Below are 69,655 nucleotides of genomic sequence, written 5' to 3' on the forward strand. Positions count from 1 at the left end.
TTTGAGATTGTATATACATACATTATTTGTTGGAAGTAAATAAATTAAAATTTAAAATTCCTTTCAAATCGACTCTATTATGTTGATATAAATTTTGTGAAAACTACATATATAATAACCATATTGGTTTTGTATATAATAACCATATTAGTTTTTATATAATAACCATACCGGTCTATCCCCTAGACTATATTTGCCAAGTGATTTATATACATGTCGTCACTACAATCATTCTCGCTGAAAAAAGATGACATGACACTTAAAATAGATGACATGGTTTTATAAAATAGTGACATGTCATCTTATTAATTGTGAGATGTAAAATTTCCTTATAAAAATTTAAATTTTTTTGCAGGGATTTTAAATATGGTAATAAAAATAACTCATATATCATCATTAATGTCAATTTTCCATATAAATATTTATTTATGGTAAACTATTAAATATAATAATAATTCATATATCACAATTAAAATAATAATATATATGTATATATGTATTTCATATTAATAAAATAAACTAAATAAAGTAACACTAATCCAAAAAAAAAAAATTGATAGTTAAATATTTAAACATTATTTAAATTTATCCATTGATCTTCATCATTTAAATTAACAAAAAAAAATTTTAGTTTAACTAAAACAAACAAAGTCTCAAATTTATTAGAATTTATATTTATATGTAAATATATATATATATATATATATGAAAATAGTGACATGGCATCATATTAATTGTGAGATGTAAAATTTCCTTATAAAAATTTAAATTTTTTTGCAGGGATTTTAAATATGATAATAAAAATAACTCATATATCATCATTAATGTCAATTTTCCATATAAATATTTATTTATGGTAAACTATTAAATATATTAATAATTCATATATCACAATTAAAATAATAATATATATGTATATATGTATCTCACATTAATAAAAATAAACTAAATAAAGTAACACTAATCCAAAAAAAAATTGATAGTTAAATATTTGAACATTATTTAAATTTATTCATTCATCTTCATCATTTAAATTAACAAAAATATTTTCAGTTTAAAAAAAAATAAACAAAGTCTCAAATTTATTAGAATTTATATTTATATGTAAATATATATATATGTATATATTTAAAATTAGATGGGAAGATATATATATATATATATATATTTAAAATAAATAATCATTAAACACAATAATATAATTAAAACTATTTTTATAAAAACTAATTTTATCTTTATTAAAAATTAAATCAAATCAAATTTAAATAATTATACCAAATCACAAAAATACGTGTATGATTTTTTATAACTATTGAAGTTAAAATATAAATTAATAATATTGAAATATAAATCAAAATTTTCTTTTGAAATAAAAATATTATGTTTAAAATTATTATTTCTGCGCATGGCGCATGAAAACTGCTAGTTTCTATGTAACAAATTTAGTAGTCTGTTTCTATTGTAATGTAGAGTTGATTAAACTAATTAGTTTATTATTATTATTATTATTATTATTGTTATAATATAATTTAATTTTAGTATAATTATTTTTACCAGACGATTTAATAGTATATAATTTAATTTTAGACAACTAGCTAAACTCAAAATAATAATAAACAATGGATTCTCATAGATTTACAATTAAAATGCAGTTGAGAGAATAAACTTAAAAGAGGTGTTATGGTGTCTAAATGACAACTTTGAGAACATGAGTCTGCTTCGTTTCTCCGAATAAGAATGGTCTAGCGGACTCATTAACGAAAAAAACTAGGATCAAAGAAGTTATTTTCACGCATATAAATCAGACACGATCAAATAGAAGTGCTTTCCGAAGAAATGTTTTTTCCGATCAAAAATTGGTATAGTTAAGTGGACAGTTGACCAAAAAAAATCTCTAGTCATCCGTTTTCCTCAGCAACTTTTCTCTTTTCGCTCCCTATCCGCAAGTGTTTTACGTTTTTGTTTCCTCCTGTCTTTAACCTTGTCTTCGAATCCATCGTCTAACATCTTCATCATTGCCACCCTTTTAGCTTTTGATACCTGCAGATTCAGAAACTTGCGTAAGCCATAGGCCTTTACTTGGACATATATCCCATGGCTGATAACTGATCTTCATACTCTCCTTATAAATCAATTACCAATATGAACCAAAAACTAATACAAGAACACCATGGTGAAGCAGCTGGTATGGTAAAAGACCGAGCCAATTACATACAACAAGTACTTTAGTATAGAGCCAATTACACACCTTTGTGACTTATACACTGTCAGTGATTTCTCTGTAGTTGTACAGATCCATTTGTTTGCCAACTTCCGCTTCTATTTCATGAATAAGGTTTCACATCAGTCTGCAAAAAGGAATTTTAAAGGTTAGGTTCTAAGCAAACCATGAACGTGAATACTTCCATGATTTTCAGCTATACCTCAGTGATAATGCTTACAGCCAGTCCTCCTCTACCAGCTCTAGCTGTACGTCGAACACGATGAACATAATCCCTTGGATATCTGATGCGAGCCAAGCGTAGAGTTGGAATATCAGTGAGCTTCAGAAACGCAGTGAATGGGGATAAGTAAATTTCGCTAGAAAGTACACCTCAGAATGTCATAGTTGATTACAAGGTTAACAGTAGGAATGTCCAATCCATGGCTGCGATATCAGTCGCAAGCAATATCGGTACTTTCCAAGACTTGAATTTATTGACAAGTTCTAGAAACATAACAATGTGTAATCAGAATGGAATCACGAGCTAAAAGATGAATTAGTAAAGCTATGAATATGAGACCTGCAAGTGGAGACAAAAATCATGGCTGATCGAATCTCATTGTATTCCATTTGCGACAAGATGTGCACAAGATATAGTTCTTTGGCATCTTTGTTCAAGAACATGTACTGCTGCTTGAGAGTACCAACTGTCTTTAAACCTTCATAGGCTTCATAGAAATAAGCTTTGTTTGAAGAATGTTCCAGCAATGGCTGTAAGTTACTTGTCATCGTAGTGGAGAACAACAACAACAACAACGTTTCTTTACTTTTGGGAAGACGGTTGAAGATAGTGCGCAGCTTCTTGGAGCAGACTCAACACTATTAAAGGTCATAGGGCCAAAAAAAAATGTTTACCCTCTAAAAATTTATATACACATAATGTTTAAAATATTTTTAAAATTTAATCAATAATAATTTGTATCAAAAATGAAATTATATACATATTAAATCAGTTTGTGCCATTTTCAATTTTATTTATTATATTTAGAATTTTTTATATATAAAATATAGATTTATAAAAAAACTAAAACCTTTAACTATTATTATACAGGGGGAGGGGGAGGAGACACTAGCTCGGATCCGAGACGGTCGCCTCCTGATGAGCCTGCCCTGGTCTTGGAAACCAAAAAAAAAAAAAGGCAGCAACTTTCATAGCTCAAAGTTGAGATTTTGACCCGACCCGAACCTCCATTCTCTTCGGATCAGAAGAAAAGTGAAGCGATCGACAGCGAGTTGTCGACGGTAAACTAAGAGAGTTCAAATCCGGTTTAGCCGAACCTGAAGATTAAACCGGATATACAAGATTGGGTTTTTTCACCATCTCTAAATCTGTTAACAACAGAAGAATCTCAAGCCCTGAAAAAAAAGTAAAAAACCCTTCTCGAAACCAAAAAAAATCTGAGACCAATCTCTCGATCTTTTTCATCTCTATCTTCCCCTGGGCGGAGGAGAGTCGTCTCGACTTTGATTGGGAAAACAAATAGGTATGACTGGTGTCGTTAATAAGAATAGAGTTCCAATTTCATCTCCTGGATCCGGTTCGGAAAGTGAAAAGAAGGATAATGCTTGTTACGTGTGCGAAGGAAAAGATGATTGGGTTTTAGTATGTCATGGAGAGCAATGTCTTATATCCATTCATCAAAGCTGTACATGTGATGAGCCCGACTTTGATGAATTCGGTAATTTCTTTTGCCCTTATTGTTGGTACAAGCGTCTTGTTCTCAAGTCCTTGAAGCTAAGAGAGAAGCTTTTAGGGATAGACAAGTCTGGGGTTAGTGAGAATGTAGCTGAGGTAAATGTTTCACAAGGTAGAAGGGAATGTGATGAATCGTATGAGAAATTCATGGCGATGGAGAAGGATCAGAGAATGAAAGAAGTTGCGGCCGAAACTCAGTCTCAGGAGCTGGGAGGAGGATTTAGTGAGAAGAATCACATTGCTGAAGAGGATGAACAAAGAGAGCATCATCCTATCTCTACAGACAATGTTCAAGAGTTAGCTTTGGTCATCCACCAGCCAATCGTAGCACAGCCTTTCCGCTCAGTCCCTCCTCCAAAAATCGGAACTGCGCTTCATGATCCCAAGCAAAGAAAACGTAAAAGAGTATTTTGGACGCAGGCAGAAGAACAAATGCTTAGGGTCGGTGTGGAGAAATTCCCTGGAATCAGGAATATTCCATGGCGCAAGATCTTGGAGTTTGGTCGGGATGTGTTTCACGAAGACCGGGTTCCAAGTGACCTCAAGGACAAGTGGAAAATGATTAACAAAATGTGTGGCAAGCCTTCTCTCGACTGAAGGACAACCAAATCATCAGTAGCTTAGCAGAGAGCAAATTAAACCCCATCGCTTTGCAGTTTGTTCTACAACCTTGTTCATAATTTTGCATGAGGTTGGCTTTTGTATAAACCTGATGGTTGTTAAAAATTACGAACCAATGCTGCTCTAATAGAAACCAAAGTAGTACTAGTTTTGCTTATTAAATGATAGCTCCTGCATAGTTTGCTTATGAGATATGCTTATATTTCTATATTCCAACATATCAAAGATTGTTTCTTGCCCTTTTTAAAGAACCAGTCATTCGTTTGATATATATAGCGCTATTAAATGTTAATCAATCATTCACATACAGAACAATAAGGACAAAGAATTAAGAAAGGACAAAAAATATAAGCAAAGAAACAGCAGAAATGAAATGTTGAGTAACAAACAATCATCTTTCATCATATATGTGTGTATTTTTTATTTTTTTTGGTCAAACATATGTGTATATTAGAAGCTCGTCTTATAGGATAATGCAGCCTCCCGTATCCCTGATGAAACAACGAACCATCAAATTCAGATTCTTTTTTTTTTTTAAGTTTCTATCAGGTAAACATAATCGCTTAGGTTATGCACATTGATTACCTCTTGGGCTCTTCATAGTAACTCAGAGCTTGCTCGAACTTGAGCCAGAGTGGACATGATGATGCCTCAAGATCGACATGCTCAGGACCTTTGATATAAGCTTGGATAATGAACTGATTGCTTCTCTCCCTGTGTACCCACATAGTTTGAACAAATATAAATGTATTGTCTCCACTGACTCAGATTGATAATATTTGACTCAGATAATCAGGAGTATTAAGTAGAGATTTTTGGAGTGGGAGGCTTACCTTCCTTCATACTCGGATAACCAAACCAAATAGGCTACACCGAAGTACATAGAAACAAATGGTTTGGTTAGATCGTCTGCTGAATCGACTCTGTATGCTCGGTATCCTAGCTCCCTTCATTCAGAAACCAGACACATTTAGACTTGAAGTTTTTTAAGACAATTTATTGTGACTATAAAGAAATGAAGTTGTGTCACAAACTTACGTGTTTAACCAGGCAGCAGTTTTGTAGTCCACTCCAAGAATCCCCACCTTCTTCCCAGTACCGTTCACAAACCTCATGCTCACAGTATCAGCAACAGCGCAAACGAGAGGCTGCATCAGTGAAAAGGAAGTTATAAATAGCACAATTATGTGTCCACTAAAGAAGTTTCTTGCCGTTGAAATGTGGTAAAGCATGTGATGGTTAACAGGTATGCTCACTTACAACTTTAATTCCTTTTGTGCTGAAGTACTCTGAAACGATTATTTCTGCAACAGCCTGGAAATAAAAAAGTATAGCATATTACTCTTTTAAGCAAGATTGTGCTCGGAAAAAAAATGGCGTTAGCTGCACAGTTAAAAGACAGTACCTTCATTTCCCCTCGAGAAAGGTAAGGCCTCTTTTCACTATCTTGTGAGAAACGAACCTTTCCTCTTTCTTCTTTGGATTTTGTCCACTCTTTACATACTTCGGGATGATTCCACATATCTTCCATATCTTCAGGAGAGGCTCTAGAGTCCCAGTATGTGAAATTGGTGTCTGTCAAATCATATGGTGCATTATAGTTCATATCAAAACATAAAAGAGAATGATATAGGTTCTTGAAATCTGTGTGCATTTGCAGCTAAATCATTGACACACTGCTCCATGCTACTCCTAAGATTTATGGAGATCATAAAATGCTTGAAATAGGCGTGTTATTGTTGTATGATACATAAATATACAAATAGGGAGAGGTTACTTGAGCCAGGTGAAGTGGGATTAGTAGGATGAAAGCTCGAAGGACCAGCATCGACATGTTTTCTGCAACAACAATTACCAAAACAGACTGCGGTTTCAGTACACAAGCTTTGCTTTTCTATCTTCTTGGTGCAACTATTGCGGACAAAAGTAACAATATGAAAGACACTGCCAGACAAAACAAAACCTTTTCCTTGCAACCATGTATTAAATGTGACAGCAGAAACTAGTTAGACAGAACAATCAGAGAACAGAAACAAGAAACCTTGAAGGGAGAGCCTCTTTCACTGCAAGGTATCGTTTCCAATATGGTAGTGTAGACTTGTGAGTCGCCTTTTTTGTCCCACCATTATAGGCTCTGACAACAAACTCTTCACTTCTCTGGCTGCGCATGGAAAATTGTCAAATACTTAAGTAGTCCAAGAGAAATAGTCCTTTTGTAATTGAAGTTGTAAAGATAGCAATATCAAATTAGCGACAACGTAACATACTTATTCTGATAGTCTGTCAACCATTTCAGGTAAGCCGCCGCAAAATATACATTTATAAAGGGCTTGTGAAGAAGATCAGGATTGTCATCCACATTATATTCCTGATAGCCTTGTCCTCTGCAATAAAGTTTGACCAATACCGGAACATAAGATTTCTTTAAAAAAACTTAAGATCTAGGACAGAAAGGAAACTAAAACTGATAACCTACCCAGCCAACCACTCTGCTGTCTTTGCAAAAACTTGTAAAATCCCTAAGCCAGTTTCCTTGGTCTTTTTGTTGTACCGCATAATGAGAGGCTTCCGGTCACTTTCAAGCTCCGCAATTGCGCATATCATTTCCTGCAGATGAAGAGGGAAATGCAAAACTCTGAGATCAGAAAGGGAATAAAATCGATCTCAAGAGAAGCTAAAACCAAGCTCAGAAAGTATCAGTTTTAAAAGGAACTGCCCACTTTGAAAATAAGTTCTGCGTCAAGATTAAAACACTCAGTGATAGGTGACAATGAAGCATACCGGATCCAGTATTGAATCAAAGTGTCTTCGTACAGTAATATCAGCAACAGCCTGCAGTAAAAAGGAATTGACCAATAAATAGTCAGAAAATCTAGAATTCACAAAATCCTCACCAATTATCGATGGAATGATTGAAGCCAAATGAAAACCATATGAAGTTTCCAGCCAAACATACAAAGATTTTCAGAAAAAGATTTACCTTCATCTCAGTCTGTGTGAGATAAGGTTGTCCATCAGGATCCCTTGAGAGGTGAACCTTCTGCCCTTTAGTCTCCCCAACCTCTATCCATTCAGCTCTCACCGCAGGATCCATCCACATTGCCTCTAAATCATCCGGGTCAACACAATCATTCCAGTACATGAAACTATTCGCCATTCTTGCATTGCTGTACGACCTTTCCATTGGCATCTGTCAGAAACAAAAAAAAAAAAAAAAAAAAAGATAATTATCACACAAGCTATTGAAGATTCTACAACCACAGCTAGCTAATGGAAGAGAGAGGAGCTCAAGCCACATAATCGATATGGGAGGAGGTGCAAGCGCAAATCCAAAATCTAATTCTACACATCTCAAACACGAAGACGAACTAACCAATCCCAGAAAAAAAAAACTCAAATCGTAAAATCAATTAGGAAACTAGGAAGTATCATGATGTCAGCATAACTCAACAAACGAATTGCATTGAAAATAAAAAACTGGCACAAACGAACGAGCAGAGAAAGATTGGGGAAAACCTTGCCGAAGGCGTAAGCGCGAAGGACGAGAACGTCGACGACAGGAGCAGAGAAAAGGAGATGAAGATTCAAATTGATATTCGGGAAATTCTACGGATACTCAGAGAATAAGAACGAGGAAGAAACCAACGGTTCGCCATTTTTAACGGGAGAGCCAGAACATCACACAGAGGAAGGAGACTGTGATGACGAACGAAACGCAGAAGAACGCCACCTGGCGACTCGGAGCTGGACCAGTTCGTCGTCGTTTTAACGTCGAGCTATTTTTAGCGGGAGAGCCAGCTGGATTTTTGCCACGTGTCGACCTGAAAATGGAAATAAAGGCTAGGCCCATTAGTCTGACGTGGCAAGGAGTAACGTCGCTTTATGGCTTCCTTTAACCCCAACCGTCATGAATACGTCAACGTTGTTCAAATATGGCTGCTGGCCCTCTTATATGGGCCTGATGTTGTTGATTCTGTCGTTCCTCCGTAAAATCTCAACCTTTAATTCTCATTGCACTATTAGCTACGATGGGCCGTGCCGCAGCGGAACACAACATCATCGTCTCTGCAGAGTCGTAAGCATATTTACATGAGAATATTCGTCTACAGTTTACACTCAACAAAAACCACACAGCGGAAGCGTTTTGGGGTTTTAGCGGCGAGATCACTTCGTTCTCTTGTAGCTTTAGCAATGGCCTTCTCTTCCCTTCTCAGATCTTGCGCCACTTCCGCCGCCGCTCCTCGTGTCGAGCTTCACACATCTCCGTCGTACGGCCATTCTCAGGTATAAAGCGTTTTTCGTTTCTCCTCTATCGAGGTTGTGCTCGATTTGATATGGTTTAAGCTTGCGTTTCGCTTCGTCTCATCTTTAGCTCTCTGGTTTCGATTTATTCAGTGTAGAGTAAACTTGGTGGCTGTTATTGTATCTTGATTTTGTCTTCCCGCGTCCTCACATGTTGTTGCAGTTGAATGTATAGTCGTTTAGCTTGTGTTATCTGAATAGTGCTAGGCAGCATTGAAGAGTTTTTTTTTTTGAACGATTAGGTCACGTCAAGTCTTGGATTCAGTCGCAACCTGACCTCGTCCAGATTCTCGGGTGCTGCGGTTTCAACTAAGTCATCTTCATCTTTACAGTTCAGTCACAAACTCTGTAGCACATGTAAATTGCACGGTGTTTTTTTTTTTTAATATCCTCAAGAAGTGTTTTTATGTTCAATTGTACAGAATATGCAATGCGAGAAGTGTTCAGCCTATCAAGGCGACAGCTACAGAAGCACCTCCTGCTGTCTACAGTAAGAAAACAAAAATTCATTGAAACTCCGTAGCTGTATATGAAGCTGTATTCTTACTACCGAATTTGATTTGGTGGACTTTGTATAGGGTCAAGGAGCAGTGGAAAGACTAAGGTCGGGATCAATGGTATGTTCTTCTAATCCATTGCTGATTTTCATTTTAAAACTCCTCGTCATTGGATAAGTATATGCCTCCATTCCTTCTGACATACTTCTAGTTTCCTACCTTTTTTCATTTCTTATAGATGCTTGAGTCTTTACTATGTGTGGGATAGGTTTTGGTCGGATTGGACGGTTGGTCCTTCGCATCGCAACTTTCAGAGATGATATTGAGGTTGTAGCAGTCAACGACCCATTCATAGACGCCAAGTACATGGTAAGGATGATTACTTTCTTATCTAGCAGTTGATGAAACTTGCTGTACCGTTTTACTTATAATTGTAGCAATTCCTTCCCCTTTTGGTGTATCTTACTCTTGGTAACTTTTCTCGTTGGCTTGAACCCAGTATAACTTTAAGGGAATCAATTTAAGAGGCATGTACTTTTATAGAAAACTTACTGCAAATCTTCTCTCCCCTCGTATGCAGGCTTACATGTTCAAGTATGATTCTACTCATGGAAATTACAAAGGAACCATCAATGTAATTGACGATTCTACTTTGGAGATCAATGGAAAAGAGGTCAAAGTTGTCAGCAAGAGGTAATTTGTTAAAATTTTGTCTCATATAGTCGTATTATATATCTGTCTAGACATGGTGAAATTATGAATTAGTTGTCATGTTTTTTCTATTGATAAGGTAATAAGCTTACTCTTTCTAGAACCTGACATCTTATTGGTCCTTTCTCAGAGACCCAGCTGAGATCCCCTGGGCTGATCTTGGAGCTGATTATGTTGTTGAATCTTCCGGAGTATTCACCACCCTTGCAAAAGCTTCGTCACATTTGAAGGTGTGCAATTTCATTTGAACGCACTTGTTAGTGTACTTGTGTCACTAATGCCAACGTTGAATACCAGTCCTTATCTTAAGTAATTTAAATATTTGTCTGCTAAAATGGCTTATTATTTGCTTGACCTTCTACTGTCTGCTCAGGGTGGCGCCAAGAAGGTCATCATCTCTGCCCCTTCAGCGGACGCACCAATGTTTGTTGTTGGAGTAAATGAGAGGACATACAGACCTAACATGGATATTGTCTCTAATGCAAGCTGTACCACCAATTGTCTTGCACCTCTTGCTAAGGTTTGTAAACGTTGCACATTATTTTTCCTGTGAATAACTTGCTGTGAAGAGCTTTAGTAAGGTTAAATAAATTGTCGCTGGCCCCTAATTTGTATCTTTCAGGTGGTGCATGAGGAATTTGGAATTCTTGAAGGCTTGATGACAACAGTTCATGCGACCACAGGTACTGGATTCTTGGTCATCTTGTTATAAGTCTCTGTATATCAATAACCTGAGAAGACTAAATTATGTTTTTTTGTTCATATCTTCTTTCCGTATTCAGCAACTCAGAAAACTGTGGACGGCCCATCAATGAAGGACTGGAGAGGAGGCCGAGGTGCCAGTCAAAACATCATTCCTAGCTCAACCGGCGCTGCAAAGGTACACACAACCATAGTTTATATTTACACATCCAATCTGGAATCGTATTCATGTTTTTTTTGTTCTTGCTCTTGTCTCAATAGGCTGTTGGTAAGGTTCTTCCAGAACTCAATGGAAAACTAACGGGAATGGCTTTCCGTGTTCCAACACCAAATGTTTCTGTTGTGGATTTAACTTGTCGGCTTGAGAAGGATGCATCGTACGAAGATGTTAAGGCAGCCATCAAGTATGACTAATATCCCATATCATTATCGTTACCTAAACTTAACGTTGAACTGTATGAACATCTCACTATTTTGATGTTAAAACTCTTGATAGGTTTGCTTCAGAAGGACCACTTAGGGGAATTATGGGGTACACAGAAGAAGATGTCGTCTCCAGCGATTTTGTCGGAGATTCAAGGTATCCCACTTAAAAGAATCTTGTAATGGATTACGGATTTCAAAATTTAGTTTTGGTTCTCAAATGTGGTGATCATTTTCAGGTCAAGTATCTTCGATGCTAATGCTGGGATTGGATTAAGCAAGTCCTTCATGAAACTTGTATCCTGGTATGACAACGAATGGGGTTACAGGTAAACACTGAGTCTCTCTTTGTCTTTCATTCCTTTACCATCAATTTGGCAGCTGTCAATACGCAAATACTAAAAATATATTGCTGGTTTTGTAATATTACAGCAACCGAGTCCTTGACCTGATAGAGCATATGGCGTTAGTTTCAGCCATCCGCTAAACCATGGCAGTTTCTTGCAGAAGCCAAAGATTTTCTCCACGCTCTGTGCATTAGGTACCTAGCTGTTTTGTGTGTGTGTGGTTCGAATGATGAACCTTCCGATTTTGCTATGGTATCACGACTTGGTTTTGAAACCATACGATTGTAATAAGAAGACTTTTATGTTGTATTAAGAAAAAAATTGTTGGTTTATCTTCGATATCTTTTAGTTAATTCATAATTGTGGAGATGAGATGAACAATCGAAATTCTGTGACAGTGAAACATCGTTGAGTAGACAAGACTGTGGTTCTGAGATACTGACGATATAATTAGCATGATGGTAAGATTTTAGGATAATTAGGTACCCAAAAAGTTGATTGATTTAACTTTGGAGTTTGGACTGAATTAAGAGTGACATCACATCCACTTTCAGGACAAATTAACCGATACACTAATTAATACAAGCAGATAAAAAGGCTTTAGTATTTATGTGATTTTGATTTTGTTAATAACAGGATGTTTTTTTTTGAACTGATAAGTGTATATTTACATCTTTTAAATAATAATAACAAGATGTTACATGAAAGAAAACGCACTCGCAGAAAATGGAGGAAAAGGTATAAGGGGACAAAAGCTTTTTTGCAATCGTGGAAAACCACTTTGATCTCAACCAAATGTGGCGCTGCATAATTAATCATTTTAGTCTCTATCAACATAATTCTAAAGTTTCTTTATTTTACGTGACCATGTTTGATTTTTTCTATTAGATGAAGGAATTTGCGAACGTGTAATGTAAAGCATTAGGGACTCGTTGTTTTGGTCCGGTTCTTTGGACCACGTCCTTTTGGCATCACCAATGACCACCTACTTCGTCACCTCCCTCATCAAAAATTTCACTATTAAGATTCCAATTATGTGCACATCTTAAAAAATACACAAGACAAAATGTATTTCGTGTGACCTATATCTATCTTGAAAAAGAGAGAGCACTATGCTTTTCAACATAATTTAAAGTGAAACTATATGATACATGCTCTTATTTTTTCCTCGCTGTTGCAATAACCTGTAACTTTTTTTACCAATTCAACTCCTAATTAAAGCGTAGGTTTGTAAACACTTGTTTTTGTATGTATATATTTAAAAAAAAAAGATATATGTTTTCCTGTAAAATATTTTTTTTTTAATATTGAACACAGAAAATATATAATTGACATTTTAATTTGTGTTGATAAATTAACATAAACAATTATGTTAGAGAGAGTTGTGTGAGACTGGTATACTTAAAACTTCCCTATATTTTCTCATACAAGCAACCAGTTTTGGTTTCTCTCTCACAACTTACCCGGAACCACTTTTTTTTTTTTTTTTTTTTGCTTTTAAAAAATTCCAACGCAGAGAGAAAGTGATCGGAGAATGGCCACGGAGCATATAATCCGTACGTCGGACCAATACAATGTCGAGCTTTTACCTAGCGATGAAGATGCGCCGCCGCTTTCGTCGTCCTGGCGTCTCAGCCTCGACACTTTTCGACTTCCTTCTTCCTCGTCGTCCACCGGCCGTCACGACGGTCGTACTCGCTTTTCCCGCTACTTCCGTACTCCCAGTGAGTTTGTTGTTCTTCGTGTTTCAGTTCTTTTGTTTGCTCTCGTGATCGGCGCTCAATCCGTTTCGTGTGGATCATCGAACAAGGATCTATTATACGAACTTAACCGTGTGCATGAAACAGAATAAGTAATTAAGCAAATGTGTAGTTGTTGGATTATAATATATAGGGGATGTGTCACACTCATCTGTGAGTGAATTAATTCTTCTTCCTTGTTTAGAAATTATATATTGATTGATTCAAGGGAATATTAATCTTTTTTCTTTTGTTGATTCAAAGTTAATCAACTTTTAATGGAATCTTAAGATTACATCTTTTGGAGTTTGATTCCTTTTTTTAAAAAAAATTATGTGGATGCTCTGAATCAGATTCTGTGTAGAGGTTTAACGCCTTGTAGAATATGATTTAGAAACTGTTAAACCCCATTATTATCGAAGATCAAACTGTTATATATCTTGAAAAAGGGTTTAAGCTTATTAATCATCCTCTGTTGTCTTCAATGTAGGGAAGGAGCGCAAAGTCTCTGAATACTACAAGAAGCAAGAGAGGCTCCTCGAGGGCTTCAACGAGATGGAGTCTATCCATGAAACCGGTTTTGCTTCGGGAGCTCCAACTGAGGTCTTTCCCTAAACCCTTTTTTTTTACTCTTTGTTCTAAGGTTTCGTCCATTTAACCTTTAAGCATCCTCAAATTCTTTTTTTTTTTCAATAGGAAGAAATGAAGAAGCTTGCAAAGAGTGAGAGACTGGCTGTTCACATCTCCAACGCTACTAATTTGGTGCTTTTTGTGGCCAAAGTGTATGCCTCTATGGAGAGTAGATCCATGGCTGTGATTGCTTCAACTCTGGACTCTCTCTTGGATCTCTTGTCTGGTTTTATTCTCTGGTTTACAGCTAATGCCATGAGAAAACCAAACCATTTTCATTATCCTATTGGCAAACGACGGATGCAGCCTGTGGTATGATCTTCTGTCTAGTAACTCTTCCTTTTGGTTCCTGTCTATCAAGTAATGCTTTTGTGTACTGTTTCAACAATGACCAGCTTTTTCTTGTCTCACAAGAAATTATACATACTTTTTTAGCCTAACCAGATGGTCACAAAACCTTGTGTTATAACGCTTGGCATTATTAACAGGGCATCATTGTGTTCGCTTCCGTAATGGCAACTCTTGGACTGCAAGTTTTGTTAGAGTCAGGAAGGCAACTAGTCTCCAAGGTACATTTCTATGTTTCCTGGTAAATGCTTTCATCTGTTATTTGATGTTTATATAACCCAATTCTCTTTTTATTTTCTTGTTGCAGAGTGGTATTCATATGAATAGCACAGAGGAGAAATGGATGATAGGGATCATGGTCTCTGTCACCATAGTGAAGTTCCTCCTCATGCTTTACTGCAGAGGTTTTCAGAACGAGATTGTTAGAGCCTACGCTCAGGATCACCTCTTTGACGTTGTCACCAATTCAATCGGCTTGGCAACAGCTGTCTTAGCAGTCAAATTCTACTGGTGGATTGATCCCTCTGGTGCTATACTTGTAAGTAAAAAACTTTGAAATGTGAAATGGTCTTGTGGATTACGAAAACGTTTCTTTCTTTTCATGGTTGCAGATAGCTTTGTACACCATTGGAACATGGGCAAGAACCGTACTAGAGAACGTTCACTCGCTGATCGGACGCTCAGCCCCTCCAGACTTCTTGGCGAAACTGACATTCTTGATATGGAACCATCACGAACAAATCAAGCATATTGACACAGTCAGAGCCTACACTTTTGGATCACACTACTTTGTCGAGGTGGACATTGTTTTGCCAGAGGACATGAGACTGCAAGAGGCTCACAACATTGGAGAGACTCTTCAGGAGAAGCTCGAACAACTTGCTGAGGTGGAACGAGCTTTTGTTCACATAGACTTCGAGTTCACTCATCGTCCTGAACACAAGTATAGTTAGTTTTCGAGCTTTGCAGAAGAACACAGATCAGAAAAAGATTCAGGAGGTGAATGATATGAGTAATCTTCTATCTAGTGTTAGTTCTTTAGTTTTTGTTCTCTTCACTCATTTTGTCTGTATGGAGATAGACTGAATGTCGTTTATGCGAGTGAAATGTGTGTGGTTTAACTATCGAACAATGTGTTGTCTCTATTAATGGCAAATGCACTGTATGCCGTTAGGTTATGAACAAAAACAAGCAAATTAGCTTGATACGAAATTCTGTACCGGATGGATCCCAATTTTAAGGCACCTAAGCTGATCACGGTACAGCGATTTTTATATCTGAAAAACCGGATCCGAACCAAATCCAGAATGTAACATATATCCGAAAATATCTAAACTATAAATATATATCTAAAATATTAGCTATATTAATAATTATAATAATTCAAATATTAAAAATTATAATCCAGTTGTAAATGTCAATATATAAATTATTTTTTGAATAATTCAGATATTTTAAATTATTTTGAATATTTTTGTACATGTTTAGATATAAAAAGCATATCTGAACTGGATATTTCAGATAAATTTAGATTTATAAAAAACTCAATCCAAATCAAAATCAAAAGTTTTCATTTCATTAGAATATTTTAAAATATCCGGATCCGAGAAATATTGAACCAAATCTGATATGAGATTCAGAATTACCCCATTGGTATCAATTTTTCCATATGGATATTATTTGATATCTCAAATATTCAACCCAAAGCCCATCTGATATCTGAATATTATTCGATATCCAAAATATCCGATCTGAACTCGATCTAGTATCTGAATTCCGATGCCTAAACCACATAATCTATCCCTTGCTTATTAATAGAGAAACATTTTAAGAGAATAATCTTTGTTTAGTACTATATTTACAAGTTTGCTATTATTGATGAGATGTTTGTTTAGTACTATATTTACAAGTTTGCTATTATTGATGAGATGTCATCACCTCATACTTACTCATGCTTCTTTTTAATAGACCAACATTTACTAGAACAATTTTAATATAGGAAAAATTGGAAAAAAGAGACACTCTCAGCTTAGATTTGTTATAAAAAGATTTTTAGAAGATTATTTAGGTAAATAAGATTTATATTCCTTTTAATACTGTTCTACTCTTTAATTAACAAAATTATTTTTAATTAAAAATTATAATATTTCAATTTATGTTTTTATTAAAAAGGAAAAAGGTAAAAAACAGAAAGAAAAAAAAGTTCACGAGAGAGGTAAAAACACTCAAGTCGTTTTACCTTACTTTCTTTTTCACTTTACTCCTCTTCTCCGCCGTACCTTTAACACATTATCAATGGCGATTTAGGTTGAGTAGAGAATCCTTGTTTCTTCATCGGAAATCATTTGTCTCTAATTTCGTTTTCGTCTTCCTCCTCTTTGTTTTCAGACACGAATCAACGAATTGGAGATTTGTTCTTCTTCTACGGTTTCGTCCTACTGTAATAATCATCAAAAGAAAAAAAAACTAACTCTCTCTCTGAAACTCCATTCCTCCCCTCCTCTCTTCCGCAGGTTTCTCTTTTCTTTTCAGCTTTTCCGTAGAAATTGAGCAGAGTGTTTTTGATTTCTCATTTTCTTAACCTTTTGAATGTGTAAAGTTTAAATATTTTTCTGTTTGTATTTATAAAAGTGGGTTTCAGTAGCAGAGTAGAAGAAGAAAATGATGACGGTGGTTCACTGTTGTGGAGCGTGACGGTGGTTCATTGTTGCGGATAATGACGATTTTTCGTGGCTAAGAGCATGACGGTGGTTCGTGGCTGCGGAGCTTTGGCATGTCCTCGTTGCCTACAGTTCCAAACAAGTAAGCCTTTTGTTTCTCAGTATAAAGATCTTTGGGAAATATTCTGACTCTCAAATGCTTTCTTTTGTAAGTTATACTTACATGATGTTGGTGGCTTAAATTGACTAGAAGCAAATGCCCTTAGTACCCGCCATTAGAGCTGCAGTTCTCAGAACACATAGCATATCTTCTCACATGATAGCTGTGTTTTTTCATTCAACCACCATCTTAGAATTTCATTTGGTTTTGGTTCTTAGCTTTTGTTTGATAGGTCGAAAGTCTGGGACTTTGAGATGTTTATTTGTCTAGATTCCAACCATTTTTTAGTGGTGTTAATGTTTGAACAGGTGGGATCTAGTTATGTTCTGTTTTTTTGCAGACTAATCTGTCTGCGTCACCATCTTGTGTTGTTCGGTTGTTGGTCTTGAGTTTGGATTACTAATCCTTTTAAATATGCAGATTTTTAGTGCACTATTCAACCTGTGCAAGATAAACAAGAGGAGGCAAGAACAAGCGGCTGATGCTTTTTATCATGTCACTCTCTTCTATAACAATATGCATTGCCACTCCTATGTGAGTCTGTCATGTTGCAGAGTGGTTGAAGCTCAAAAGCTTAGACATCAAGTCTTAAAGACCAGCAAGCAAAGAGTAGAATAAGAGTATGGTTCTATGTTTGTAAAATCAGAAACAATCCTTGAAATCAAAACTTTTAGAATTGAAGCTCAATGTACTGTGTGATTTACTTTAGTAGCTAATCTATAAAATCTCAATATATTGTGTGATTTCGTTTTCATCAATGTATTGACATGATTCAATTTATTGAAAGGTATTTGCTTGAAATTTTTGATACAACATACCAAGAAACATTTTAACCATTCGACCACGCCTTTCTTTGTCTACCACGAAACTCCACTCGTCACTGCAACTAGACATACATTCACCAGATTTAACATAAATTAGAACCATGTTGCATTGATAGAGAGAAGAGATGATTATGTCGATGAAGAAGAGAAAAACACAAAGAACGAAAGAGAAAAAGATCAGGGAAAGATAGTGGGAGGAGCCAAAAAAATGTGGGAGAAAATATTCTATGAGAGATTTAGGGTAGATTTACTTTAGATTTAGGAAACATCTTTAACCGAATATGAAAGTTTCCATATTTTTCGAATTTGCCTAGAATATGTATCCTACCTTACGCAGAACACAATAGAGTAGGTGAGAAATATATTCTTCCTTAAGCGCCACATAAGGTAAAAGGCAGAACATGTTATGACAAATAATATAGATAATATATATCATTTCGTTGTGGCTATATGTCGTTATCAAGCTGTAGGTACACTGAAAACAACTTTCTTGATTATAACGTAACGGATTATAGCTTCGTTAGAATATATAAGAAATGTTAGTTTACGCGATATACCCTGGATATATCTATTTATAAAACTTAGTATCCGATTTCTAGGCTAAGTAGATAACCAGAATGAGTATTCTAACTGTAACTATAAGATAAAATAAAATATGATTCCACTTTTAAAAGATAATAATTTCAATATATATATTGTCATACTTATGTTTCCAATAGTTTTCATATTTTTTAACATTTTAAAATTTCAGTTTACTATTTTTCTCATAAAAGAAGAGTAAAATATATCCAGAATTGCCCAAAGTATTAGAAATTCTATTGTGACAAATAAAAGTTCAAAGAGTCCAATTTTTTCAATTTTCCCTTTGATATATGTCATTGGTAGATAGATGTATAATATGTTATGGATTAATGAAATGACTATAGTTACCAGAGTAAATGCGAGACCTGACTATAGGCATTTGGTCAAACATTTAATGTCTTTACAAGTTACCAATGATGTTTAATGATTATGTTTACAATTATTTTTTTAAACTTTGTATCTCTGTTTACTATTGGAAAAAAATATGTTCATACAATTAATATTACTCCCATAATATTAATGCATTAAATATGCGACTTTGTACTCTATTTTTTTTCTACAAAATTGGATTTTAGGTATTTCGAGTTCAAACATAAAAAAAAATCTAAAGATATAATAATTAGAGATAAGAATGAAAACAAAATTACGAGATGACAATTAATGTAAAATTCATCTACGTAGAAACCATTTTTTGAAAAGCTTAGATCAGAAATCTAGGATCGACGAATTCCTATTTCTCTCTTCTTTTTTTTTTTTAATAATCTCTAATACTTTTGCTTTTAAACCAAAAAAAGGTTATATAATGTCTGTATAAATGCATTTTATTATACAAATGGACCTTTGACAAACTAATGGTCCACTATCGTTAACTTTTATTACAGTTTTTCTTTATATTTCTCTATGTAGTTTTGAGTCTATAATTTTTATATAGGCGTTTGATTCTATACATATACGAGTGAAATTATTACAACTCAAAGATTTGTAATAGGCGGAGTAACTATTTTCATGTGTTTAGTCACATAAGTTATGAAATTCTCCATTTTATATATTTTGTTTATAATTTTATTTTACAAATTAAAAACAAACAATTTTATAAATTAAAAACATATTTTTCCATATATGATTTCACAATTGTTAGATTATGTCATATAAGAAATTTATATATTTAATATTTCAATTAAATATTAAATATATTTTATTTAATTTGTTTTACGGGCAATTCTTCTAGATAGACCATTTTCAAGTTTTGGTCGCAAAAATAGACCACAAGAAGGAAAATGAACAAAATGTTTAATTTAATAAGTAAAAAAACTCTAATACCCTAGATATATAAAAAAAATTAAAAAAATTAAAAATTAAAAAAAAAATTATTTTATAGTTTTAGATTATATGTTTTCAAATTAATTTGTATAAATTTTAATTTTTTCTTTTAAATTTGTTTTTTTCGAAAAGTTTTTTTTTGTTTTTCAAATTTTCTTTTTGTAATTCGAAATTTTTTTTTGAAACTATTTTTAAAATTTTTATTTTCAAATTTTTAATATTTATTTTTATTTTATAAAATTTTAAATTTCAATCTCAAATCCCCATCATTAACTCTAAATCCTAAAGTTTGTATTAGTTAACACTAGAGGTATAAATGTATATTTACCTTTTTTAATGAAACATTTTGGTTATTTTAATCTTTATAGTCTATATTTATTACATAAACTTTTTTTAGTGCTATCGTGTGATATTTCCCATTAATCCTGGCATATAGTCTTTTAGTAAAGTGCACTGTGTGTTGTTTGAATTCTGTTTGAAGCTAATTAATTGACTTTACATAATCTCATTTCGGTCTATAAGAAAACTAATTTAAGACCATGATTATCGCAGGTTCTAAGTGAGGGTTTTAAACAAAATTTGTGATTTAATTAAATCAAAAGAAAAGAAAAGGAGAATTACCGATCCTTAACGGGGTGTTTTGGAAACCGATTTTTAGGAGAGTTTTATAATTCAGCATCTCGGTTTTTTGTTTTTTTTTTCTTTTTCTTTTCTCTCTTCCTTTCCTTTTCTCACCGTTTCTTGACTTCTTGTGTTCTCCAGAGGAGAAAAATCCAAACCGACGAAGGACGAGGACTGATGGCGTCTCCTCCGACTTGTCTACGTCGTCAGAAGAAGGATCGAAATCCACCACCAATCGACGAATCTCTCGGAACTGATGGCGTCTCCTCCGACTTGTCTCGTCTTCCATCTCAAAAGAATGATCAAAACCCATCACAATCGACGACTCTCTCGGTCATCACGGCGTCTTGTCCGTTGGTTCTCGTCTTCTCCGACGTACGACGACTCTATCAGTCCTCATGGCGTCTCCTCCTCCGGCGGGCGATGTCTTCAGTTTGGAGATCAGCTTCTGGTAAGTATGTAACTTTCTCACCTTTATCGTCTGGATTAGTGTGCTTAATTGTTGCCCTTTGATTCATGTAACCGAGGAATTGTTTTACATTTTGAAGCTTTCAGTTAATTAACTTGAAGCTTTCCTACGCAATGCTGTGGTTTTGATAATTATCAGATAAGCAGCTCTGTTTCTCCTCATATTCCAGGACCTATCAAAGCATATGCTTCACCGACAGCTGAAACAGCTCGACTCCAATGGTGCATGATTCCACCGCTATTGTGAATAGTAATAATGGTTGAGAAGAGAGCTCTCTTTCTTCAAGCGCTGACATGGAGAAAAACATAAATGATCTGAAAGGGAAAGATCTGCTTAAACGGCTTCACGAAGTTGGCACGCTTGCGCAGGTATCCTGTTGCTACTACTGTTCTTTAGCTTATGTTTGGTGTTGATGTGATAAAAAAAAACATAACTAGCATTGTGATTCCCTTGATTTTCCAGATTTCAAGTATCCAAGGAGATCAAGTTATCCTCGTTGGTCATAGACGGCTTCGCATAACGGAGAAGGTAAGTCGTTAGAGAAACATGATTCATATTCTGTAGAATTTTTTTTGTTTTGAAATAACTTTATGTTCTTTATTCAGGTGAGTGAAGAGCCACTTACAGTCAAAGTCGATCATCTTAAGGTACATTTCTGCTTCTATGCTTTTCCTCGTATAAGACTTTTGATTGATTTTCCATTTTGGAACTCTGTAAGGAATGTAACCTTTTTTATTGCGCTGTGTGCAGGATAAGCCGTTTGACATGGACGATGATGTCATCAAGGCAACATCCTTTGAAGTTATTTCAACGCTTAGGGATGTACTGAAGACAAGCTCACTGTGGAGAGACCACGTCCAAACATATACCTAGGTATTTTATTTTCTCTTCATGATAAAAAAAAAGTCTCAGGATACAAGTATCTTAGTAGATGTCTTTCAAACTTGTGTAGCATACAGGTGAATTCACTTGTCCATGATTAGCGGATTTTGGAGCGGCTATATGTGGTGCAAATAGGCATCAAGCTCAAGAAGTTCTTGAAGAACTTGATGTAAGGAGTTTCACTATTACTGGTATTACATGCTTAGTCAAAACCTCATCTCTTTTTTTTTTGCTCGAACCAGGTTCATAAACGTCTGCGGTTGACGCTGGAATTGATGAAAAAAGAAAGGGAAATTAGCAAGATTCAGGTAAGGAGCTCCCTAGCCGATAGCTGTTTGAATGGGCAATAGGTTCTTATTTTTTTTTAATCCCTTTTACAGGAAACTATAGCAAAAGCAATTGAAGAAAAAATTAGCGGTGAGCAATGCCGTTACTTGCTAAATGAGCAGCTCAAGGCTATTAAGAAGGTATTCTTCACAATTTTTTTCTTGCTAGTTCCGTCCACATACAAGGTCTGTGTAGAATATTAGCGTATTTGGTAGTCATTTGTAATTCTGAAGTGATCCAATGCAGGAGCTTGGTGTGGAGACAGATGACAAATCTGCACTGTCTGGTGAGTACTAACTTAAAGTATCTTCATCTTCAAGTAGTCATTGTATATCCACATAAGAGATTCACCATGCATTCATGAGACGTCAGTGTTTTTAGTAACTGCAACTTATAGTAATGAGACCACTCATTATCATCAGAGTCACGTAGCATGTTCTGTTTCAAACGGAAACAATACGTGACAGTGATAGCAATGAGTGTTCCCGCTATCATATTGAGGTTTTCTTCTAAGAATGGCATTGACATTGGCATTGAGACGATTAAGTAAAGTTTTCTTGTTTTCTTCTTGAGTAACTGATCTTCCTCAATTCTTCTAAAAAAATTAATTTTTTTTTTAAGAACTCTTAATTAAGAAATTCCCATTGGACCACTCAAAATGAGAGTTTCTTAACTAGAGTTCTTAAGTCTACTTAAGTACATTTATATAATTAAATAATCATTAAGAAATCCAAGTGGGTTTCATGGGATAATCATGCTCTAATCACAAAACTGAAAATAAAGATAAAGAAAATAAAATAATGAAAGTTTAAATTAAAACCACTCAAAAGAGAAGAAAAGAGCTTGGCTATCTATCTTCCAACAAAACTTCCGTGCTTCACTGCTCTTCTCAACCAGACATTCTCTAAGCTCAGAATCTTCGCCGTGAAAACGTAAAGAAGAAACACAAAGACCCAGCTCTCAGAAAACCAGCAGCCATGTCTTTTCTTCTCTCTAATCTATCACCTTCGATACTTCTTCAAACCGGAAAATCCCCAAACCTTAGACCCATCTTCACTCCATCTCAATCGCCATCGTCTTCAACAGGCTACGTGTTTGATGAAGATAGTCTCTCTACACTCTCCCTTTCTTCCGTCCAGTCTCCTCCTCTTCAAGATGCCCAGGTTAAGACAAAACCCACTCCTCAAGACAAGCATAACCACGACAGAGATGAGTTCTACATCAATCTCGGTCTCGCTGTCCGTACGCTTCGTGAAGATTTGCCTTTGATCTTCGCTAAAGATCTAAACTACGACATTTACAGGTCAATTTTCTCATCTGGGTCATTTGATTTTTAATGATAATGGATGAAAGAACGAATCTTTGGATGCAGTTTTTTTTTTTTTAAGCTGTTAAGCTGAATCTTTGGATGCAGTTTACAATAAAGATCTTACCTTTGAACTTCTCTTTGTGAATATTGCAAATTTAGATTCTTGAATGTGTTTCACAGGGATGATGTAACGTTTGTGGATCCAATGAACACATTCCGTGGGATTGAGAACTACAAGTTGATCTTCTGGGCACTCAGGTTTCACGGGAAGATATTGTTCAGAGACATCTCACTTGAGATTTTCAGGGTATGGCAACCATCAGAGAACATGATTCTCATCAGGTGGACTCTCAAGGGAGTGCCTAGAGTTCCATGGGAAGCTAAAGGAGAGTTTCAAGGCACTTCTCGGTATAAACTCGACCGTAATGGCAAAATCTATGAGCATAAAGTCGATAACTTGGCTTTCAACTTCCCTCATCAGCTCAAACCCGCAGCTTCGGTTTTGGATTTGGTCACTGCTTCCCCTGCAAGTAGTCCCCATCCAACCTTCTTTTCCGGTCCTGTCGACTCGTGTTCATCTTCATGGATCGAGTTCTACCAAGCGGTGAGCCAGACAGTGGACAAGACAGATGATATGCTTGTGACAGACAGACTAATCACATGCTCGTAGTGGAAGTACAGTTGTTATACACATACTCAGAGACACATCCTTCTCGGGTGTATATAGGTTTTACATTTGAAGGTTGTATAATATAATATATTGCGAGTAGATCTGGTTGACTTTAAGCTTTTGAGGAAACATAAAAGTGTAATGTCATTGCAGAAGCTTTATACAACTTTGTCACTACATTGGAGTTTTGTCTTTGTGATCATTTGAAATATTAGAAGCACACAGCAAAACAACATACACCTAATCAAGAATCACCATTAGCCTGAGTTTTGTTTTAAAATCTGGCTAGAGCCTATGTAGATGTATCTCCCTGCAGTTTCCGAGTAAGCATGAATAAGGTTCAGTTCAAATAAAGGAAGCGAAAAGAAAACAAGTTTCCAGCAATATGAACATACCTTTAGATTGGTTTAGAGAGGAAGCTTGTCCAAGGGTTTCAAGACTGCGACGTTACTTCGTTCTGATTTCATGTACTTGTCGTAAGTGACCCTCAGTTTTCCTGTCTTCGCAGCTTTATGGAACCTTAGGATCATGTCAGAACAATCCCTGTGATAAAACAATTGTATACAAAGGAGTTTAACCATTGTAATCAGTCAAGTGATCTGCAAGATGTTGATTCTAAAGAGACAGTTTACTTACTTCATTTGGGAGACATTGTAGTGGGTATGGCTGTTTAGGAGCGCGGTCCAAACTGGAGTCATATGTAAAGTGCAGCGTGCTACATAGATGGCTGATGCGCAGAGCAACGAAGGCTTGAACTTCAAAGCTTCATACTCAACCAAGCACAGCTCTATTAGGTAGAAGGAGAGTTGTTGAAGCTGACAAAATTGTAGTATCAAATGCCTGCTTAGTCATACATGTTTGTTTTTACAGTTTATACAGCTTATCAGATACTAGTTCCACCCATACCTTCTTGTTTGATTGAGCAGCTTTTAGGAACCTCAACATGAAAACGTAAGGGGTCGCTTCATTCAAACGGAACTTTAACTGTTTGAGCATAGTCCTCTCCTAAAAAAAGAAAGAAGATTAACAATGCAACGACAAATAATTGTCAAAAAATGGCTACAGAAGTGGAACCATAAACAGAGTTTATTTATACCATTCCCAGGATTTGTTCTCTTGTGTAAGTTTCTGCGGAGATGCTAATCAAGTCTTTGATCTGCACATGGACATATACAATAGATTCTGTAAATTTAAGTTAGAAGCCATATGGAGTTGAGGAGAGGATTTGGCTTTCAGGATTAGTGTCACTTACCCTAGGATGCCAATAGTCCTCGTATTTAGAGGCAAGTAAGAGCGCAGTAAGACCAATCAATTGCATCTCATTTTTCTGTACTGGAACTTGGGAGAGGTAGCGATCCAATAAATTCATTGTGAGGTAGAGAGTCTCATGCATCAGATCAAATTTGGAATGAACCTGCAAACAAATAGGCAATAGCGAGATATATGATTCAGAAACTGAGTAGCGAAAATAGTAAGTCGAAATGAAAAGGATAAAAAACTGCACTCACTTCGATAAGCCAATTTATCAAAATTCCACGCGTAACAGGACTAACTTTTGTCTGAGTTGACAAGTAGTATCCCAAAGCTGGATTTAACGCCTGCAGCAGCAGCATTTCAAGTCAAAACTACTGGAAAGCTTAAATTCTTCTTGTGGAATTTAAGCTTAAATTCTTCTTGTGGAATTTATTCAATATTCAAGAGCATAAGAACAAGTTTAGTATAGTATGTATGTGGAACAAGTGGATTACCTCAGCAGTCCAATAGAACTGATATATGTCGTCCACGTATTCTGCAACTTCTAGCTGATTGGATTCATCATCAATGTTTGGAAGTTTTTCTTGCTGTGCAGTCTCATCATTTTTCTTATGGAGTTGCAAGTAAAGTTATTAGCAATATTGGAAAGAAAAAAACAGGTCACACACACAATTGCTAGAAGATTTTTGTGTGTACCTTCGATCCAGTTACTAGTAGAGATGTGAAAGACTTTCTACGTTTTGATTTTGGTCTCGCTGTAACGTCCAACACTTTCGTAGAAGAGTCTTTTTTTACATTAGATGAACTCTCTCCTTGAGTATCTTCTTTAGGACCTTCTGTTTCAGTCTGTTCCGGAATTGACAGTGCCGATGCAGCTTCTTCAGGTGAAGGGACCGAAAGAAAAGATTGTGATTTGCTTTTACCGACCGGGGGCTTCTTAAGAGGACTACGGTTTTGCAGCGAGGTCCTCACAGTTGTCTGGATCTTTAGTGAGAGAGAAAGCGTATTAGATATATACTAAACTAAAAATCTCAATACGACTGTGGCTATTGGCAGATGAAATGATCAGAATAATAAGAGCAAACAAAACAAAAGACTGATCTAGCAGTTCAATGATGGTAGACAGGGCAAAAATATTGTTGAGAGATCTTCATATAGTGTTGGCTTTTTATGAGAAGGAACCACTTGCATACAAGGAATTAATGTATATTACCTTGATAGATTTCCTTGCGATACGGACCTTATTCTTACTCTGGTTGGTTCCGTCCCTGACCATGCAAAGAAAATGAACTTAGCAGCGTATATCTCAGGCTGCAGCTCACAAATGATATAAAAAAATTCTGGTTCTCAAAGATGAGAAGCATCAGCTTCACTTCTGAAGTGATGATGTCAGAAACAAGCATATTTACTTACGATGGTATAGTACTGACACTTGTCCGTGTTTTCCAGGTAAAGCTTCTGGCACTGCTTAGCTGGGCTTTGTTGCTGACTTTACCGGCTGAAACAATACAACCTCCCTCATATCAGATACTGAGCCAATTACCTTACAACTCTAACATACAAATTTCCATTACACATCGGAAGTTTAGAAAAGAAATCCATGTTACCTAGACCTTGACCCAATTGTTTTGAATCAAAGCTTGAGACATTTTCCTGCACGAAAAAGGATGGAGGAAACAACATCAGGTATTTTGATTAATCAAATTCATGATCTAAGTCGATATTTGCTCTAACTGATATGTATATTAATTGCGATACTCTAATTAATATCATAGATTCCACATGCATGTAGTTATGTTGAGTTGAAAGCATACGCCTATACGGCCTGAATATAGTTTACCAAAACAGTTGTTGTACCTTGGTAGATTTTTTCAGTGAAATATCATGAACTCTGGCAGAACCAACTGAAATCCTACACACAGAAAGGTCAATTAGGACAGAATCGTCAACTCAAGTCATTGTCAAAAGTGAGATAATTTATACATGGAACCACGTAGATTCTATCTGCAAAACCTAGTTGACCAAAAAGAAATGGAAGAGGACGATTCATTGACAAAAGGGCTTCCTAGCAAAGGCTTCCATTCTCAGAAAAATATGCTTAATGCAGAGAAGCTACTAATCTCAATGTATAGATTTAACGCTCCTGTATGTATGTGATGTACTGCATACCTTTGCGGATTTGCACATTTTACACCCTTCCATTTCCTGCATTGTTTCATGTTCAATAGAACGACTTTAGAACAGAAGAAAGACATGCTTCCTAAACAATCAGTTTGATTAAGAGGACAATGGTAAACTGTCAAACTGATCCACGAGAAAGCACGAAAAGAACCCTTAAAGGTAAGCAAACTTACATGGTACTGCTGCCAGAAAGCGCTGGCCTTAAAGTGTTCCCACCAACATTACTCAAATCAGCCAATGCTTTTCTTGTGACCTTAGTATATTTCTCTGGAAAAGAGACACAGTTTCAGAGTTTAACTTAAGAAAAAACACATCCCCGAAATATAATGATAACTCTCGGCTATAAGCTTACCAGAATTTTCATTACTGCTTTTGTTCTGGCCCGTGACTCTTGAAGTTCCCTTCTATTTCAATAACAACAAAAAATGCACTTACATGTTAAATAATTGCATAAGAGATCCTACAATCCATTGAACTCAAAAAGATAAGGAAAAGGATAAACCTTCATATTGTTAGTGTTAGAAGTTGCTCCACTGCTAATTGTCACAGATTTTCTCCTAAACAACGTAAAAAGCAGAAGATTAATTTTCTTAAAACTTAGTAATGTCTAATCTTCAATGTTCTAAGACAAATATGCACCAGTAAGAGAGACATAATTGTATTTTAAACAAACCTTAAAGGAATACGAGTCTTGTGTGCAGCACCTCTGCATAAACAGGCAAGAGTATCACTCAGATTGAAAGATGAACAAATACTCCCACAAGAGATGAACTTACACTTTACAAGCTGGATCAGTCTTCTGTGTATCGGTATACACTTTGAAACTCCTAGTACATGCTGTTCACAAGTATATATACATATTTTTAGAACTGAACCATTTGTTGAATGACTGATCATGATTAACGAATCACCAGGCACTTACCTCGGTTCCCAAGGATATCATCTTTACCTAGTCGTGGTGCCTACGAACAAACAAAACCAAGAGTAACTGAAAGTAAGAACTCAAAAGCTAATGTATTCATTCGATTTCTTTCAAATTGAATCATTGAAGAGGTCTGAAACCTTAACACCTTATATCAAAGATTTCAAACCCTAATCTCGATCAGAATTACGAGAACGATGGTTATCTCAATTGTAACCTTACGAAAACAGGAACAGTCCCTCGATCTCAAACTCATCTCCTTAGAACGTGAAAACAACCCTAATCTTGAAGAAAATTAATGATTTTCAAGAAAAAGTTACCTTCGCGAACGCCATTGTCCTTCAATCTCCAGATCTTCCGCTTATTCAGACTCAACGAGAGAGAGAGAGACAGTGAGTGACGCCGCTCCTTCGAATTTTGAAATATAGCTCTAAAAAGATCTACGATTATGCCCCTGCGTTATGGGATAACGAGCAACTCGAAAAAGGTGACTATCTGTAACTTTTGGACCTTACCCGTGGCCCAGTAAGGCCCATCAATTTATTGTTCAACTAAACATAAACCGTAAATAAATCAACCGGTTTAAAAAACAAAATTCGATTTGATTCGGTTCAGAATTGTATAATTATGTTTATTTCGCTCCTAAACTTTTCACCAAGTCCTCCCCTCACTAAACCCTAGCTTTATCCTCTATCTGTTCACTTCTCACTCTCTCTCTCACGCTCGGCAGCTACGCCTTTTACTGTAGCTTCGATGGCTTCGGGATTCGAGGATGGATTCTCAGCGGAGAAGCTCTTCGCGCAGGGATACTCCTACACCTACGACGACGTGATATTCCTCCCTCACTACATCGACTTCTCCACAGACGCCGTCTCGCTCTCCACGCGCCTCAGCAAGCGCGTCCCGCTCTCCATCCCCTGCGTCGCTTCGCCCATGGACACCGTCTCCGAGTCCCACATGGCCGCTGCTATGGCCGCGCTCGGAGGTATCGGAATCGTCCACTATAACTGCGACATCGCCACTCAGGCTTCCGTCATCCGCCACGCTAAATCCCTCCGTGTTCCGATTGCCTCCGACGCCGTTTTCAAGTGCCCTGAGAATCTGATTGGTTCGGTTGATGACTTCGGTCCTTCTTCCTTCGTTTTTGTCTCTCAGACAGGTAAAAAGTTATCTCCTTTATATGTGTAAAAAGCTTACACAGTGATTATGATTGTCTTAGTGGTACTACTGTTTTTGTTTTGTTTCTCTCAACAGTTTTGTAATGATTTAAAGCTGTAATAATGTCTATGATGTAGGGTCTAGCGAATACTGAATGGACTTTTGTTGTTGTCTGAATGGGCAGGGACATTGACACCGAGTTTGTTGGGTTATGTCTCAAAATCGGAGTGGTCTTGTATGAAAGATGAACAAAAGGAGATGAAGATATACGACTACATGCGTAGCTGTGAGAGCAGAGACTACTATGTTCCGTGGGATATCGATCTCGACAAGATCGATGCGGTTTTGGAAGATAAGCAGAAAGGGTTTGTGGTTCTGGAGAAAGATGGTGAGACCGTGAATGTAGTGACAAAAGACGATGTGGAGAGGGTTAAAGGGTACCCTAAGTTAGGGTCAGGAACTGTTGGTCCTGACAAGAAGTGGATGGTGGGTGCAGCCATAGGGACAAGGGAGTCGGATAAGGAGAGGTTGGAGCATCTGGTGAAAGCTGGGGCTAACGTTGTGGTGTTGGATAGTTCGCAAGGGAACTCTATTTACCAGATTGAGATGATTAAATACGTGAAGAATTTGTATCCGGAGTTGGATGTGGTCGGTGGGAATGTGGTGACTATGTACCAGGCTGAGAACTTGATCAAAGCTGGAGTTGATGGGCTGAGAGTTGGTATGGGGTCTGGGTCTATATGCACTACTCAAGAGGTTTGTGCTGTTGGACGCGGGCAGGTAAATGAAAAAAAAAAGGTTTCGTTTTTTGCTCATACAGTTCTAAGTTGATTCTGTGAACTAATGGGATTGCTACTATCTTAGGCTACTGCTGTGTACAAAGTCTCGACGCTAGCTGCTCAGCACGGTGTACCTGTTATAGCAGATGGAGGGATATCAAACTCAGGTCACATTGTGAAGGCTCTAGTCCTTGGAGCATCAACTGTGATGATGGGAAGCTTCTTAGCTGGAAGCACTGAGGCTCCTGGAGCTTATGAATATCGAGTAATTGCACACAACTTCCTTCTTTGAATATTGATTCCAGCCAACTTCCAATGATTGTTTTCTCAAGGATTTTGCTTTTGTTGATCTGTTTTGTATTAATCGCAGAACGGTAGGAGAGTGAAAAAGTACCGAGGCATGGGTTCATTAGAAGCGATGACAAAAGGAAGCGACCAAAGATACTTGGGAGACACGGCGAAGCTCAAGATTGCACAAGGAGTGGTGGGAGCAGTGGCGGATAAAGGCTCGGTATTGAAGTTCATACCTTACACAATGCATGCCGTGAAGCAAGGTTTCCAAGATCTTGGTGCTTCCTCTTTGCAATCCGCTCACGAGCTATTGAGAGAAAACGTCCTTAGACTAGAGGTACCGCTGATATTTCTACTCCTTGGAAAACTCAGTTTCGTCATTTTTCATGTTATTGTTTCCGTTTTGATTGTTTTGAATTAGGCTCGTACCGGTGCAGCACAGATTGAAGGAGGAGTCCACGGACTGGTTTCTTACGAAAAGAAATCATTTTAGCTTTTTCTGAGTTTATTTTCTTATGTAACGCTGCAATAAAGACCTTGTCTCCCTTAATCTTTTTATCGTGTTTCGTTATGATATTTATGTTCTTGTTTTCAGTTTTGTATTAAACACAAAAAATGGAAAATAATAAAGCTGTTTGATTGCTCAAACATATTTGTACTGCTCTCTTTTTTCTCCTTCAGTAATACAAAATGTTTGATGGCTCAAACATTCAAAAACGGACCAAGGGGAAGTCAGACGTCACGAGGCTCTTGTTTCTCAGTTTTTGTTTCTACGTAAACGCCAACAAAGTGTTGGATTACAATCTACCATGTTCGGTTACAACTTGTAAGCTGCAATTAGTTTATAGAATCGATCATTGATGTTATTGATGTTATGACACTAAAGTATGCCTAATGCTTATATAATTCTAAAGTTTAAACTTTGATTTAAAGTTTTAAACAGTTTGGATTAGCATAACACCCAAAGATACCAACTTGTCCACTCTTGGTCTTGGTCATAGTCTAAACTGTATGGATTAAAGTATAACACCCAACGATACCAACTTATTCCACTCTTGGTAGCAACAATTCCACGTTGTTTAATAGTTAATTCCCAACAAACAATGCATCATAGTCATTTAATGGATACCTAAACTTTAAAATCAATCTTCGAACATGTCTGTCACACGTATATTGAGTCATGCTTTGGACCTCATTTAAATAACTGGAGAGATGGTTCATCCTGTGAGTTACATTTTCTTTTGAAGATTAGTCTCAACATTTCTTTTTTTTTTTTTTATGATCAAGAGTCTCAACATTTCTATAGTTTGAGATACCAAGCTAATAAAAAATTGTATCAAGTTTATTTATTTGTCAATTGTCATGTTTCAAAATAAAAGTTTCAACGTGATGCAAAAAGCAAAATAGTAGTAGATTTAAGTGATTTTGTTATCTTATGATTAGTTCTGTCGAAGATAAGATTCCACATTAAAAATATGAATTAGAAATATGAATGAGATTTAAGTAATGGATTTGGGCCACTGCACTTACCGCCGATTGATTTTAAGTTGGAAGCCCAAAACACTTATCATGGTATTAGAGCATGCCCACACCCTGACCCATTAATCTGGCCCGAAAGGAAACCCGTCATCCTACTAGCTGATGACCCATAGAAGGTTCAGTTCCGCCAAGATTGCTAAAAAAAGAGCATTGTCTCGGTAGGGGTATGATGGATTATGTGAGATTAATGGTTATACGCACCATTATCTCGAGGGAGGGTGTTAGAGATAAGATCCCACATTGAAAATATGAATGAAACTTAAGTAATATATAAGATACTTGGACATTTCCACTTACCGCCAATTAGTTTTAAGTTTGAAGCCCAAGAAACTTATCAAGTTTATACGTAGTTTTCTTTATAAAATATACAAACTAGCATATACAAGCATCATACTTTGGAAATTGCAAAAGTTAACAGTGGAGTCTGAAAGAAAGCAAATGAAGAACTATATATAGCAAGATGTGTGATCGGATGCTCCTAATATGCATGTGTCCCAATGAACGCCCATTCTCCTGAGGACATGATTAACCTCAATCTTTTAACCGGGGTTCTTAACTCATGATTTGACATTTTTTTGGTTTTTGTTTTTTTTGTTTTTTTTAACACTTTTCAGCTAAGAAACGGCTCTTATATCTCTTATTTAAGAGTTGGTTCTTAGCTTTTCTTAGTTAAAATATAAAAAAGCTAAGAACCGTCTCTTATCCGAAGCTAAGAACCCCATTTAAGAGAATCATGGTCTAACACTACAAGAAAAAAGGCTTTTATTAGCGGACGAAAAATGCTATCTAACGATACGATAGCGGTTTACGAAGCGCTGCATCATCGCCCGTCATAGCAGGTCAGACACACTAGATAGCAGTTTTTAGCACTGCTATTATATTATGATATACTATAGCGGTTTTGTATATGCAATTAAATATTTTTTAATAGTGTTGTTTTTGTGTTATTATTTACCTTATTAAAAATTAAAATAAATTTATATATCGAAATTGTTACAAATGTAAAACCGGTACATCAAAGTTAACCAAACTAAACCAAACAACTTTTTTAAAGAAAAAATAACAACTAAACCTAAACCTACTAAGCCGTTGTGTCTCTTGACTTCTCTCCTACTCCGCCTCTCTTCCTCTTCTTCTTTTTGCTCGGCTCCACCTCAACCACCACCACCAGCTTCCTCTGCCATCTCCACACCAAAGCTTCGTCAGATCCAATGTTGGTCTTCTTCATCTTCTCTCCTCTTCTATTTCATCCTCTCTCCTCTTCTTCAGAGACGCGGTGGAGTTAGAGTCTTGACCGGCGGATTCGGAGAGCTTCATCTCGGCCCAATCAAAAACGGCTCGTATCTGGGCTTCGTCATCAGGCAGAGGAGCATCGCAACAGGTTGGCATTGAAGACGGTGGTGCTTGAGCTTCGTTGCCATTTTCATCTCTGAGAAAGCTCTCCCCACTTATCCCAACAATCTCGTTACTTTGTTTAAATCTGGATAATTAGAAAAAATGGAAACACAAGAGACGAGAGAGAGGTTTGAGATTAAATTTTGATAAAGAGTAAAAGAGATGTATCTTGAATGACAAACGCAGCAGCAGAGTCTAGAATTGAAGGCACCCGAGGCGGTGTTGAAGGCACCAAAGGCGAAGTTGAAGGCACCAAAGTCCAAGTCGAAGGGGGATTGCTAAATCAAACTCAATATCCAAACTTAAAAAAAAAATAGTTGAGAAGAAGAGAAGATTAAACAGAGAAGACTCGAAGGGGAAGAGAGAGAGAGAGAGAGAGAGAGAGAGAGAGAGAGAGAGAGAGAGAGAAATGAATTGTGGTCGTTAGATTAAACTAATCTAAGGGTTTGTATTGCAATCCTCGTGATTCATGTATTGGCCAATAGAAAAGCCTTCTTTATTTTTTACCTTTTCTTCGACAACTCTTTGTTTTTCTTCAGTATACATTATTGTTTTTTGTTTAAGGTTCATGTATATTCAAAGGTTCGAGTTTGATTAATGATTTAGAGTTTAAATTAAAGTTTAATGTATTTACATTTCTTTTTAATTCTTTTAGAATTTTCCTAAATTTAAAAATTAGATATTATAATTTAACATTTGAAATATAAATTTGATTTGGATTTTGTAGATTTATGATTTTCAAAATTTTCATAATAGGGTTTGAAATTAGAGTTATATTAAGTATTTTTAGCACAAATTTAAGGGCTTTGTGTTATTATTTTGAAATTATTATACAAATTATAAGTTTTGTGCTTTATAGTTTATATGTTTGATTGAGGAATTAAGGTTTGTGTGTTTGGAAGTTATATATTAAAATTAAAAAGAATAAGTTTGAGTTCAAATTCAAGAGTTGAAGTTATAGTATGAGAATATAAACTTAGAGTTTTAAGGTTTATACTTAGAGTTTAGGGTTTAAAAAGTTCTTTAGAGTTAAGGGATTTAAAAAACCAAACATAATGTTTTAATTATTTTGATATTAAACATAAGCTATCACAATGTTTCCAATTATACTATTTTATCATAGCGTTTCTAAATATACAAACGCTATCTAAAACTAACGGATATGTCAACTATATCAGAAAGACAAAAAAAGTTATCCTCTACTGTTATCAAACCCCATTTTTTTGCATAACCCACTCCCAGATGAATAAAGACAACACCAGAGATAAGAAAAGTCAGAATCACATGCATTCTGCTGAAACATATGGGAAATTGCACCCCTAGGAATTTTACTCCATTATATGATTTGTTGAAGCTTTACCCATTTTTGGAGCGAGAGTTAATTTTCATTTTGGAAGAATCATGTTGGATAAATCTTAAATCTGGTGAGGTCCTGAGGAAAATGTGGTTAAATGTATTAGTGTTGTAAAACTATAGAATAGAATCTGTATGATTCTATTTTATTCATAAACATAAAGAGCCATTTATATATAAAGAATTACACCGTAAAAAAATAATGAAAAGACTAGAGAAAGAAAATACAAATATGAAAATACAAATATGGAAAAAGTACAAATCATAAACTAATAAGGAAAAGAGAAACTAGAGTTTCTCTCTCTCTCCAGCCACCGGCTCTCTCTCTCTCTCTCTCTCTAGGGCGCGGCCGTGTCTCTCTCTCTCTCTAGGTATGGGCCGGTTATGGACCGGGCCGGTTATGGACATCCACAATATGATTTATAACACTTCCCGTTGGATGCCATAACCATACAGAGTTTGTAATACGCTTTAGATGTTACCTCGTTAAAACCTTACCAGGAAAACCTAGTGGGACAAAACCATGGTGAAGAAAAAAGAGTACAAAACGTATTACTCCCCATGTTTTGAACATCACTGAAGGTCTTTCAGTCTACGCATCCCAATCTGATGCGTGAGCTTCCTGAATGTGCAAGTAGGAAGTGATTTGGTGAACAGGTCGGCTGAGTTGTCACTGGAATGCACTTGGACGACTTAGACCTCGCCGGCTTTCTGAAGCTCGTGCGTGAAGAAGAACTTAGGCAGTATGTGCTTCGTCCGGTCTCCTTTGATGTAGCCATCCTTAAGCTGAGCAATGCAAGCTGCATTGTCCTCATACATCACGGTTGGTGCGTCCTTGCCTTCGGTCATCCCACAATCAACTCGGATATGGTTGGTCATGGACCGTAACCACACAAACTCGCGGCTGGCCTCGTGAATAGCCAAGATTTCCGAATGGTTTGATGAAGTGGCCGCGATTGTCTGTTTCATGGAACGCCATGATATGGCCGTACCACCATGAGTAAAGTCGTAGCCGGTGTGTGATCGAGCATTGTGAGGATCCGAGAGATAACCTGCATCAGCAAAGTCAACTAATCCTTCTTTGTTATGGTTTGTATAAAATAAACCCAAGTCTTTCGTTCCTTGCAGGTAACGAAGAATATGTTTAATCCCGTCCCAGTGCCTTTGGGTTGGACAATAGCTTAATCTAGACAATAGATTCACGGCAAAACATATATCTGGTCGTGTGACTAGCCAGATACATCAAAGCTCCTATGGCACTGAGATATGACACTTCGGGACCAAGGACATCTTTATCGTCCATCTTAGGACAGAACAGATCAGTGTCCAGGCCGAGGGACCTCACGACCATGGGGCTAAATAATGGGTGAGAGTCGGCCATGTTGAATCTCTTGAGTACTTTTCTGTATATGCCATTTGATGCACAAAGATTCTATCTCTTATGTACTCAAGCTGTAACCCCAAACAAAACTTTGTTTTTTTTTCAAGATCTTTCATCTCGAATTCTTTCTTAAGATATTCAATTGTTTGGGAAATCTCTCCAGAGGTTCCTAGGATATTCAAATCATCAACATACACTGCTATGATTACAAAGCCTTGGCCGAATTTCTTTATAAAGATACAAGGGCTGATCGGATCATTCTTATATCTCTCTTTCACTAAGTACTCACTTAGTCTATTGTACCACATTCGGCCTGATTGTTTCAATCCATAAAGTGATTTATTCAACTTTATACAGTGTTGTTCTCGAGTACTCGATTTGTTTTTCAACTCTATACCCTCTGGCACTTTCATATAAATCTCATTATCCAGTGGCCCATATAAGTATGCAGTTACAACATCCATTAACCGCAAGTCTAATTTTTCTCTTATAGCCAGACTTATCAGGAATCTAAAAGTAGTAGCATCCACCACAGGGGAGTATGTCTTCTCATAATCTATTCCTGGTCTCTATGAGAATCCTTGTGCAACAAGCTGTGCTTTATATCTCACGACCTTACCGTGTTCATTTCTTTTCCTCAGAAAGACCCACTTATAGCCGACTGGTTTAACATCATATGGTGTCTGGACTATTGGTCCAAAGACATCTCTCTTCTTTAAAGATTTTAACTCCACGTTTATAGCTTCTTTCCATTTGATCCAATCTGATCGTTGAGTGCACTCATAAATAGACGTTGGTTCATGATCCTCATTATCATCATGATTTCAAGTGCTACATTGCATGCAAATATATCATCAATGTCGACATTCTTTCTGTTCCATTGTATCCCAGACAAGACATAGTTTATTGAGATCTCATTATTATCAGGACCTTCAGTACCTTGAATCTTGGCGTCCCAAGAATCAGTATTAGATACATCAGGACCGGCCGCATCTAAGCATTCATGATCGGCCGCGATCGCTATTAGGGTTTTGGGATCGGCCGCGGCTAAGTCCCGGGATTTAGGAACGGCTGCGGCCGTGTCTAGGGTTTTAACAACCTCGGTTTCAATCTCTGCACCTTTCTTAGTTTTCCGAGGGTTCTTATCTTTGGAACTTATTGGTCTACCACGTTTCAAACGTTGTCTAGACTCCGTAGCAACTTGATTGTGTCCCTCTTGAACATCAATTCTGATTGGTGCATTAGCAGCTGATATATATGATTTAGTCACTCTTTTCGGGTCAGCAAAGGAATCTGGCAATTGATTAGCTAGCTTTTGTAAATGTATAATCTTTTGGACTTCTAAATCACATTCCTGAGTCCGAGGATCTTGCCAAGATAAGGATGTTTGATTCCATGTAATCTTTTTTACCAGCTTATTGCTATCTCCCCCTAATGTTGGATGTTCAGATTCATCAAAGTGACAATCCGCATACCTGGACTTAAATAAATCACCCGTATTTGGCTCAAGGTATTTTATAATCATGGGGGAATCATATCCAACATATATCTCCATCCTCCTTTGAGGTCCCATCTTTGTTCTCTGTGGTGGTGCAATTGGCACATAGACGGCACAACCAAATGTCTTAAGGTGGGATATGTCTGGCTCATGACCCGTAAGCAATTGTAATGGGGAAGATCTATGTTCACTAGGAGGTCTTATACGAATCAGTTCGGCCGCGTGCAAGACCGCGTGTCCCCAAACTGTGGCCAGAAGCTTAGACCTCATAAGCAATGGTCTAGCTATTAGCTGAATTCATTTTATGAATGGTTTGGTCAAGCCGTTCTGTGTATGTACATGTGCCACGGAGTGTTCCACACTTACCCCCATGGACATACAGTAATCATTAAACGCTTGGGACGTTAACTCACCAGCATTGGTCTCTATCATTCCGATCTTAGCATAGTAAAAGGCCAGTAGAGAGCGCATGTATAGACTCTAGGACTTTCTTATAGCCTTGGCCGATCTCTATGATCTGAAAGAACTCTTTGTTTCCTTCGCCCTTAGTCTCAATATGAAAGCCATTCATTCGAATGTCTTTAAAGCTCAATAGGCTTCTCTTAGAGCTGGGTGAATACAATGCCTCAGATATCTCTAGATGTGTACCCTTAGGCAACATGATATTAGCCTGGCCGTAGCCCTCTATGAGACTTTAGAGACTTTTATATCAAAAACTTTCATTCATTAATAAAATAAGTTCAAAGCAATCAAAACATAGAAAACACAAAGCAAAGAACACAAAAACATAGATGTCGTATTGAACTTCATTCTTTTAAACAATCAGACGTTTCATACTCCATGAGATCGTCTTGTTCATGATTGAAATCATCTTCACCATCTTGATAAGTCATATGAGCTTCAGGATTATTCCCTTTCAAACTCTCTTGGTAGAGGTCAACGAGATGTTTGAGAGTCCTACATGTCTTAGCCCAATGGTTACCCATTCCACACCTATGGCACACGGATTTGGTCGAGTTTTGTGGCTTGAAAGATGTACGACGGCCTCGGCCATGACCATGGCTTCCATAAGAGTTTCCTTGGCCACGGCCATATGAGCTGCCTCGGCCTCGACCAAACGAGTTTCAGCCTCGACAACCACGTCCATGCCATTTTCCACGGCCACAGCCGTGTTGGCTATCACCCTGGACATGGTTCGACTCTTTCTTAGCCTCTACGGCCGCATGTGCCTCAGGTAATGGGTTTGTTCCAGGAGGTTTCAATGAGAAAATCTCATCAACAGTTCATTGTTCTGCTCAGCGAGCAAGAGAGAAGAGATCAGCTTTGAATCATTACAAAACTGTTGAGAGAAACCAAACAAAAACAGAAACAGTAGTACCACTGAGAATCATTTGATATCTTTGTGGATGAATAACAAAATATTATTTAGTTTTACACAACAATACTTCAACTTCAACTCACTTCTTATAAGTCTTTTACATCAACACAGACACCACAAATATTTGAAAACATATAAAGATAGAGCATTTATAATCTAAACTTCTAAATTCATCAACAATGGCTAGTGTTTATGGTTTGATCTCTCTTCTCTTGTTCTTCCATTGTATTACAGAGGCTTGAACCTTTTGTCTCGGGTAGAACCAAAACGAACAATCCAAAACCTGACATGGCAACTCCGAAAATCGCAAAGGATACTGATGGTAAATCTCTCCCAATGGAAGCAATGAGCGGACAACAAGCTCCTCCAACGACAAGAGCCTGTCTAAACATCATTGTCGCGGAACTTCTTACACAAGTAGGAAACATTTCAACCATATAAACCGCCATTAGGTTGAATCCGATTCTTGCACAGAAAAATGTCGCTAGCTCAAACGCAAACGCGATTCCTGTTTTTCCTAGAAGGCTGAGAACGAAACATAGCACTCCCGATGCTCCACCTAGTAAGGTATTCACTAGAACAGAGCTTCTTCTGTTGAACCTCTCTAATATGATCGGAGTGATAATGAAAGTAGGCAACTCCACCACTGCGTTTAGGGTTTCGCTCAAGTAGATGTTGACGTCTATATCTCTAGCGGCTAATGGAACTCCATAGTATGATATTCCCAACCCAAACAGTATGATCATAACAACTACAATCCTCCGAAAAGCCCACTTTCGGAAGAAGAAGTCCTTAATATATAGAGTACCTTGGCAGTTCTTCAGAGGTTTCTTGCTCCGGAGGTAACTGAGAAACTAGTGATTCCAAGTAGGGTTTGTTCTTGGATGACATGCTTTTGAGAACATTAATAGCTTCTTCGTCGTTTCCTTGCATGTGAAGCCACCTAGGTGATTCGAGTGCGAATATGTAGAGGAAGATACAGTAGAATATTGCGGGAACAGCTGTGTATAGATACAGAAATCTCCATGAAGAGTGTTGAGCAAGGAAGGCGATTCCAGACAATGACATAAACCCTAAAACAAAAAAGGTAAATGGAATCATCGTAGCTCTCGGTCTCCATCTGGTGGAGACTCGCTCACTGATGAGAACCAGCGCGTATGACCATGTCTGTGATCTCGAGAACCCGATGATAAACTTTAGCGTTGTGTAGATCCATACGTTGGTTGAGAAAATAACAGAGATTGAAGTGATTGACATTGCAAAGGTTGAGAACAATACTAGTTTCTTGCGGCCCAAGGAATCATCTGGGATTAAAGCTAGAACGAATCCACCAACAATGCCACCGATGTAGAAAGCAGAGGTAGGCATACCTCTGAGTAATGAGCTCGAGCACTCGAGTCCAAAATCTGAAATGACGGTTTTGTCCTTGGAGCCACCGTCCCATTCCCAGGCTGATCTTGGGAGCCGGCAGATGTCGGAAGTGGAATGATCGCAGATCGTGTGGTTAAGACAGTGCCACGTGGGGTATGCGTCTGTGTAAACGGTGATGAATATTTGCTGAGCATCGAAGAACAAAGCGACTCCAACGAGGATTACCTGGAAGAGTTGCCAGAACCCAAAATCTGATAGACTCTGTTCGACAATGTTGTCGAAAGTTAAAGCTTCTGGTCTGGTTTTGTGGTCGACGTCGGAATCATCGGCAGACAACAGCAATGGTTCTGACTGATCAGCCATTAAATATTGTTTGGGAGTTAGAGCTTTTTCTTTTTTGTTGAAGGGAGCTGGCTATTGGATGATAAATGCTCACTTATCAGCTATATATAAATCTGTGCTTTCATCAAAACACATCTCGGATTTATAAAGGGACTAATGAGAGTTAACTTTTATTGTTAGTGATTATAAATTATAGTAATAATTTAATGTTACCTAACATTATTAGTTATATATTTTAGTAAAAAATATTTGTATTGGTTTGATGATTTTAAATTACATTCAATATTTATTTTATTCAAAAAAAAAAAGTTTAAACTGACAACTTTGTTAAAATATAAGTACCACTAAGGCACTAACACCTTCTCCCTTAATCATGCCGTGTTTGGGTTTGATATGAGCTATTGTATTTAAAATGTGCTTGTGAGATGGGTGGGTTGATGAAGTCAATAGTATGAAATTAAGTTTGTACTAATTTGTTGTTTCTCTTTTAGTGCGTTCATATTTATAGGTCGCGTCATAAACATAGTAGTACCTCGGATCGGGTATCCGGACAATTTTAAGGTATCCGGATCCGGATCTTTATCCGGCGGATCCATAATTTTACTATTTTTATCCGGATCCGAGGTTCTCGGATATCCGAGTGTCGGATATCCTTATAAAAAATGTAATATCCGGATCCGGATTTGGATCCTTAAAATAAATAAAAAATAATATTAATATATATAAAATATTAACAATAATTTAAAAATAAAAATATATATAATGTTTTTAACTATTTCTATGTATAATATTACAAAATTTACATGAAATTTATATATACTATTATAAAAATGAAAATATATTAAATAAAATTAATTTTTATATATAGATATTACTATTTTTGAAATAGTTATTAATAAAATTTACGGATCCGGATATCCGGACTAAAAAAATCAAGATATTTGGATCCGGATCCGGCTTTGACGGATCCAACATTTTACTATCCGGATTCGGCCCCTCCGGATATCCGGATTTTCAGATCGGATCTGGATCGAATCTCGGATTGAATCCGGATCTCGGATAAAAGTCACATGCCTACCACATGTAATATTTGTAGAGACGTATTGAAGATTTTATGACATTGGATGAGGGAAAAGACATCAGCAAAGGAACATGAATATATCTGATCAAAGGGAAAAAAATCATTACTTCACCGGTTCACCCCAAGAGATATCATTCCTCATTACGTGATATTCTAGTTCCCCATGAGATATATTTCCTCATTATGTGTTACTAGGGATTAACCCGGGCTACGCCCGAAATTTTTATTTTTTTCTAATTTAAGTTATTAAATTATTTATATTTAGGTTATGATACATATTTATATAAATGTTAAGATGCATGTCATAATTAAAATTTATTTTTAAATTTTAACAAGTTAAATTAACATATTTTTTACTATTTATATATTTTTTTGTAATTTTGTTGGCTATCTAGTTATCATATTTAGCAAAACTATCTGTTGAGTGTTGGAATAAATGTTTAAGATATTTAATTAAACTGCATAGTATTTTCGGATCGACCACATGCTCGACAATCGATCGATCCGTAAAAAGATGGTCGATCTCCTTGGCCAGGTAAGTACAATTTTAGCAAAAATATCTTTGATTTTCAAATATTAAGTATATAACTATTCTTTTGAATATTTTTTTGAATTGTATTTTTTGATTAAATTATTGTATTATAATGTTTATGTAAATATTTTTTGTGATGTTTGAATTTGTGCTGTTAGTATACTTAACCTAGATGATATTGATGTTTAACAATTTTTTTTTTCTGGAAATAGAAAATAATGATATATCAAAACGTATCTAATACTTGTTAAATGATAGTATAATGTAAATTACATCCATTATTTGAAAATAACCATTTGTTGTTTTTATTTTTTTTAAATCAGAAATTATTTTTATTTAAAAACATTATTCATATATAATATAATAGTTTAAGTTTGGAAGATTAATCTATATATATAAATTATGTATATTTAAAAAAAAAAATTTAAGATATTATATATTGAGTAACTGAATAAAAGCTGAATTTCTTATCTTGAAAATGAAACATTTATATTTTTGTCTTCATGTTATACTCACCAGTCCAGCATTGATATTTATAACTTAGTATGTTTTTTAAAAAAACTTAGTTTTAAGTAATAAATGAATTTAATAAATTAAATTCATCACCTATAATGTTCTGTAAACTATATTTGAAAATTCTCTAAAATTATATTTTAAGCATAATATTACTATTATTTAATTTAAGTTATTTTAAGCATAATATATGCTAACCAAACTTAAATTATATTTACAATAGGACCATCCTAAACCGGTTAATAAACCAAAAACAATACTAAACCAACATGAACCAATACCTGATTCGGCGAGGAAAGAAGTGTTTCGGGATAAACGCTTGAATGGTTATTAACTGTAATGGTTTGATCATGAAAGAGTAATATGAATATTAACAATAAAATTATGGATTAGATTAATTTAAATTTGTAAGAATACCTTTGAGTCTATGAAAAGCAATTCAATTTCCATGAATAAGTTTGGCTTTTGGAAGTTGCGGGTTTTCCAACAATGAATCCACCTAACAAAAAGTTCGTTGTTATAAAAAATCTCCTTCAAGGTCATTAAAGGTTTTTGGGACGGCAAGAGTTGATGGTGGAACCATTTTTTTGCTCGAGTGCTTTGAAGTTTTCCTTAATAGTGTGAGGTTGATGTTGATGGAATAATGAATTTTATAGGGACTTTCTTGTTGTAAAACTATACATTTTTTTTTTGTTTAATGTGGTATTTCCATTTTTATATAATTTACTACCATTTTAAGATAGATGTACATTTTAAGATAGATGCAATGTTTTAAAAACCGGACCGGATACCGACTCGGCGTATCCACTGGATGACTGGTCGGACCGGTTCAACCGGTCGAATCGGGTTTTCTATTTATTATATATATAATAATAATAATATATATATATATATATAGTGTAATGAGTATTGACTAATATCTAGAAGCAGTTCTTTTACAAAAAAAAAATATATATATATCTAGAAGCAGTATCAAAAATAAATGAACTAGTTAAAATGTCAATTATCTCCAAGTTATGTTATCTTCTCAACATACCGAACGTTGAGAAAAAATATGCCTAAATCTGGTTCATTCACTGAACCATTCTTCTCCATTAACTAGTTAAAATAAAAGGTAGACAAGAGCAAAAAAATAATACATTATTACTGTTTTATCAAATTTTGTGGTTAAAGAAAATCAACGAATTAAACGATACTTACGTTTCTTACAATTGTGCAGTCACAAATCTTGTGGCAATGCAAGATTCAGATGATGAGATTGAGGATAGTGTAGGAGAGACGGAGAGAAGACAAGACAAAGATAAAACGTTTGCGTTTCTTTTTCTTTTGGAGAAACTATTAACAAACTACGGCTATTAACTATCAATCAAGGATTAGTTTATAAGAAAACCCTAATCAAATTTTAAATTGTATCAGAACCGGGTTTTAGTGTTGACCCGGGTCACCGGTTTTTCCGGTTTTGAACCGAGTTTGCCGGTTTTTATCCAATCCGAGTTTTGAACCGAACCGGACTCGGCTTACTTAACGAGTCACGGTCGAACCGGTCCGACCGGCCGGTCCGGTCCGGTTTTCAAAACCTTGGATAGATGTTTAAATCTTAATGTCTTTTTTCCATTTTTTAAAATGTTTATTTCCATTTCTTATATTTTTTATTTACGTAATATCTATATTTATATTTTATATTTTAAAATAGATATTTAAATCTTAATGTACTTTTTCCATTTATTTTTTAAATTGTGTATTTACTTATATTATATATTTTACATTTTAGGATAGATGTTTAATGCTTAATGAACTTTTTCCATTTAAAAAAAAAATTGTGTATTTTCTTATTATTATATATATAATTCATATATTATATATTTACATTATTTACTTATTATTTATTTTCCTGTATATGTATTTCCATTTCTTGTACTTTTATTTAGTTAATATCTCTATTTTACATTTTAAGATAGATGTTTAAATCTAAATGTACATTTTCCATTTTCTTTAAATTGTATATTTCCATTTGTTATACTTTCTATTTACGTAATATCTATATTTTAAATTTTAAGATATATTTTAAAATCTTAATGTAATTTTCCATTTTTAAATTGCGTATTTACTTATATTATATATTTACTTATTATTTATTTTTCTTTATATTGTGTATTTCTATTTCTTATACTTTCTATTTACTAATAATTTTATATTTTAAGATAAATTTACATTTTAAGATAGATGTTTAAATACTAATGTACTTTTTCCATTTTTTTAAATGGTGTATTTCCTTTTCTTATACTTTCTATTTGCGTAATATCTATATTTTACATTTTAAGATAGATGTTTAAATATTAATATATTTTTTCCATTGTTTTTAAGTTGTGTATTTCTTTTTCTTATATTTTCTATTTACTTAATATCTATATTTTACATTTTAAGATAGATGTTTAATATTTAATGTACTCTTTCCATATTTTAAAAATTGTGCATTTACTTATTATTGTATATATAATTCATATATTTATATATTTATAATATTTACTTATTATTTATTTTTCTATATATTGAGTATTTCTCGTTCTTATACTTTATATTTATTTAATATCTACATTTTATATTTTAAGATAGATCTTTAAATCTTAATGTTTTTTTCCATTTTTAATGTAAAACGGCAATGTTTAATAGAAGAACTTGGACAAATAGTCAAATAGTTATATTTATGTTTTTTTTTCTTTTTTTATAAAATGGTAGTGTTACATTATGGAGATAAGCCATTTTTTTAGTGAAAAATGGTAATCTTACATATGTTTAATGTAGTTTTTCCATTTTTTTTTATGTTTTATTGTTTACATATTTTTGTTATTTTTAAATGTAAAATGGTAATCTTACATATGTTTAATGTAGTATTTCTATTTTTTATGTTGTATGTTTACATATTATTTATTATTTTCGAAAATATATATAATGTGTTTTTTTTTTACAAAATAGTAATGTTACATTATGGAGATAAGCCGTCTTTGTTTTAGTGAAAAATGGTAATCTTACATATGTTTAATGTAGTTTTTCCATTTTTTATGTTGTATGTGTACATATTTTTGTTATTTTTAAATGTAAAATGGTAATCTTACATATGTTTAATGTAGTATTTCCATTTTTTATGTTGTATGTTTACATATATTTATTATTTTCGAAATTATATATAATGTTTTTTGTTTTTTTTTATAAAACGGTAATGTTACATTATGGAGATAAACCGTCTTTTTTTAAAGTGAAAATGGTAATTTTACATATGTTTATTGTAGTTTTTCCATTTTTTATGCTGTATGTTTACATATTATTTATAATTTTTGAAAATTAGTAATATTAAAATATAAAACTATATTTTATGCCACGTATCATCTTTCGGGATAAGTTTTTTTGCTGATGTGGACGCTTTATAGAGCCTCAAAAGGTCTCTTTTATTAGTAAGGAATGTCCCTTTTATTAGTAAGGATTATTTTTCTTTATATTGTGTATTTCTATTTCTTATACTTTCTATTTACTAATAATTTTATATCTTAAGATATATTTACATTTTAAGATAGATGTTTAAATACTAATGTACTTTTTCCATTTTTTTAAATTGTGTATTTCCTTTTCTTATACTTTCTATTTACTTAATATCTATATTTTACATTTTAAGATAGATGTTTAATATTTAATGTACTCTTTCCATATTTTATAAATTGTGCATTTACTTATTATTGTATATATAATTCATATATTTATATATTTATAATATTTACTTATTATTTATTTTTCTATATATTGAGTATTTCTCTTTCTTATACTTTATATTTAGTTAATATCTATATTTTATATTTTAAGATAGATGTTTAAATCTTAATGTTTTTTTCCATTTTTAATGTAAAACGGCAATGTTTAATAGAAGAACTTGGAAAAATAGTCAAATAGTTATATTTATGTTTTTTTTCTTTTTTTATAAAATAGTAGTGTTACATTATGAAGATAAGCCATTTTTTTAGTGAAAAATGGTAATCTTACATATGTTTAATGTAGTTTTTCCATTTTTTTTATGTTGTATGTTTACATTTTTTTGGTTATTTTTAAATGTAAAATGGTAATCTTGCATATGTTTAATGTAGTATTTCTATTTTTTATGTTGTACGTTTACATATATTTATTATTTTCGAAATTATATATAATATTTTTTTTTACAAAATAGTAATGTTACATTATGCAGATAAGCCGTCTTTTTTAGTGAAAAATGGTAATCTTACATATGTTTAATGTAGTTTTTTCATTTTTTATGTTGTATGTTTACATATTATTTTTTAAAAATAAAAATGTAAAATGGTAATCTTACATATGTTTAATGTAGTATTTCTATTTTTTATGTTGTATGTTTACATATATTTATTATTTTCGAAATTATATATAATATTTTTTGTTTTTTTTACAAAACGGTAATGTTACATTATGGAGATAAGCAATCTTTTTTTTTAAATGAAAAATGACAATTTTACATATGTTTAATGTAGTTTTTCCATTTTTTATGATGTATGTTTACATATTATTTATAATTTTCGAAAATTAGTAATATTAATATATAAAACTATATTTTATGCCACGTGTCAACTTTCGGGAGAAATTTTTTTTGCTGATGTGGACGCTCTATGGAGCCTCAAGAGGTCCCTTTTATTACTATTGTATATATAATTCATATATTTATATATTTATAATATTTACTTATTATTTATTTTTCTTTATATTGAGTATTTCTCTTTCTTATACTTTATACTTAGTTAATATCTATATTTTATATTTTAAGATAGATTCTTAAATCTTAATGTTTTTTTCCATTTTTAATGTAAAACGGCAATGTTTAATAGAATAACTTGGACAAATAGTCAAATAGTTATATTTATGTTTTTTTTTCTTTTTTTGTCGGTAATGTTACATTATGGAGATAAGCCGTTTTTTTAGTGAAAAATGGTAATCTTACATATGTTTAATGTAGTTTTTCCATTTTTTTTATGTTGTATGTTTACATATTATTGTTATTTTTAATGTAAAATGGTAATCTTACATATGTTTAATGTAGTATTTCTATTTTTTATGTTGTATGTTTATATATTATTTATTATTTTCGAAATTATATATAATGTCTTTTGTTTTTTTTTATAAAACGGTAATGTTACATTATGGAGATAAGCCGTCTATTTTTTAAGTGAAAAATGGTAATTTTACATATGTTTAATGTAGTTTTTCCATTTTTATGATGTATGTTTACATATTATAATGTTTTTTTTTACAAAATAGTAATGTTACATTATGGAGATAAGCCGTCTTTTTCTAGTGAAAAAGGTAATTTTACATATGTTTAATGTAGTTTTTTTATTTTTTATGTTGTGTGTTTACATATTATTTTTTAAAAATAAAAATGTAAAATGGTAATCTTACATATGTTTAATGTAGTATTTCCTTTTTTTATGTTGTATGTTTACATATATTTATTATTTTTGAAATTATATATAATGTTTTTTTAATAAAACGGAAATGTTACATTATGGAGATAAGCCGTCTATTTTTTAAGTGAAAAATTGTAATTTTACATATGTTTAATGTAGTTTTTCCATTTTTTATGATGTATGTTTGCATATTATAATGTTTTTTTTACAAAATAGTAATATTACATTATGGAGATAAGCCGTCTTTTTTTAGTGAAAATGGTAATTTTACATATGTTTAATGTAGTTTTTTCATTTTTTATGTTGTAAAATGGTAATCTTACATATGTTTAATGTAGTATTTCCATTTTTTATGTTGTATGTTTATATATATTTATTATTTTTGAAATTATATATAATGTTTTTTGTTTTTTTTTTATAAAACGGTAATGTTACATTATGGAGATAAGCCGTCTTTTTTTTTAAGTGAAAAATGGTAATTTTACATATGTTTAATGTAGTTTTTCGATTTTTTATGATGTATGTTTACATATTATTTATAATTTTCGAAAATTAGTAATATTAAAATGTAAAACTATATTTTATGCCACGTGTCATCTTTCGGGAGAAATTTTTTTTGCTGATGTGGATGCCCTACAGAGCCTCAAAAGGTCTCTTTTATTAGTATAGATTCTAATATTACGATAAATATTTAATTTAATATTTCTATTTCTTATATTGTGTATTTAGTTATTATTTATTATACTATACATTTTTTCAGATATATGTTTAATTTAGTTTTTTTATTTCTTAATTATATATTTACTTATTATTTATTTTTCTTATATTGTATATTTACTTATTATTGTTTAATGCAATGTTTCTATTTCTTATATTGTTTATTTACTTATTATTTATTTTTCCTTATATTGTAAATTTACTTATTATTTATTTTCTATTTTTGAAATAATAATGCCACGTGTCATATTTTGAGAGAATTTTTTTCCGCTGATGTGGACGCCCTACGGAACCTCAAAAGCTCCATTTTATTAGTAAGGATTCTTTGTTATATTTGAAAACGTAGTAACTTTATTAAGATCATTTAATGTCAAGTATTTGAAAAGGTAATTTACCAACTAATTCTAGGTGTTACAAATCGTTGTAAAACAAGAGAATATAAACTGTATGTTTCTGTCTATTCATAAACATAAGGAGCCCTTTATATATAGGGAATTATACCGTCATAGAATAATAGAAAGATTAGAGAAATGAAATACAAATATGGAAAGAGTACAAATCATAAACTAATAAGAAAAAAGAAAACTAGGGTTTCTCTCTCTCTCTAGGTATGGGCCGGTTATGGACCGGACCGGTTATGGACATCCACAATATGATTTATAACACTTCCCCTTGGATGCCATAACCATACAGAGTTTGTAATACGCTTTAGATGTTGCCTCATTAAAACCTTAACAGGAAAACCAAGTGGGACAAAACCATGGTGAAGGAAAAAGAGTACAACACGTATTACTCCCCCTGTTCTGAACATCACTGAAGGTCTTTCAGTTTACGCATCCCAATCTGATGCGTGAGCTTCCTGAACGTGCAGGTAGGAAGTGATTTGGTGAACAGGTCGGCTGAGTTGTCACTGGAAGCACTTGGACGACTTGGACCTCGCCAGCTTTCTGAAGCTCGTGCGTGAAGAAGAACTTAGGCAGTATGTGCTTCGTCCGGTCTCCTTTGACGTAGCCATCCTTAAGCTAAGCAATGCAAGCTGCATTGCCCTCATACATCACTGTTGGTGCGTCCTTGCCTTCGGTCATCCCACAATCAACTCGGATATGGTTGGTCATGGACCGTAACCACACAGACTCGCGGCTGGCCTCGTGAATAGCCAAGATTTCCGAATGGTTTGATGAAGTGGCCGCGATTGTCTGCTTCATGGAACGCCATGAGATGGTCGTACCACCATGAGTAAAGACGTAGCCGGTCTGTGATCGAGCATTGTGAGGATCCGGGAGATAACCTGCATCCAGAAAAGCCAACTAATCCTTCATTGTTATGGTTAGTATAAAATAAACCCAAAGTCTTTTGTTCCTTGCAGGTAACGAAGAATATGTTTAATCCCGTCCCAGTGCCTTTGGGTTGGACAATAGCTAAATCTAGACAATAGATTCACGGAAAAGCATATCTCTGGTCGTGTGTGACTAGCCAGATACATCAAAGCTCCTATGGCACTGAGATATGACATTTCGGGACCAAGGAAATCTTCATCGTCCATCTTAGGACGGAATGAATCAATGTCCAGGCCGAGAGACCTCACGACCATGGGGATAGATAAGGGGTGAGACTCGGCCATGTTAAATCTCTTAAGTATTTTCTCTGTATATGTCATTTGATGCACAAGGATTCCATCTCTTATGTACTCAAGCTGTAATCCCAAACAGAATTTCGTTTTTCCTAGATCTTTCATCTCGAGTTCTTTCTTAAGATATTCAACTGTTTGGGAAATCTCTCCAGAGGTTCCTAGGATATTCAAATCATCTACATACACTGCTATGATTACAAAGCACTGGCCAAATTTCTTTATAAAGATACAAGGGCTGATCGGATCATTCTTATATCCCTCTTTCACTAAGTACTCACTTAGTCTATTGTACCACATTCGGCCTGATTGTTTCAATCCATAAAGTGATTTATTCAACTTTATACAGTGTTGTTCTCGAGTACTCGATTTATTTTTCAACTCTATACCCTCTGGTACTTTCATATAAATCTCATTATCCAGTGGCCCATATAAGTATGCAGTTACAACATCCATTAACCGCAAGTCTAATTTTTCTCTTATAGCCAGACTTATCAGGAATCTAAAAGTAGTAGCATCCACCACAGGGGAGTATGTCTCCTCATAATCTATTTCTGGTCTGTGTGAGAATCCTTGTGCAAAAAGTCGTGCTTATATCTAACGACATTACCATGTTCGTTTTTCTTTCTCACAAAGACCCACTTATGGCCGACTGGTTTAACATCATAAGGTGTCCGGACTATTGGTCCAAAGGCATATCTCTTCTTTAAAGAGTTTAACTCCACGTTTATAGCTTCTTTCCATTTGATCCAATCTGATCGTTTAGTGCACTCATAAATAGACGTGGGTTCATGATCCTCATTATCATCCATGATTTCAAGAGCTACATTGCATGCAAATATATCATCAATGTCGACATTCTTTATGTTCCATTGTATCCCAGACAAGACATTGTTTATTGAGATCTCATTATTATCAGGACTTTCAGTACCTTGAATCTTGGCGTCCCAGGAATCAGTATTAGATACATCAGGGCCGGCCGCATCTAATCATTCATGATCGGCCGCGATTGCTATTAGGGTTTTGGGATCGGCCGCGGCTAAGTCCCGAGATTTAGGAATGGTCGCGGTCGTGTCTAGGGTTTTAACAACCTCAGTTTCAATCTCTGCACCTTTCTTAGTTTTCCGAGGGTTCTTATCTTTGGAACCTATTGGTCTACCACGTTTCAAACGTTGTCTAGATTCTGTAGCAACTTGATTGTGTCCCTCTTAAACATCAATTCTTATTGTGCATTAGCAGCTGGTATATATGACTTAGTCACTCTTTTCGGGTCAGCAAAGGAATCTGGAAATTGATTAGCTAGCTTTTGTAAATGTATAATCTTTTGGACTTCTAAATCACACTCTTGAGTCCGAGGATTTTGCCAAGATAAGGATGTTTGATTCCATGTAATTTCTTTTACCAGCTTACTGCTATCTCCCCTTAATGTTGGATGTTCGAATTCATCAACGTGACAATCCGCATACCTGGCCTTAAATAAATCACCCGTAGTTGGGTCAAGGTATTTTATAATCGTGGGAGAATCATATCCAACATATATCCCCATCCTCCTTTGAGGTCTCATCTTTGTTCTCTGTGGTGGTGCAATTGGCACATAGACAGCACAACCAAATGTCTTAAGATGGAATATGTCTGGCTCATGACCCGTAAGAAATTGTGATGGGGGAATATCTATGTTCACTAGACGGTCTTATACGAATCACTTTGGCCGCGTGCAAGACTGCGTGTTCCCAAGCTGTGGCCGGAAGCTTAGACCTCATAAGCAATTGTCTAGCTATTAGCTGAATTCGTTTTACGAATGGTTCGGCCAAGCCGTTCTGTGTATGTATATGTGCCACGGAGTGTTCCACACTTACCCCCATGGATATACAATAATCATTAAACGCTTGGGACGTGAACTCACCAGCATTGGTCTCTATCATTCCGACCTTAGCAAAGTAAAAGGCCAGTAAAGAGCGCATGTATAGACTCTAGGACTTTCTTATAGCTGTGGCCGATCTCTATGATCTGAAGGAAGTCTTTGTTTCCTTCGCTCTTAGTCTCAATATGAAAGCCATTCATTCGAATGTCTTTAAAGCTCAATAGGCTTCTCTTAGAGCTGGGTGAATACAATGCATCAGATATCTCTAGATGCGTACCCTTAGGCAACATGATATTAGCCTGGCCGTAGCCCTCTATGAGACTTTAGAGACTTTTATATCAAAAACTTTCATTCATTAATAAAATAAGTTCAAAGCAATCAAAACATAGAAAACACAAAGCAAAGAACACAAAAAATAGATGTCGAATTGAACTTTATTCTTTTAAACAATCAGACGTTTCATACTCCATGAGATCGTCTTGTTCATGATTGAAATCATCTTCGCCATCTTGATAAGTCATATGAGCTTCAGGATTATTCCCTTTCAAACTCTCTTGGTAGAGGTCAACGAGATGTTTGGGAGTCCTACATGTCTTAGCCCTATGGTTACCCATTCCACACCTATGGCACACGGATTTGGTCGAGTTTTGTGGCTTGAAAGATGTACGACGGCCTCGGCCATGACCATGGCTTCCATAAGAGTTTCCTTGGCCACGGCCATATGAGCTGCCTCGTCCTCGACCAAACGAGTTTCAGCCTCGACCACCACGTCCATGCCATTTTCCACGGCCACAGCCGTGTTGGCTATCACCCTGGACATGGTTCGACTCTTTCTTAGCCTCTACGGCCGCATGTGCCTCAGGTAATGGGTTTGTTCCAGGAGGTTTCAATTCACTGTTTCTCATCAACAATTCATTGTTCTGCTCAGCGAGCAAGAGACAAGAGATCAGATTAGCATAAGTTGTGAAGCCCTTCTCTCGGTACTGTTGTTGTAACAACACATTGCTTGTGTGGAAGGTGGAAAATGTTTTCTCAAGCATATCCTTATCCGTTATATCCTCACCACACAGTTTCAATTTAGAAACTATCTTAAACAGGGCCGAGTTATACTCGTCCACGGACTTGAAGTCCTGGATTATGAGATTCCTCCAATCATACATAGCCTTTGGAAATAACACCGTTCTCTGGTGATCATATCTCGTTTTCAACTCTGTCCAAAGGTCTAGAGGATTCTCAATAGTCAAATACTGATCTTTGAGACTCTCAATAAGATGATGGCGTATAATTAATATAGCTCCATATCTATCTTTCTCACTTGCATTATTGCCCTCGGTGATACATTCACCGAGTCCCTTGGATTTTAGGATGATCTTAGCATCAAGTGCCCATTGCAAGTAATTATCTCCAGAGAGATTTAGGGCAGCAAAATCCAAGTTGTTGATTTTCGACATCTGAAATCATATGTTTCATTCTTAGGATTTATAATGTTCTTATAATGCATACAAGACAATCAAATATATAATGCAAATTGGTCACACGACCAAACGGATATGATGCATTTAGTTCATACGATTATGCATGCATGATATGCTAACAAGCCGCACGGCCAAACAATCCAAACATGCATAATGAAAGACAAGACGCACGGCCAAGAGTATGAACAATCTTAGCAATCGGTTTCTATATGATCTTAATGAAATTGGTTATTCATCTTTAGCAAGAACGATTCTAAGTGATAATGAAACCTCAATAAAACAATCAAGCAATGCATCAAGGGGTTTAGTTACTATCAACCTAACGATCATATTCAATGAGATTAATGCAATTAGGGTTTCAATATGAACAAGCCGGTCGGTTTCAAGTTTTAAACAAGATGAGAACTAATCAACTTAGGCGATTTCTATCGCAAGATAACATTCAATTAGTTCTTTAATTCAATCAACCAAATTCAAGTATGAGATTAATCAATCCTAGCAATCGGTTCTATGTGATGATAAGATTCAAAACTTTCAATCACAAAAACAATCAAATCAAATTTCGATTAGGGTTTGCATGGTATGCATGCGGCTAGGCTTTAGGGAATTAGGGTTTCGATTTTAATCAAGCAATAAGATTCAATTTAGGTTATTAGGGATTGGATCTATTGCCTTAGGGTTTGGTTCTTAGGTTTTAGTTTTACCTAAACCTCAAGTCGGGTTGAATGGACCACCGAATAGAGAAGAACGCGAGCTGTTCGTTGTTGTCGGGTCGCGAACGGGTTGATGTATGTCGCGGACGGATTGAAGCTAAGACGAGTCGCGAACGGGAGCAAGCAGCTATCGGGTCGTGAACGTGCTGGCTATTGAACGGTATCGGGTCGCGTCGAGCAAGCTGAGATCGTGTCTAGCGAACAGGCTGAAGTCGCGAGCTGAGGAACAGACTGAGGTCGCGTGCTGAGATAGGGAATGCCTTGAGTATGGGGTTTTAGGTTCTCGATCAGATTAGTGTTCGTCGTCGGGTTTAGGGTTTATCGTCGGGATAAGATTAGGGTTTTAGCGTTCAGACTTTAGCTTAGGGTTTAGAGCGTAATCGTGCTGATAACGTGTTGTAAAACTAGAGAATAGAATTTGTATGTTTCTATCTTATTCATAAACATAAGGAGCCTTTTATATATATGGAATTACATCGTCATAGAATAATAGAAAGACTAGAGAAAGAAAATACAAATATGGAAATAGTACAAATCGTAAACTAATAAGGAAAAGGGAAACTAGGGTTTCTCTCTCTCCAGCCACCGGCTCTCTCTCTTTCTCTAGGGCGCGGCCGTCTCTCTCTCTCTCTCTCTAGGTATGTGCCGGTTATGGACCATACTGGTTATGGACATCCACAATATGATTTATAACAATTAGGTTTCTATTTTACAATTTTTAATTAACGTCTCTTTAGAAAAGACAAATAAAAAGGTATGTCTCTTTAGAAAAGACAAATAAAAAGGTATCACACTTTCTCTTTTGTTGACAGCTAATTTTTTTTTTTTAACACTGGGTTTGTATATCAAATGAAAGAGTTACATAATGTGAAAGATGTTCTCCACACAGAGAAATATACCAAGAAACCAACTCTAGAAAAAAGAATTGGAAAATCATAAAGATTGAAGGTTAGAAAGTAGTATTAGTAGATACCATACCATAACCTCACTACAAGGAAGAAGATTATAAAGATTGCTCCCAACCAAGAACCAGCTGAGCGTAGAAACACAGCACTGCCATGCCTTGGTTTGAGGCTGCTTCCTTCATGAGCCTAAAAACCATCATAGAAATCTGAGAAGACTTTCGTTTACGGTCATAACCGAAGTTGAAATCATCTCTATAATAATCATTTGCTTCCATTTTGATAAGATTAGAAGCCATTGAAGTCCACCTTCCGACTTCCCACAATTTAAGTAAACATGAGCCATGCGCCAAACTGTTGGACTAGAGCCGGAGAAATTCAGTCAAGACCTTGCGATTAACAACAGTCAACACTATGACTGAACTGTTGCCACCAAGACCAATATAAAAAATCTTCAACGCCAGTAATAGACAACCACAAACACCAGCAGAGCACAAAGCCCATCATTGCTGAAAGACAACGAAACCAGGAACGACTAGAATACAAACCACATGTAGACAGGAGGCTAGGATAGAGATCAGAGGAGACTCAACTTGTTTGCATCGGACTTGCTTCACCAGTCACATAATTCACGATCACCACTTCATCCATGACGAATGTACAAACCTCGAGACCATCTCCCGATTCAGATGAGAATGGAACTGAGAGACAAAAGGCACCATTAGAACGACAAAACATCTTCAACCACTATCAACCCACAGATCTAAAAACACAACCGCAAATTCACCAAAAAACCAGAAAAAGATCTGATCTCTGCAACCCACACACATAAATGAGAATGAAGACGAAAACGAGAGAGACCCTTCCGGCGGTGGCGATGAGCGCCAACCGCCGGATAAGTCTGTTACAAATATATTAAGCAATATAATTGGCGAAGTTAATGATGTTGACAGCTAATCTAATCTAACACACAATAGATGGTTTCAACTATCCAACTTGTCAAAATTTCTCATGAAATTGACTACTAAAGATTCTTAGGTAGTAAGAATATAGGACAGCCATTGTGCGTGAGATTAAACTATCAGTAATATGAATTTTCCCCTATATAAAAGAACTACCTTCATAAAAGACCAAGTTATAGAACCAAATTAGGTTGGTTATAAAATATTGTGTAACCAAAGAAATATAAACAACTAGCATGTTGATTCCCAACGTGATGACGACCAAAATGGAATTAAAATTAAGGCAATTGTATAGGTACTGTAGACTATGTTTTGTTGACCAAAACATGTAATTTAAACGTGCTAGTAGTTACTACATCTTGTCTTGTTCTAACTTGTCTTTCGAAAGATACTTCTTTCTCTATCACACACGTTCACCGGATGTTTATTTTGATAAAAAAATTGTAATAAAACAAATAGATTTGTGTTATAAATCATATTGTGGATGTCTATAACCGGCCCGGTCCATAACCGACCCGGTCCATAACCGACCCGGTCCATAACCGGTTCATACCGAGAGAAAGAGAAACCCTAGTTTTCCTTTTCCTTATTAGTTTACGATTTGTACTATTTTCATATTTGTATTTCCTTTCTCCAGTCTTTCCATTATTTTATGACGGTGTAATTCTCTATATATAAATGGCTACTTATGTTTATGAATAGACAGAAACATACAGTTTTTATTCTCTTGTTTTACAACACGTTATCAGCACGATTACACTCTAAACCCTAAGCTAAAGTCCGAACCCTAAAACCCTAATCTCATCCCGGCGATAAAACCTAAACCCGACGACGAACCCTAATCTGATCGAGAACCTAAAACCCCATACTCAAGGCGTTCCCGATCTCAGCACGCGACCTCAGTCTGTTCCTCAGCTCGCGACTTCAGCCTGTTCGCGAGTCACTATCTCAGCCTGCTCGACGCGACCCGATACCGTTCGATAGCCAGCACGTTCACGACCTGATAGCTGCTTGCTCCCGTTCGCGACTCGTCTTAGCTTCAATCCGTTCGCGACAGACATCAACCCGTTCGCGACCCGACAACAACGATCAGCTCGCGTTCTTCTCTATTCGGTGGTCCATTCAACCCGATTTGAGGTTTAGGTAAAACTAAAACCTAAGAACCAAACCCTAAGGCAATAGATCCAATCCCTAATAACCTAAATTGAACCTTATTGCTTGATTAAAATCGAAACCCTAATTCCCTAAAGCCTAGCCGCATGCATACCATGCAAACCCTAATCGAAATTTGATTTGATTGTTTATGTGATTGAATGTTTTGAATCTGATTATCATCACATAGAACCGATTGCTAGGATTGATTAATCTCATACTTGAATTTGGTTGATTGAATTGATGAACTAATTGAATGTTATCTTGCGATAGAAATCGCCTAAGTTGATTAGTTCTCATCTTGTTTAAAACTTGAAACCGACCGGATTGTTCATATTGAAACCCTAATTGCATTAATCTCATTGAATATGATCGTTAGCTTGATAGTAACTAAACCCCTTGATGCATTGCTTGATTGTTTTATTGAGGTTTCATGATCACTTAGAATCGTTCTTGCTAAAGATGACTAACCGATTGCATTAAGATCATATAGAAACCGATTGCTAAGATTGTTCATACTCTTGGCTGTGCGGCTTGTCTTGCATTATGCATGTTCGGATTACTTGGCCGTGCGGCTTGTTAGCATATCATGCATGCATCATTGTATGAACTAAATGCATCATATCCGTTTGGTCGTGTGACCAATTTACATTATATATCTGATTGTCTTGTATGCATTATAAGAACATTATAAATCCTAAGAATGAAACATATGATTTCAGATGTCGAAAATCAACAACTTGGATTTTGCTGCCCTAAATCTCTCTGGAGATAATTACTTGCAATGGGCACTTGATGCTAAGATCATCCTAAAATTCAAGGGACTCGGTGAATGTATCACCGAGGGCAATAATGCAAGTGAGAAAGATAGATATGGAGCTATATTAATTATACGCCATCATCTTATTGAGAGTCTCAAAGATCAGTATTTGACTATTGAGAATCCTCTAGACCTTTGGACAGAGTTGAAAACGAGATATGATCACCAGAGAACGGTGTTATTTCCAAAGGCTATGTATGACTGGAGGAATCTCATAATCCAGGACTTCAAGTCCGTGGACGAGTATAACTCGGTCCTGTTTAAGATAGTTTCTAAATTGAAACTGTGTGGTGACGATATAACGGATAAGGATATGCTTGAGAAAACCTTTTCCACCTTCCACACAAGCAATGTGTTGTTACAACAACAGTACCGAGAGAAGGGCTTCACAACTTATGCTAATCTGATCTCTTGTCTCTTGCTCGCTGAGCAGAACAATGAACTGTTGATGAGAAACAGTGAATTGAAACCTCCTGGAACAAACCCATTACCTGAGGCACATGCGGCCGTAGAGGCTAAGAAAGAGTCGAACCATGTCCAGGGTGATAGCCAACACGGCTGTGGCCGTGGAAAATGGCATGGACGTGGTTGTCGAGGCTGAAACTCGTTTGGTCGAGGCCGAGGCAGCTCATATGGCCGTGGCCAAGGAAACTCTTATGGAAGCCATGGTCATGGCCGAGGCCGTCGTACATCTTTCAAGCCACAAAACTCGACCAAATCCGTGTGCCATAGGTGTGGAATGGGTAACCATTGGGCTAAGACATGTAGGACTCCCAAACATCTCGTTGACCTCTACCAAGAGAGTTTGAAAGGGAATAATCCTGAAGCTCATATGACTTATCAAGATGGTGAAGATGATTTCAATCATGAACAAGACGATCTCATGGAGTATGAAACGTCTGATTGTTTAAAAGAATGAAGTTCAATACGACATCTATGTTTTGTGTTCTTTGCTTTGTGTTTTCTATGTTTTGATTGCTTTGAACTTATTTTATTAATGAATGAAAGTTTTTGATATAAAAGTCTCTAAAGTCTCATAGAGGGCTACGGCCAGGCTAATATCATGTTGCCTAAGGGTACACATCTAGAGATATCTGAGGCATTGTATTCACCCAGCTCTAAGAGAAGCCTATTGAGCTTTAAAGACATTCGAATGAATGGCTTTCATATTGAGACTAAGGGCGAAGGAAACAAATAGTTCTTTCAGATCATAGAGATCGGCCAAGGCTATAAGAAAGTCCTAGAGTCTATACATGCGCTCTCTACTGGCCTTTTACTATGCTAAGATCGGAATGATAGAGACCAATGCTGGTGAGTTAACGTCCCAAGCGTTTAATGATTATTGTATGTCCATGGGGGTAAGTGTGGAACACTCCGTGGCACATGTACATACACAGAACGGCTTGACCAAACCATTCATAAAATGAATTCAGATAATAGCTAGACCATTGCTTATGAGGTCTAAGCTTCTGGCCACAGTTTGGGGACACGCGGTCTTGCACGCGGCCGAACTGATTCGTATAAGACCTCCTAGTGAACATAGATCTTCCCCATTACAATTGCTTACGGGTCATGACCCAGACATATCCCACCTTAAGACATTTGGTTGTGCCGTCTATGTGCCAATTGCACCACCACAGAGAACAAAGATGGGATCTCAAAGGAGGATGGAGATATATGTTGGATATGATTCCCCCATGATTATAAAATACCTTGAGCCAAATACGGGTGATTTATTTAAGTCCAGGTATGCGGATTGTCACTTTGATGAATCTGAACATCCAACATTAGGGGGAGATAGCAATAAGCTGGTAAAAAAGATTACATGGAATCAAACATCCTTTTCTTGGCAAGATCCTCGGACTCAGGAATGTGATTTAGAAGTCCAAAAGATTATACATTTACAAAAGCTAGCTAATCAATTGCCAGATTCCTTTGCTGACCCGAAAAGAGTGACTAAATCATATATATCAGCTGCTAATGCACCAATCAGAATTGATGTTCAAGAGGGACACAATCAAGTTGCTACGGAGTCTAGACAACGTTTGAAACGTGGTAGACCAATAGGTTCCAAAGATAAGAACCCTCGGAAAACTAAGAAAGGTGCAGAGATTGAAACCGAGGTTGTTAAAACCCTAGACACGACCGCGGCCGTTCCTAAATCCCGGGACTTAGCCGCGGCCGATCCCAAAACCCTAATAGCGATCGCGGCCGATCGTGAATTCTTAGATGCGGCCGGTCCTGATGTATCTAATACTGATTCTTGGGACGCCAAGATTCAAGGTACTGAAGGTCCTGATAATAATGAGATCTCAATAAACTATGTCTTGTCTGGGATACAATGGAACAGAAAGAATGTCGACATTGATGATATATTTGCATGCAATGTAGCACTTGAAATCATGATGATAATGAGGATCATGAACCAACGTCTATTTATGAGTGCACTGAACGATCAGATTGGATCAAATGGAAAGAAGCTATAAACGTGGAGTTAAAATCTTTAAAGAAGAGAGATGTCTTTGGACCAATAGTCCAGACACCATATGATGTTAAACCAGTCGGCTATAAGTGGGTCTTTCTGAGGAAAAGAAATGAACACGGTAAGGTCGTGAGATATAAAGCACAGCTTGTTGCACAAGGATTCTCATAGAGACCAGGAATAGATTATGAGAAGACATACTCCCCTGTGGTGGATGCTACTACTTTTAGATTTCTGATAAGTCTGGCTATAAGAGAAAAATTAGACTTGCGGTTAATAGATGTTGTAACTGCATACTTATATGGGCCACTGGATAATGAGATTTATATGAAAGTGCCAGAGGGTATAGAGTTGAAAAACAAATCGAGTACTCGAGAACAACACTGTATAAAGTTGAATAAATCACTTTATGGATTGAAACAATCAGGCCGAATGTGGTACAATAGACTAAGTGAGTACTTAGTGAAAGAGAGATATAAGAATGATCCGATCAGCCCTTGTATCTTTATAAAGAAATTCGGCCAAGGCTTTGTAATCATAGCAGTGTATGTTGATGATTTGAATATCCTAGGAACCTCTGGAGAGATTTCCCAAACAATTGAATATCTTAAGAAAGAATTCGAGATGAAAGATCTTGAAAAAAAAACAAAGTTTTGTTTGGGGTTACAGCTTGAGTACATAAGAGATAGAATTTTTGTGCATTAAATGACATATACAGAAAAGTACTCAAGAGATTCAACATGGCCGACTCTCACCCATTATTTAGCCCCATGGTCGTGAGGTCCCTCGGCCTGGACACTGATCTGTTCCGTCCTAAGATGGACGATAAAGATGTCCTTGGTCCCGAAGTGTCATATCTCAGTGCCATAGGAGCTTTGATGTATCTGGCTAGTCACACGACCAGATATATGTTTTGCCGTGAATCTATTGTCTAGATTAAGCTATTGTCCAACCCAAAGGCACTGGGACGGGATTAAACATATTCTTCGTTACCTGCAAGGAACAAAAGACTTTGGGTTTATTTTATACTAACCATAACAATGAAGGATTAGTTGGCTTTTCTGGATGCAGGTTATCTCCCGGATCCTCACAATGCTCGATCACAGACCGGCTACGTCTTTACTCATGGTGGTACGACCAGCTCATGGCGTTCCATGAAGCAGACAATCGCGGCCACTTCATCAAACCATTCGGAAATCTTGGCTATTCACGAGGCCAGCCGCGAGTCTGTGTGGTTACGGTCCATGACCAACCATATCCGAGTTGATTGTGGGATGACTTAAGGCAAGGACGCACCAACAGTGATGTATGAGCACCACAAGAAAACACTCCGAATTCCGACGGAGCTTCCGACGGACACCAAGGTCGTCGGACATTTGCGACGGAATACTGACAAATTTCCGACCAAATCCAAAAAAATGAAGTCGTCGGAATTCCGTCGGCCATTTCCGACGGAATTCCGACGACATACGGTTCGTCGGAATTTTCCGACGACTTTTCGACGACATTCCGATAAAAAATGTAACCGTTGTAGTCGTCGGAAGTTCGTCGGTATATTCCGACGGAATTCCGACGACATTCCGATTAACAGCAAAGTCGTCGGAATTCCATCGGTATTTTCCGACGGAATTCCGACGAACCATGTGACCGTTGCCGACAAATACATATGACCGTTGTATAGCCGTTTGGGATTGGACAATTCCGACGGAATTCCGACGGACTTCTTTATATCCGTCGGAATTTCGTCGGAAAGTCGTCGGAGGTCCGTAAGCAATTTCCTATAAATACAACCCCTCCTCATTCAACTCATTCACACTTCATTCTCTCTTCATTCTCTTTAGTCATAACAATTCCGTGAAAATCATGTCTTCAGAAGTTTATTATCGTTCGTGGATGGATAAACCTCATTTGGATCCGAACACCAATTTGCTTACGGAAGAATACGTTCAAGGGATTGGAGAATTCATGAGGCTTGTTCAACAGCAACCGGATGCAAAAAGTGGTATGTTAAGATGTCCCTGCTCTTCTTGCAATAATAATAAGGTTATAAAAGAATTTGATGTTTGGACTCATTTGTATATGAAAGGGTTTTCACGTAATTATAAAGTTTGGTACCTTCATGGGGAAACTGGTTATGAATATGGTAGTACTAGCGAACCTCAGCCTGTTAGTGAACCTCAGCCTGATATTAGGTTAGAAGAATCTAGAACGGATATAGATTATGGTGTAGGTACTGAGCAGATGGTACATGATCATTATAGAGGGGAAGAACCAAACCCCGAGTCTAGGAGATTTTTTGACATGTTGGATGCAGGAAAACAACCTTTGTATCAAAATTGTAGAGATGGTCATTCAGTCTTATCATCTGCAACTAGATTAATGGGTATTAAGACAGACTATAATTTGGCTGAAGAATGTATGGATGCGATTACTGATTTTGTCAAAGGTATTCTACCTGAGGATAACCTTGCACCGGGTTCATACTACGAGGTTCAGAAACTTGTTGCAGGTCTTCAACTACCGTATGAAGTGATAGATGTATGTATTGACAACTGCATGATCTACTGGAGAGCGGATGAGACACGGAATGTATGCAAATTTTGTGGGAAACCTCGTTATCAGGAGACGAGGGGAAGAGTTCCGATCCCATTCAAAAGAATGTGGTATTTGCCTTTGACGGAAAGATTGAAGAGGTTGTATCAGTGTGAGCGCACAGCAAAAGCAATGAGATGGCATGCAGAGCATTCCACAAATGGTGAGATTAGACATCCTTCAGATGCAAAGGCTTGGAAACATTTCCAGTCAACATATCCAGAATTTGCGGAAGAGAGAAGAAATGTTTATCTTGGATTATCTACTGATGGTTTCAGCCCATTTGGAAAGCATGGAAGGCAGTATTCTCTATGGCCAGTTATTGTGACACCGTACAACTTACGGCCGAGCTTGTGCATGCGACGAGAGTTTTTGTTTCTCTCAATTCTAGTCCCCGGGCCAGATCATCCTAAAAGATCACTAGATGTGTTTCTTCAACCACTAATATATGAGTTGCAACAACTATGGGCGCATGGTTTTGAGACATACGATGTTTCGCGCAAAGAAAACTTTCAGATGCGGGCAGTACTTATGTGGACAATAAGTGACTTTCCAGCATATGGTATGTTATCTGGATGGACAACACATGGGAAGCTATCATGTCCATATTGTCAAGATGACACAGATGCTTTCCAACTAAAGAACGGAAGGAAAACGTGTTGGTTTGACTGTCACAGACGATTTCTACCACCTGATCATCCATACCGCAGGAGTAAGACTTCGTTTACGAAGAACAAGCAGGTGTTTGATGGTCCACCTGAGGAAGTTAGTGGGAAAGATTTGTTGAAGCAGTTTAGGTATTTTGATGCAGAAAGGACGCCAGATGTAGGTGGACATGAAAACATTCGAGTCAATGCGGTTGGAGAGCTACATAACTGGCACAAAAAGAGTATTTTCTGGGATCTACCATATTGGGAGAGTCATCTATTGCGGCATAATTTAGATGTCATGCATATTGAGAAGAACTTCTTCGATAATCTGATGAACACAGTCCTTAACATCCAAGGTAAAACGAAGGATAATTTGAAGTCAAGGTTGGATTTAGTCGATATTTGTGATCGTTCTGAACTTCACGTTGATGAGAACGGTACGGCCCCTTTTCCCATTTATCGGCTAGATGGTGCTAGAAAAGAAGAGTTCTTTGATTGGATTACAGAGAAAGTGAAATTTCCTGACGGATATGCATCAAATTTGGGGAACTGCGTTGATAGAAGCGAAGGAAAGTTTACTGGCTTGAAGAGTCATGATTGTCATGTAATTATGCAGCGCCTCCTTCCGTTTGCCTTTTCAGCATTATTGCCACGTAATGTTCATGAAGCAATTGCAGGGATTAGTGTTTTTTTCCGTGACTTATGCAGCAGAGTATTGACTGAAGAGGGTATTAATAATTTGAAGACAAACGCACCAGTCAGCATGTGCAACCTTGAGAAGATATTTCCTCCATCATTCTTTGATGTAATGGAACATCTTGCTATTCATCTCGCAAGAGAATTGGAACTTGGTGGTCCTGTGCAGTACAGATGGATGTATATTTTTGAGCGTTATATGCATCATCTGAAGAAGATGGTCAAAAATCAAAGCAGGGTGGAAGGATCTATAGTGGCACAGGTGATCAATGAAGAAACTGCAATCTTTGCTGAAAATTATTTTCCACCAGAAGTGCAAACAAAACACCGAAGACCTGCTCGGCATGATGATAGAGGGGAGAGAGCAACATATCATGTTACTGTCCCAAGCATGTTCAAGGAAATAGGACGACTTAGTGGAAAATTCACGAAGCGGAGACTTACGGACACTGAGAACGCTCATTTGCAAACATATTTGCTCACCAACTGTGAAGATGTTCTACAATATGAGAGGTAAAAATATTTATTCATTTATTGTTAGATTAATATTCAATAAATTTATTTCATATTGATAATATTTTTGTATATAGTGTATATATGGCGGAGTTGCGTATGACTCACAGGCATGCAACAGAAGATGAGCTTCGACAACTTAGAGATAACGGATTTGCTGCGTGGCTTCGTAGTTATGTGAGTCATATATCCTATTACCCTATGCAAATGATTAGTTTAAATTTAATATATATAAACTAATTAATTTTGCAATCATATATGTTTTTTTTTATAGGTGAATGATGGTTTGGCCAGAGGTCTTGTGTTCGATGATTGGATACGCGAATTTGTGCAGGGACCAAACTATGTGGTCAAATCATATCCTAAATTTTGTACGCGAGGATATGCATTCACAAGGAAAGGTCATTCTAAGACAACATATGATGCTGGTGTTTCATCTTCTTCTGGTGACGATGTCTACTACGGCAACATAAAAGAAATATTGGAAATCCAATTTCCTGGAATGGTTGGATTGCGTTGTGTAGTATTCTATTGTGATTGGTATGACACCACCCCAGATAGAGGAGTGAAGATTGATGCGTTTGGTGTTACATCAGTTCATTCGCGGCGGAAACTTCAATATTATGATCCCTTCATTCTTGGTTCGCAAGCTGATCAGGTATGTCAATATATTCATAATTTTTTACCAATATAATTAATTAATGTTATATATTGAACTAATACTTTGTATAATTGATATGTATAGGTGTGCTACATCAGTTACCCTCGGGTGACGTACAGAGACGATCCATGGGTTACTGTAACGCAAATCAACCCAAGAGGACGAGTGGATGGAACTTCTGATGATGATGAACCATTGCAACCAGAGTCTACCAGCAACGCCCAGGCAGTTGAAGATTTGGAAAATGTTCAACTCGTTGAGAATTTGACTGTGTTTGGACATGATGCTGTCGTACATTCAGAGCCGGAAGCCGAGGTTGGGGAGTTTGATGAAGATTCAGAAGATTCTGATTAGTTTTTTTTTTTTTTTTTTTTTAATGGTCCGTCGGAAATCCCTCGCAATATACCGACGACATAGCGACGACAACGGGTTTCATTGAAAATTGGAAAGGTCGTCGGTATTTCGTCGGAAAATACCGACGACATGTTTTTCTATAAAGTTTAAATCATAAAAATCTATAAATTTAGATGCCAAAACTATGAAAATAACACATAATAAGTGTTTAGTATAGTAGTATTAGATCGCAACCGTTCAAATATAACAACTCATTAAAATATTTATGTATGCATATCATTGTTTTCATAACATCTCATCTTAACATTATGTACTTATACAATCATATTTATATAAGCTTACACTACAAAAAATATTGTTGTGTAAAATCGTGTTATAAAACATTTTTATTGTTAAATCTTTATGCAAATACTATATATATTATCAAAGGTTTGGATTTTGCATTTAGAAACTTGAAAAGAACACCCTAAACACTAAGTCGTCGGAATTCCGTCGGAATATACCGACGGAATGTGTCCGTCGGAAAATACTGACGGACACGTTCCGTCGGAATTTCAATTAGCCCGGGAGAACCAAACCGCTTGAAAATTTTCGCGAATCGGCATTTGGTATATTTTAAATATACCGACGGAATACCGACGAACCCGTGTCCGTCGGAATCCACGGAAATAAAAACCCTTCTCCTTTCTTCTTCGTTATCTCCGCGGCCTCTCTCTCTCTCAAAACTCTCCGGCGATTTCGGCGATTTCGGCGACTCTCCGGCGATTCCGGCCTCTCTTCACCGGCGAATCCTCTCCTCACCCTCCTATCTCTTCCCCAAACCCCAAATCATGTAAGAATCATCCCAAACCTTTTTTTTTTTCAATTGTTTAGGGTTTTGGAAGTTGATCTCGGATTTTAGGTTGTTTGATTGAACATTTTAGGATTGAATGGATAGTTTAGGATATATAAGTTAGGATTGTTGTTTTAGTTTTTTTTGGAACATTTTTTGATTTTTAAAAACGTTTTTTGATTTTTTAAAACGTTTTTTTTTATTTTTAAAAACGTTTTTTGATTTTTAAACGTTTTTTTTGAAAAAAATATAAATATTTAACACCATTTTTCTTCATTTATAAATTTTAACAACATTTTTCTATATTTATAAATTTTTTATAATTTTGTATACATATATATATATATGTAAATCATGTATAGTAAAAATTTAAAATTTTAAAATTTTTTATATTTTTTTTTAAGTTTCCACTAATAAATATTTAACAACATTTTTTTTTAAATATAAATATTTAACAACATTTTTCTTCATTTATAAATTTTTAACAACATTTTTCTATATTTATAAATTTTTTATAATTTTGTATACATATATATATATATATATATAAAAGGTTTAATAGTTTTTTTAAAACGTTTATAAAACCTTTTGTAAATATATAAATGAAAATATGTTTGATGGGTTAATTTTTTTTTTTTAGGGCCGAGGATGAAGCCCGCCCCGCAGCCCGTCTTCGACGTAGTTCGGTGAGCGGTTCCCGTGCATCGGTATCGTCTCATGACTCGGTTCCCGCATATATTCCCGCTCCAGCTCCCTCTGCCCCTCACGCTGCCCCTCACGCTGCTGCTCAACAGGATCCGGGGGTCATGCCGGTTCATCTATTGGTTCAACAACCAGGTCGAGAGCATCTCCCGTTTCTCCAACTCAACCCACGACGAGGCCATAGCACTTGGTTAGTATTTTTTTTTATTTGTACCGTTATATTTTTTGCTTTAATTAACTTGCTAACTTGTATTTTTTTTTAAAGGTTCACCAAGTCGAAAAATGGCATTAGCCGGAGCATCAACCAGATGATGTACTCCATGCTCCGTTTTGGATATCCAAAGTGGAGTGTGATCCCTTCCGACGAACGAGAGTTGTGGTTTCGTCAGTTTGCGGTATAGTAACCCTTCATTTTTTTTAAGTTTTTACATTTTTTTACATATATTTACTTATTAAATTGTGTTTGTTTTGTAGCAAGAGTTCAACTGGCACTCCGATCTTACGGAAACAGTCCGTAAGAAATTCAACGAAAAGGCCATGGACTCTTACACAAAGCAGATAAACGCGTGGAAGACAGTTTGGCAGAAGAACAAGAAGCCACGGTTCATCAACGGGGGGGTGTGGGAGCAGTTGATAGCTCATTGGGAGAGGGAAGACACTGCAGAGACGTCTTCTAGGAACTCCAGGAACCGGAAGAGCGATCGTGGCGGGAAAGGTATGTATGTGCACAACCTCGGCGCTTGCTCCATGTCTACTAAGGAGGATGAACTTGTAAGTTTTTTATTATTATTTATCTTTATATTTTTTAAATAAATATTTTATATATTTTTTGGCTAATAATGGCGGTTTTTTTAGATCGAAGCAAATGACGGTAATCCCGTTGATCGTCTCCAACTCATTAAGGTGGCTCACACTAACAAGACGACGGGTCAAATTCAGGACCCCGTGATCAGAGGTGTAGTTGATTTGGTGGAAGCTGAGATAGTTTCTCAATCTCAGCCTCTCTCTGATGACGGCGACTCCACGGGAGCTTCAACCAACCTGTCTCTATTGCAAATAAATGAGATGGTTGAAAAGGTAATTTTTTTTATTAATATATTTTTTTATAATGTCGATTACTTACTTGTCCATATTTACTTACTTTAAATATTTTTGTAGGCGGTTCCTAAAAGGAAAGGAGGCCGTTTAGTTGGGTTGGCCCGTCGTGCTTCTTCGTATCCGGCATCTTCTTCGCAAGCTCCGTATGCCGATCCCATGATTCTCGAGGAGCTACATGACAAAGATGAACGGATTGGGGCATTGGAGGAGCAGAACACCACTATCCTTTCGGAGAATGCCACTATCCGTTCGGAGAATGCCACTATCCTTGCTGAGTTGGCATCCCAGAAGAAGTTCAACACCGAGATTATGCAGAAGC

The 69,655-nt window shown here is 36.0% G+C and overlaps 8 protein-coding genes and 2 long non-coding RNA genes across 14 annotated transcripts; 6 read left to right on the forward strand and 4 right to left on the reverse strand.

Moving 5' to 3' along the window:
- The first annotated feature begins 3,573 nt into the window (after positions 1-3,573).
- Positions 3,574-4,767, forward strand: BNAC05G12380D. The gene has a single exon (XM_013830573.3). The coding sequence runs from the start codon at positions 3,750-3,752 to the stop codon at positions 4,554-4,556; it is 807 nt and encodes a 268-aa protein (XP_013686027.2). The 5' UTR covers positions 3,574-3,749; the 3' UTR covers positions 4,557-4,767.
- Positions 4,768-4,814: 47 nt separating this feature from the next.
- On the reverse strand, positions 4,815-8,344 carry LOC106390165. The gene is made up of 14 exons (XM_048758172.1): positions 8,097-8,344; positions 7,561-7,770; positions 7,362-7,412; positions 7,057-7,187; positions 6,848-6,964; positions 6,622-6,741; positions 6,358-6,419; positions 5,986-6,155; positions 5,841-5,894; positions 5,619-5,728; positions 5,414-5,527; positions 5,166-5,294; positions 5,043-5,071; positions 4,815-4,993 (listed from the first exon to the last, which is right to left on the reverse strand). Exons 2-13 carry the CDS (start codon positions 7,768-7,770, stop codon positions 5,044-5,046), a joined length of 1,296 nt encoding a protein of 431 aa, XP_048614129.1. The 5' UTR covers positions 8,097-8,344; the 3' UTR covers positions 4,815-4,993; position 5,043.
- A 265-nt stretch (positions 8,345-8,609) lies between these two features.
- On the forward strand, positions 8,610-11,894 carry LOC106390166 (glyceraldehyde-3-phosphate dehydrogenase GAPCP2, chloroplastic). The gene is made up of 14 exons (XM_013830572.3): positions 8,610-8,864; positions 9,125-9,213; positions 9,305-9,372; positions 9,461-9,499; positions 9,648-9,748; positions 9,960-10,072; positions 10,221-10,320; positions 10,464-10,610; positions 10,713-10,773; positions 10,873-10,970; positions 11,054-11,196; positions 11,289-11,372; positions 11,455-11,544; positions 11,648-11,894. The coding sequence occupies exons 1-14, from the start codon at positions 8,670-8,672 to the stop codon at positions 11,700-11,702; spliced, it is 1,383 nt and encodes a 460-aa protein (XP_013686026.2). The 5' UTR covers positions 8,610-8,669; the 3' UTR covers positions 11,703-11,894.
- An 838-nt stretch (positions 11,895-12,732) lies between these two features.
- Positions 12,733-15,457, forward strand: LOC106390508 (metal tolerance protein 10). The gene is made up of 6 exons (XM_013830993.3): positions 12,733-13,286; positions 13,792-13,904; positions 13,998-14,243; positions 14,420-14,500; positions 14,587-14,817; positions 14,891-15,457. The coding sequence occupies exons 1-6, from the start codon at positions 13,097-13,099 to the stop codon at positions 15,230-15,232; spliced, it is 1,203 nt and encodes a 400-aa protein (XP_013686447.2). The 5' UTR covers positions 12,733-13,096; the 3' UTR covers positions 15,233-15,457.
- Positions 15,458-16,036: 579 nt separating this feature from the next.
- On the forward strand, positions 16,037-19,127 carry LOC106395434. Its single transcript, XR_001279255.3, has 3 exons — positions 16,037-16,792; positions 16,911-17,081; positions 17,520-19,127. It is a non-coding gene; the product is annotated as an uncharacterized LOC106395434 (long non-coding RNA).
- Positions 19,128-20,516: 1,389 nt separating this feature from the next.
- Positions 20,517-24,305, forward strand: LOC106396151. 2 transcript variants are annotated; one of them, XM_048758175.1, is made up of 10 exons: positions 20,517-20,897; positions 21,085-21,283; positions 21,378-21,443; positions 21,521-21,562; positions 21,666-21,788; positions 21,868-21,966; positions 22,040-22,105; positions 22,178-22,264; positions 22,371-23,427; positions 23,614-24,305. In XM_048758175.1, exons 9-10 carry the CDS (start codon positions 23,102-23,104, stop codon positions 24,101-24,103), a joined length of 816 nt encoding a protein of 271 aa, XP_048614132.1. In that variant the 5' UTR covers positions 20,517-20,897; positions 21,085-21,283; positions 21,378-21,443; positions 21,521-21,562; positions 21,666-21,788; positions 21,868-21,966; positions 22,040-22,105; positions 22,178-22,264; positions 22,371-23,101; the 3' UTR covers positions 24,104-24,305. The 2 variants fall into 2 exon arrangements, with proteins under 2 accessions (XP_048614132.1, XP_048614133.1); XM_048758176.1 differs by having other exon boundaries at positions 20,561-20,901.
- LOC106396146 (putative cyclin-B3-1) lies at positions 24,229-29,104 on the reverse strand. Of its 4 annotated transcripts, none has more exons than XM_013836469.3 (21): positions 28,781-29,104; positions 28,461-28,500; positions 28,315-28,375; positions 28,212-28,244; positions 28,041-28,095; positions 27,891-27,939; positions 27,712-27,805; positions 27,527-27,562; positions 27,215-27,269; positions 26,965-27,010; positions 26,771-26,855; positions 26,571-26,625; positions 26,054-26,341; positions 25,852-25,965; positions 25,612-25,701; positions 25,356-25,517; positions 25,200-25,259; positions 25,010-25,108; positions 24,740-24,918; positions 24,499-24,646; positions 24,229-24,413 (listed from the first exon to the last, which is right to left on the reverse strand). In XM_013836469.3, the coding sequence occupies exons 1-20, from the start codon at positions 28,793-28,795 to the stop codon at positions 24,511-24,513; spliced, it is 1,752 nt and encodes a 583-aa protein (XP_013691923.1). In that variant the 5' UTR covers positions 28,796-29,104; the 3' UTR covers positions 24,229-24,413; positions 24,499-24,510. The 4 variants fall into 4 exon arrangements, with proteins under 4 accessions (XP_013691923.1, XP_013691922.1, XP_048614131.1 ...); XM_013836468.3 differs by having other exon boundaries at positions 27,891-27,942; XM_048758174.1 differs by having other exon boundaries at positions 28,212-28,375.
- Positions 29,105-29,108: 4 nt separating this feature from the next.
- Positions 29,109-31,336, forward strand: LOC106396147 (inosine-5'-monophosphate dehydrogenase 2). The gene is made up of 5 exons (XM_013836470.3): positions 29,109-29,619; positions 29,803-30,398; positions 30,483-30,662; positions 30,768-31,025; positions 31,110-31,336. The coding sequence occupies exons 1-5, from the start codon at positions 29,214-29,216 to the stop codon at positions 31,179-31,181; spliced, it is 1,512 nt and encodes a 503-aa protein (XP_013691924.1). The 5' UTR covers positions 29,109-29,213; the 3' UTR covers positions 31,182-31,336.
- Positions 31,337-33,186: 1,850 nt separating this feature from the next.
- Positions 33,187-35,190, reverse strand: LOC106391266. The gene is made up of 2 exons (XR_001278487.3): positions 33,834-35,190; positions 33,187-33,707 (listed from the first exon to the last, which is right to left on the reverse strand). It is a non-coding gene; the product is annotated as an uncharacterized LOC106391266 (long non-coding RNA).
- A 2,710-nt stretch (positions 35,191-37,900) lies between these two features.
- On the reverse strand, positions 37,901-41,159 carry LOC106364732 (organic cation/carnitine transporter 6). Its single transcript, XM_013804247.3, is given in 2 exon segments — positions 37,901-40,029; positions 40,031-41,159. Coding segments are annotated over 2 exon segments (1,560 nt in total). The 5' UTR covers positions 40,967-41,159; the 3' UTR covers positions 37,901-39,405.
- Between the last annotated feature and the right edge of the window lie 28,496 nt (positions 41,160-69,655).

This window comes from Brassica napus, chromosome C5 (genome assembly GCF_020379485.1).
Source record: "Brassica napus cultivar Da-Ae chromosome C5, Da-Ae, whole genome shotgun sequence".
Taxonomy (NCBI): Eukaryota; Viridiplantae; Streptophyta; class Magnoliopsida; order Brassicales; family Brassicaceae; genus Brassica; species Brassica napus.

What these genes read in the sequence shown, in the direction of transcription:
- BNAC05G12380D (XM_013830573.3), top strand. Translation starts at nt 3,750, where the DNA reads ATGACTGGTGTCGTTAATAAGAATAGAGTTCCAATTTCATCTCCTGGA.
- LOC106390165 (XM_048758172.1), bottom strand. Translation starts at nt 7,770, where the DNA reads ATGCCAATGGAAAGGTCGTACAGCAATGCAAGAATGGCGAATAGTTTC. An exon ending in GCACAAAAGGAATTAAAGTT is followed by an intron (nt 5,729 to 5,840) that starts GTAAGTGAGCAT and finishes TCACTGATGCAG; the next exon opens with CCTCTCGTTTGCGCTGTTGC. An exon ending in TACTATGAAGAGCCCAAGAG is followed by an intron (nt 5,072 to 5,165) that starts GTAATCAATGTG and finishes TTGTTTCATCAG; the next exon opens with GGATACGGGAGGCTGCATTA.
- LOC106390166 (XM_013830572.3), top strand. Translation starts at nt 8,670, where the DNA reads ATGAGAATATTCGTCTACAGTTTACACTCAACAAAAACCACACAGCGG. An exon ending in GACTAAGGTCGGGATCAATG is followed by an intron (nt 9,500 to 9,647) that starts GTATGTTCTTCT and finishes TGTGTGGGATAG; the next exon opens with GTTTTGGTCGGATTGGACGG. An exon ending in GACAACGAATGGGGTTACAG is followed by an intron (nt 11,545 to 11,647) that starts GTAAACACTGAG and finishes GTAATATTACAG; the next exon opens with CAACCGAGTCCTTGACCTGA.
- LOC106390508 (XM_013830993.3), top strand. Translation starts at nt 13,097, where the DNA reads ATGGCCACGGAGCATATAATCCGTACGTCGGACCAATACAATGTCGAG. An exon ending in CTTCGGGAGCTCCAACTGAG is followed by an intron (nt 13,905 to 13,997) that starts GTCTTTCCCTAA and finishes TTTTTTCAATAG; the next exon opens with GAAGAAATGAAGAAGCTTGC. An exon ending in GAAGGCAACTAGTCTCCAAG is followed by an intron (nt 14,501 to 14,586) that starts GTACATTTCTAT and finishes TTCTTGTTGCAG; the next exon opens with AGTGGTATTCATATGAATAG.
- LOC106396151 (XM_048758175.1), top strand. Translation starts at nt 23,102, where the DNA reads ATGTCTTTTCTTCTCTCTAATCTATCACCTTCGATACTTCTTCAAACC. An exon ending in CTAAACTACGACATTTACAG is followed by an intron (nt 23,428 to 23,613) that starts GTCAATTTTCTC and finishes TGTGTTTCACAG; the next exon opens with GGATGATGTAACGTTTGTGG.
- LOC106396146 (XM_048758173.1), bottom strand. Translation starts at nt 28,481, where the DNA reads ATGATATCCTTGGGAACCGAG. An exon ending in ACAATTGGGTCAAGGTCTAG is followed by an intron (nt 26,856 to 26,964) that starts GTAACATGGATT and finishes GTATTGTTTCAG; the next exon opens with CCGGTAAAGTCAGCAACAAA. An exon ending in AGTTCTATTGGACTGCTGAG is followed by an intron (nt 25,702 to 25,851) that starts GTAATCCACTTG and finishes CTGCTGCTGCAG; the next exon opens with GCGTTAAATCCAGCTTTGGG.
- LOC106396147 (XM_013836470.3), top strand. Translation starts at nt 29,214, where the DNA reads ATGGCTTCGGGATTCGAGGATGGATTCTCAGCGGAGAAGCTCTTCGCG. An exon ending in CTGGAGCTTATGAATATCGA is followed by an intron (nt 30,663 to 30,767) that starts GTAATTGCACAC and finishes TATTAATCGCAG; the next exon opens with AACGGTAGGAGAGTGAAAAA. An exon ending in AAAACGTCCTTAGACTAGAG is followed by an intron (nt 31,026 to 31,109) that starts GTACCGCTGATA and finishes GTTTTGAATTAG; the next exon opens with GCTCGTACCGGTGCAGCACA.